General features: G+C 45.4%; 1 protein-coding gene across 1 annotated transcript; it reads right to left on the reverse strand.

Annotated features, from left to right (window-relative positions):
• Nucleotides 1-23,482: 23,482 nt before the first annotated feature.
• LOC129708986 (uncharacterized) lies at nucleotides 23,483-57,145 on the reverse strand. Its single transcript, XM_055655114.1, has 5 exons — nucleotides 57,139-57,145; nucleotides 54,626-54,729; nucleotides 39,094-40,275; nucleotides 30,430-31,161; nucleotides 23,483-24,305 (listed from the first exon to the last, which is right to left on the reverse strand). Exons 1-5 carry the CDS (start codon nucleotides 57,143-57,145, stop codon nucleotides 23,892-23,894), a joined length of 2,439 nt encoding a protein of 812 aa, XP_055511089.1. The 3' UTR covers nucleotides 23,483-23,891.
• Nucleotides 57,146-72,089: the final 14,944 nt, after the last annotated feature.

The raw sequence follows: 72,089 nt of genomic DNA on the forward strand, positions 1-72,089 counted from the left end.
CTTACACTTCCTTATCCGTGTATCTCCCTCTCCCCTGACATCAGTCTGAAGGGTCTCGACCCGAAATGTCACTCATTCCTTCTCTTCAGAGATGCTGCCTGTTTCGCTCAGTTGCTCCAGCCGTCTATGTCTATTTTCGTTCGAAACCGACATCTAGTTTTAGACTGGGATCATGTGGTGACATTTCACGTTGCATTACATTTCCAACTGCACTGCTATCGCTTCTGAAATGCTATGTGAAACTTTCAACAATAAGATCATGCTTTGTAAAATAATGAGCTATCTCGCGAGGGCCAACAGCAATACCCCGGTCAAATGCGCCTCCAGGTGAGACTACCTCTGAGTAGACGGTGCGTGGAGAATGACCACGACCAGGGTCTGCTGCACGGAGACCCGCCGCCAGGGACGCTGTTGGCCAAGGACTCGCCGCCAGGGGGTGGTGCTGGTCAGGCACCCACCGCGTGAGGGCGCCGCGGCCAGAGACTCGCCGCCAGAGGCGCTGCTGCCCGGAAACCGGCTGCTAGAGGGCGATGTGGCCACAGACCCGCCGCCAGAGGGCGCTGCGGCAAGACAGCCGACGTCAAAGGCGCTGCTGCCGCAGAGCCGCTATTTTCCAACACAATGGCGGAAATCATCAGGCCAGAGGTGCTCAATTGCGCGCTCATTGTGCCTGACCGGACGGTGGCGGGATACAATTATTTTTCAAGAAGCTTGGCACAAGCAACTCCATATGCCGCTGTATAAAATGAAACGTGATGGAGTAACTAAGGCGTGTCGGGAACGTCTCCTATTCATGTCCCGCTGAGATGTTCCCGACACGCTGAGTTACTCCAACCACTTTGTGTCTTTTTTAATATTACAAAAATCGTTGTGATCACGCCGTTTAAGCTACCGCATCAATGCACGGTCTTCATCAAGTGAATTACAAAAGTAATATTAGGACAGAAGCTGCAGATGGGATAGGCTGGTGTGGATAGGAAAATCAGATCCACCTACATTCCATATCAGCTTCAAGCTTAATTGTGCTTGTTTGTTTGTATAATTGCTGCTTCTTTAAAAAAAATACCCAGAGGGGAGAGGGATTCAGTAAGCTTCCAATTAGCACGCGAACCGTATTTTGTTTTAATGAAAAATTGTTCGGTTACAAAACATAACTCCCAAACAATTTCAGAGTGATTGAGTATCTTTCTGCAATACCCATCTCCAATGAGCTTCCCTCTTGGCTGGGAGCGAGCCATCCTGCGCACCTCGGTTGCCCCCAATTCTATATTTTTACTGGCATGCTATAATTCTCACTCCCTCTTTTTCATGGCTTTTATTATTTTTTAAAAGTCAATGCTCCCGCTAGCGAGGTAACTGTTTTTTCCTCCACTTTCCTCAGGGCGGGGAGCCTTATCCCAGATCCAGAGATATCATCCTACCAACCATTCAAACGACACTTGGCCCCGGGAGTTTAACCATTTAAACCCATGACACTGGTCGGTCACTCTTGGACGCACATCCCTACGGATGGCTGCGCAGCGCATTTTCTGCAGTCAGCGATCACTCGTGGCAGGCGAAAGAGAAACCACCACCGGAATAAAACGAGATTGCACGGTGAACTAACTATAATCCCGGGACAAATGCAGTCTCCAGAATTTACGCACTGCAAACGCAGTAAAGCCAACTGTGCGCAATTAGTTACACAAAACAAATTGCTGGAGGAAGTCAGCGAGTCATACACTCAAACGTCGGCATCTCTTCGACTCCACGGATGCTGTTCGAACCGTTGGGTTCCTCCAGCAGTTTTATTTTTGTTCCGGATTCCGCCATCTGCAGTATCTTGCCCTTCTGGCTAAAGAACAGTAAACGAATTCCTTCAGCTCGTGACCTCACCAACCAACGGTTTACTCCGGGTAGACACTGGAGGACGCCACAAAGAATTTGAGGCATTCAAATAACTTTCCAGAACATATAAGCTTCATTAACCTCGCCAGAAGGTCGCGGAATTCGGCGATTGGGTTAAAATGGAAATTGCATGAATCTGACACCCGTACACATGCCGTACCTTGCACCGGCGCTATTCCATTCCGATTTGTAATCCAACCTGTGCTAACCCTGTCGTCCTCAATCCTCACTCGTCTCTATGTCAAGATGTTTACCAGTCGCCCAGATGCTCACATGATGCCTCTCCTAGCGGTAGCGTTCCCCGGCCATCGGACACGTACTCGAATTCGTCAGCGCGGCTAGACGAACGCATGTTTCAAAACTGGTCACAACCTCGGGTGCCTGTGGCTAATACAACGAATTTTACAAAAGAAAACAAATAGTGCTGGCGGGGCTCAGGGATGAGGGTGGGGGGCGACGTTTCGGCTCCAGACCCCTCTTCAGACTGGAGAGAGAAAGTTGTAAAATAATGTTTGTGGCGAGACAAATCCGCCTTTACCTCTCCCTCTGGCTTTACATTTCACCCATCTTATTTCCTTATCTGACGAGCTTTTGTCACATTTTCACCTCTAGGCTTTGTCACTTACTCCTGGCGAGTGATAGGTGGATACAGGTGAGGCGAGTTTGAGTGGCAGGTGGATGGAGGACGTGACAAAGGCGAGCGATGCAACGGAGACATCAGATATGGAGCGAAGAGGAGGGATATGTAAAGCCAGAAGGAGGGGTTTGAATGAACGGGGACGGGGTTCATATCCCTCCCTCTGGCTTTACATTTCACTTGCCTTCTCTTATCGACCCCCTTCTCTCCTTTCCCCTGTAGTCTTTGTAAATTATTCCGCCCCATCTACCGAATTAACCCCACCCAAATCCGCCTATCAATTACCCGAAGCGAAACACAATGTGAAGGGACTCAGCATGTCAGACAACATCTCGAATGAAAACGGACAGACGACGCTTCAGTTTGGGACCCTAATAAAAGGGTAACATTCATTGAGATCCCGTAGAGGTGCGGAAAAGATAATGTGGAGATCTGTCAGGAGTGGTAAGGATCAGTACAGATCTGTAGAGATGGGAAAGAGTCCATAGAAATTCTGTAGAGATGGGGTACAAATCATGTGCAGATGGGAAAGGAACCATACAGATCCTTCAGAGAGTGGGGACAGGATCTGTATAGATTCTGTAGTGATGGGAAATAATCCATATGGATCTCTTGGATGAGGAAACGTTTTCTTCCAAAAGGGAAACCAGAGTCTGAGAATGCCTGTAGTGGAATTTGACACGTACTCTGGAAGTTGTCTCTCCTCATTGCACCTCAAGTGCCCATGGACCATTCATCATAGGCTTCACTAATCGACCCTTGGCTACAGCTTCCTTTGTTCCTTCCAATACATAATATAATGTCAACATAAGCATGGAATAAATCAGTGACACATGGTGAATTAGAGAAACTCATTCTTTATTGTGTGCCAGCACCTGCATATCTGTAGACAGATGAGGTAACACGGCACATAACACCACATTCACATTTAAAACAACTGCACAGTTCAACTGTGCAACTTTCAGACGGAATCCTCCACATCCAAGACTGGTTGTAAGGAGGGGGTCTTTGCTGATGAGCTTTCGCTGGGGCAACATCCCACCAACCCATCCCCCCATCAGCAGCAGTTGGGAGTGTTTTGTATTGTTTCTCAGAATCATCATCATGATCTGGTTTTCTGTAACCTTCTTTTCGTAAGATTTCTCCTTACCTGCTGTTCCCGGCTTTTAAATTCTGCTGCTACGGGGGACGTCGTTCCCCCTGCTGTGACTTGTTGCATTGCGTGTAGCAATATGACACGCATACGTCTTGGCGGGGTTCTTCACGTAGTCACTCACGTGACTCCGAAGTAAAATGGTATAGATTGAAATAGGTATAATATTTGTGGTAAAAAAATCATTTTTATAGCATTTATTCTGTCTATTAATGACAACGGGAGCGTTTTCCAGAATTTAATCAACACGTTCAATTTATTTAATAACGACATAAAGTTAGCGTTAAATAATGATTTGTATTTTCTAGTAATTTGAATACCCAAATACTTAAATTTTTCTGTTGCAATTTTAAAGGGGAATTTTAATAAGTGAGTCGCTTCTTGAGGCTTTAACGACATAATTTCACTTTTATTCCAATTTATTCTGTATCCTGAAAAAGAACCGAATTCCTCTATTAAATTTAATAAATTTGGAATACTCGTTTGTGAATTTGTAATATATAGAAGTATATCGTCTGCGTATAATAAGATTTTATTATTTGAGTCCTTAGTATTATATCCCTGAATATTCGGATTATACTTTCAGCCAAAGGCTCTATCATAAGGGCAAATAGCAGGGGTGATAATGCACATCCCTGCCTATAGCCCCTCGATAATTGGAATTTTGGAGATAACGTATTATTAGTTAATGTTCTTGCCGTCGGTTTGTCATATAATAATTTTACCCATACAATAAAGTTCTCTCCCATATTAAATTTTTGGAGTACTTTGTATAAATACTGCCACTCTACCTGATCAAATGCTTTCTCTGCGTCCAGAGAAACAATTGATATATCTTCTTTTTCCGTTTTATGTGAGTACATTATGTTAAACAGATTACTAAATGATTGTCTTTTAGGTATAAACCCCATTTGATCTAGATTTATCAATTTATTAATATATTTAATCTTCTTGCTAAGGTTTTTGCTAAGATTTTCTAATCTGTATTTAAAAGTGATAAAGCTCTGTATGAGCCCGGTTCTTCTAAATCTTTACCTTTTGTTGTGTTTCTCCTATTTCTTCAAGTGTAATCTGAGCTCCTAATTCCTCTTGGTCAAGTTTTGGAAGATTAGTTTATTTTCTTTAAAAGCGTGAGTATATAATTTAAGTAAACGTGGAGCCGTTATTTCGTGAAATCTTTTGTAAAATTCATTACTAAAACCAGTGAAAAGTTCAGTGTTCTGGTTTCCACGTAAATGGAGAAGCCAGTTTATTTTTGAAATACTTGGGGGGTGGGGGGGGGAGAAGGATTTGATTAAAAACGTGTACTTCAACACGACGAAATGTAATGAGGAGCGGATACTTAGAAAGAAAGCGAAATCTCTACCGACATGGAAAAGATCTCGGAGATTGAGCGTCTGGATTGGGCGTGGCAATGAATCAAAGGAAGAAATGCAGCCGGCAGCCGTACATGCAAATGGATCCGTTCCGATTGGACATCTGCGAGCATCGGCCATTCCGATTGGACATCTGCGAGTATCAGGCACGAATCAAAAGGCAGAAAGGGATCCGGACGGCAGGCGGACGGATAGCCCCAGAGTTTTATAGATATATAGATAGATATATAGATAGACTTCTATTTTAGTTTTAGATGTATATAGATTTTGATAAAATTGAGCAAATCTTTTATTAATATCCTTAGGTAATGTTAGTAGTTCACCTTTCTCTGATTTAATTTTAGTGATAGTATTTTCCTTTTCTTGTTTTTTCAGTTGACGAGCTAAGAGTTTATGTGGCTTATCACCAAATTCAAAATGTTCCTGTTTTGTAATTTGGAATAAACTTACTACTCTTGCCAATAAAATTCGTTAAGTTTAAACTTCAATAGTATAATCTTATTATGTTTATCTGTAGTTGGATCTTTGGCATTATCTAACTCTAATTGTCTAATTTCCTGTTCTAACATCAGTTGTTCTGTCTTATTCTTTTTATTTTGGAAGCTTTGGTATGAGATTTTACTTCGGAGTCATGTGAGTGACTATTTGACGAACCCGTCCAGCACGCATGCGCGACATTGCATTCACGCAGTGCAACAGCGACGAGCGGGAGTACAGGCGCTCCCGCTACAAGCCTGAAGGCCGTTAGGAAAGTACTTACCTTCAGTTTAAAATCGTGACTTTGCTCTCGTTTGTTGCTCCAGGGGGAACAAAGCAGCAGAGGGAAGCGGCCCCCGTTCGACTCCAGGGAAGGAGCGTTCCGTCAGTGGAGGGGGAGAGGTGGCACCGGGACCGCACACACTGCGGTCCACAGCAGGGTACTGTGCCGATGCCCAGTCCGCTAACAGCTGTCTGACCACAGCAGCGGTCTGGAGGGAAATTCAAAACCGGCCGGTATCTCTGCATACTCCCAACAAGGAGACATGCCGCCCAAGAACCGCAGATACCGGCCGAAAACGGCAGGCAGCCTCCAGAGCAAGTCAGCAAGCAAATCTCGGGCTGGAGACAGACACAGAAGATGGAACCAGCAAGTGTCTGCTCTCCAAGCCTTGAGTAAGAGTATAAAACTCCAGCGAGAATTGCGCCAGGAGCAGGGGCAAGCTCGCCAAGGGAGCATAACACTCCCGCTCCAGTGCTACAGCATTGGTCATCTCCCTTGTCGAGGGATTGATGGTGACCAGAGCTGGGCTGGTCAAGAAGAGGGGTCACTGGCTGAACAACATCGGGAGTATGCTTGAGGTACAGGATCAGGAAGAGCTGCTGGGTGTGGCCGCTATGTGGCTTCACCACGAGCGAGATGGCCTTTCAGTCTCACTGACGGCCAGCCTACTACCTGTTTTTCCAATAAACCAGACAGCAGTACCTCTACGCGTCCACCAGGGGCGTCTACGTCATGGTACTGGTGAAAGCTCGGGGCCTGACTGCCAATCCCGTAAGCCTTTTAGGCCAGGGCCCAGAGCGGGCCCCATGGAAAATGCGCCACCCCCCAACACACCATCCCTACAGACAAGGAACCAGAAACCGAAGAAATGAACACACCACCAAACAACAGTGAAGACAGATAAGTATGGTCCCTACCATCACATAAAGGTGAAGGGTTTGTACTAACAGGGGGGGGGGGGGGAGAATCACACCTGGTTGGGAAGCTATCACTCTTGGTAGTTATATACCAAAAAATATTCAAGGGGAATAGAATTAATATCTTGCCACCAGTCAGCTGGCACCCCAAGGGGTCTACCCTCCCACTAAGAAACATGAGGGTCTAGCTACTGGGAAAGATATACCAGGGGTCATAAGAAATCTCATATGAGCCTTTGGTACCAAAAATCCCCAAGATGATGAATGTCGCACCATCATTGATTAACCACTTGAGTATTCACCAGGTATACCCACTTATGGAATTTGTAACTACTACCATGGATTCCAAGAATACTTTATGGTAGACATCGACTTTAAAGATGCATACTATTCAGTACCCTTTTATATAAGATTTCGGATATACCACAATTTACCTGGATGGGGCAACCATGGCGAGCAATGCCACTTTTCATTCACTGCACATCTCGCATGTGTATGTGACAAATAAACTTAACTTGACTTGATTTGAGTTGACTTATTATTGAATTGACTTATATGAGCCGAAGCTAATCCAGAATTTCAAACCAGCCCTGACACCTAAGGAACATTTCGTCATGGCATGTCCATATATTAACGACAGACTATCCTTGGAATAGCTATATCAGCTGCATTAGCTACTAACTTATTTTAGCCTGGGCTCTGTCATATTATCCAGATATCTACGTTGACCCCATCCACAACATTGTCTATCTGGTATTCATTAATGCTATCAGTTATGGTAACATTTAACCACCTATCAACTACGTGGCAAAAGTAATTGGGATAGTAGCAGCATTACCAGCTACTGTACATTGTACCTTTCCAATGAGCTGAGATGCTAGTGTTCAAACTATATCCCATACCTATAATATGGTGGCAAATGGACTAATCTGGAGTTGTCATCACTATAGTGCCCTCCGCTCCCACCCTCAATAATAGAGATCAAACTGGTAACTAAGCTCTCATTTTCTTTACTATATTTAGTTCAATTACTGTGTCTGTCTGTGATTCCACACCGCTGCTTTGAAGTATGTCGCGCATGCGTGCTGGACGGGTTCTTCACGTAATCCCTCATCGTAACTCCTCATAAAATACAGATCAAACTTCAAACTGGTAAGTTCTCATTTAATCTTACTATTATAACTCCTCTGATAAATGCCTTTTAAGTTTCCCATAATAAAGAAGGTGAAATACCTGGCGTCTCATTTGTCTCAAAAAAATTTTTCATTTGTTGTTTTAGATATTCATAACCTTGTGGGTTGTTTAAGATTTGTGCGTTAAACCTCCAGAAAGATTTTTTACCCGGCATTCCCTCAAGTTTTAATAGAAAAGTCAACGGGGAGTGATCAGAAATAATACTATTGTGGTATTTAGGATTGATCGTATATGGAATTAATTTTGTATCCACTAAGAAGTAATCAATTCATGAATAAATTTTATGTACCGATGAGTAAAACAAATATTCCCTTCCAGTTGGATTAGTAGTTCTCCATACATCTGTTATATTAGTATTTTTTATATATGTATTTAGAAGTTCACTAGTCTTAGATTTTAAATTACCCCTCCTTTGTTTTACTGATTTGTCTAAATATGGGTCTAAAATGCAATTGAAATCCCCCCCTATTATTACATTTTGGTAATTATACTCTGATATTATATCCAGAATTTTATTAAAAAATTGGGGATTATCAAAATTCGGAACGTAAATATTTATCATAGTCAATGGGGTGGAGTAGATTTCTCCCGAAACTATAATATACCTTCCCTCTTTATCTGATATAGTATTCTTTAATTTAAATGGTATACCTTTTCGAATAATAATAGCCGTACCTCTAGCTTTAGAAGTAAATGAAGAAATTTCTGCAAATTTCTATGTGAATCTGTAAGTGCGTCATGTCCCATCACTTTCTGAATATAACATGCATCATATAACATTTCTCTCAACTTGTACCTACAGTAGGAATTGTGTGTTGTATCATGCCTAGGAAAAGTTGTACCACTACTGCATCTAAAAATGTTTGCACATTTTGCCTCACAAAAACCTAACCTTTGGCCTCTTCCCTCCCAACAAGACCCAATCCTAGACGTCCCACCAGTGGAAATGGTTCTCTTTATCCTTATCAGTTCTCTTATCCCAACTTAAAATGTTCCATAGAATCACCCCTTAATCTTCCAAATTCTGGGAAATCCTAGACAGGTTTCTATAAACTCAGGAAGGATGCATTCTTCCAGCAGTTTTGAACTCATTATCGTTCTCAGCACTCCAGAGATGGTTTATCTAAGACTTGTTGTAGGTGTAATATAACATTTAACCCTTTTAGTGTAAGGACCAGTGACCCATTGGACTTTGTTTTCAAAATATTGATGGTATTAGATATTGCGTTTGGAATGATGTCTAATAGGCACTTAGAAAGTCACTGAAATAGATAAGGAATGGAAGGATAGAGCCCTAATGTGGAGTAAAGTGATGTGTAGATAGGTAAAAGGGTCAGTGTGGATGTGGTGGTTGAAAGGCCCATTTCAGTGCTGTATGACTCGACGAGGATATCGCCAGTGACAAAATACCTGCCAACAAAACTGTCAGAGGGTTCAGTTTGTACATGGACCGAGAGTCACATTTTATTACAAGTAGTGCAGTGAAAGGGCAAAAGCAAAGAGTGTGGGAAACATTCAGCAGGCCAGGTCAGATCAAATCTGTGGAGAGAGTAGAAGAGTCAATGGTCCAAAGCTCTGTTTCTCTTCCTACGAATGCTGCCTGACCTGCTATTGTTCTGAAACTTTCAGTTTTTATTTGGGATTTCCAGCATCTGCACTCCTTACATTTTCAATTGAGTGAAAGAGCCAGTTTAAATTCCCAATTTAAGATTTGAAATTCTTAAAAGATGGTGTTGAGATCTATGGGTTCCCAAGTCAGAGGGCTGGGGAACGCATATAGTTCTGGTGGCTGCAGACACAAGAAACTGCAGATGATGGTTTACAAAAAAAAGGAAAAAAATGCTGGAGTAACTCAGCAGATCAGGGTACATCTCTGGTGAAGATGGATAGGTGATGTTTCAGGTCGGGATCCTTCCTTAGATTGATTGTTGTGGTAGGGGTGAAAGTAGAAAGAGTAGGAGCGGGAGAAAGCCTGGCAAGTGAGACGGATACAGGTGTTGAGGGGTTTTGATTGGACACAGGCCAAGGATGAAAGGACAAAAAGTGTGAGATAAGGATAGAAGAGATCCTTCCTTCTGGATCTCACACATTTTAACTTTTCATCTCTGTCCAACTATTTGCCAATCAAAAATCCCCTCACCTGTATCCACCCACTTCTCTTCCTTCTTTCTTCCCTCCCACCACAGTCTGAAGAAGGTCCCTGACCCGAAATGTCACCTATCCATGTTCTCCAGAGATGTTGCCAGACCCATTGAGTTACTCCAGCACTTTGTGTCTGGTTCTGGTAGTTAATGGGCTGAAGTCACATCATTCTACTTTAACAGCACTTCCAATATACAGCACCTGCCTCTTGAAGTGTGGTGAGCCAGATACCCTACTCGTAGAATACACTGTCCTGGTACGTTCTGTGCTGGAACAATGCATGAACTCTTTAATGGTCTACAAATTTCTACGTGATTCTGTAAGTGCGTCGTGTTCCATCACTTTCTGAATATAACACGTGTTATGTAATATTTCTCTCAACTTGTACATGCAATTGTATCATGCCAAGGAAAATTATTCTCTTTCAAGCTTTTCGACGCGACTTTGACAGGTTTTCCTTATCAAGGCTCGAATGTAGCTTTCCTAATATTTTCATCTGGTGTTTATGTAGAAATGGAAAAGCTGCATGGAATTAAAAGATCAAAGAAGGCAATTTGCCTGAACCCATTCGGTGCTGTGATCCGGATTCCCCAGAAGAAAATACTCTCCACCATTGAAAACAGCTACATATAAAACAACAGTCATAAATGTATACTGCACAAAAATGGGCCACATGATTCAACAGACATTATCTTTGTAGGTAAAGTAGGTTTGAGTGAATCAGAGTTGTGGAAACTTTGTGACAGTCAATTGGTTGCAAATAGTCTATTTGAGCATCTTCCAATTAGCTCCAATCATTACTCCCCCGGTTCATCTTACCGTTTACTTGCAGCTGACTGCTACAGAAACTTCTCCTTAATTATTTATTGGATTTCTTATAGAAACATAGAAAATAGGTGCAGGAGTAGGCCATTCGGCCCTTCGAGCCTGCCATATGATCATGGCTGATCATCCAACTCAGTATCCTGTACCTGTCTTCTCTCCATGCCCCCTGATCCCTTTAGCCACAAGGGCCACATCTAAGTCCCTCTTAAATATGGCCAATGAACTGGCCTCAACCACCTTCTGTGGGAGAGAATTCCAGAGATTCACCACTCTCTGTGTTTTTCTCATCTCGGTCCTAAAAGACTTCTCCCTTATCCTTAAACTGTGACCCCTTGTTCTGGACTTCCCCAACATCAGGAACAATCTCCCTGCATCTAGCCTGTCCAACCCCTTAAGAATTTTGTAAGTTTCTATAAGATCCCCCCTCAATCTTCTAAATTCTAGCGAGTACAAGCCGAGTCTATTCAGTCTTTCTTCATATGAAAGTCCTGACATCCCAGGAATCAGTCTGGTGAACCTTCTCTGTACTCCCTCTATGGCAAGAATGTATTTCCTCAGATTAGGAGACCAAAGCTGTACGCAATGCTCCAGGTGTGGTGTCACCAAGACCCTGTACAACTGCAGTAGAATCTCCCCGCTCCTATCCTCAAATCCTTTTGCTATGAATGCTAATGTACCATTCGCTTTCTTCACTGCCTGCTGCACCTGCATGCCTACTTTCAATGACTGGTGTACCATGACACCCAGGTCTCGCTGCATCTCCCCTTTTCCTAATCGACCACCATTCGGCTAATAGTCTACTTTCCTATTTTTGCCACCAAAGTGGATAACCTCACATTTATCCACATTATACTGCATCTATATGCATTTGCCCACTCACCCAACCTATCCAAGTCACCTTGCAGCCTCCTTGCATCCTTCTCACAGCTAACACTGCCCCCCAGCTTCGTGTCATCCGCAAACTTGGAGATGTTGCATTCAATTCCCTCGTCCAAATCATTAATATATATTGTAAATAGCTGGGGTCCCAGCACCGAGCCTTGTGGTACCCCACTAGCCACTGCCTGCTATTCTGAAAAGGACCCGGAATGGCAGGCAGTGACTAGCAAGGATCTGTAGTTATGCTTGTGATCTGTCGTTTTGAGCGACTTCACCATTGGAAATATAATTCCAAATCTACCATCCAAAACGTAGTAATTTCAGGGATGTCTCCCCCTTAGTTATTTCCCAGAGATTAAATCCAGCAAGTCTAATGTTTCATAGCGGGTGGAACCATTGAGCACTGGACCCAGCTCACATCCTGATGAATGAAGACAGTGCAAATCATTTTGCAATACCTCATTGCCCTTATCCATTTTTTCCCTCCACTATTCAATGGCATCGACCATACCAATAATCGATATACATTTTCATTGAGGTCACTTCTCGCAGCATCTTCTGTCTCCATTTGGGCAGACGTGGCATGATATGCTCACTTGTTTACACAGCATGACACAGTTCCTAAGACTAGCAGGAAGGCACAACCTCGATTGAAAAGAGTCGCCAACAGTGGCTTCTAGTCTAATGCACTCTATACTCTGTCCCCGCCATTGCCTCGTTGCCATTTCCCACTTTCCCATGTTTTGTTGCCTCCTACCTCTAGTGTCATCCATTTGTTGGCCTACCTCCTGTTTGAATGCTCATCCATATCTTTACCTTCAAATTGGATTAGATCAGATCATTGAATCTTCACAGAAGTGGATCATGCACCTCATTCCGCAGCTCATTCAGCTACGGCTGAATCTGACCTCACTGCCTTCTAAAATACTGAATTCTAAATAAACGGCGCAGTGAGTAGAGAAGTTGCCTCGTTGTGCCAGAGACCCAGGTTCGGTCCTGACCTCGGATGCTGTCTATATGAAGTTTGCTCCTCTCCCTGTGACCACTTGGGTTCACTCTGGGTGCTTCAGTTTCCTCGCACATCCCAAAGACCTGCAGATTGGTGGGATAATTGGCTGCTGTAAATTGCATCCAGTGTGGAGATGAAAAGTAGAGTCTGGGGGAGTTGATGTGAACGCGAGGAGAATAAAAAAATGGGATTAATGGGTAATTGGAGTAAACAGGTAGTTAATGGTCAGTGCGGAGTTGATGGGCCGAACGGGCTGGTTTCATGGTGTATCTCTCAGTGTCTATGTATCCACGGCAATCCCTGACCTTGCACCCACTTTAGATTATATTCCCTCACTCCCCTGGTATTTCCCAGCAGATGTGCCAGTTCATATTATTTGGCATGAAAATTAATCCATCAATGTGTCCACCCATCAACATATTATTTCCACATTGCCTTAAAAGCTATTGCACTTCTCCCTACTGCGTTGTCATCCTTCCAAATTTTACAAAAACTTTGAATTTTGAAATTGTCTCTTGTACATCCAAACCTGTGCCATTAATATATAATAAACCAGTGGTCCCACTGCCAACTCCTATAAACCAGACTATTTGCATCAGAGGAAAATATTCAATCAACTTCATAAAGCACAAGTAAAAACAGCTAATGCTGGAGACACTCAGAAGCCAGACACCCAACATGTAAAGAGAAAGAATCAATGTTTCAGATCAGAGTTGGGAAAGTGTGAAACAGATTACCATAATGTTGTTTTATGTTATGAAGATGTTGCGCAAGAGGTGTGTAGGACAATGGAGTATCTCTGCAAGGGCGAGGCTGGGATTGCTGAGGCATTTTACAACAGAGTCTGACTAATAGATTGACAAGGACACTCCAGTGCACAATCCTCGATACCAGAATAACCAAGAGTCACTGAAGACTATCTAAACTCCCAATGCTCACCAACTTATGCTGTGTTTTTGACCCAGAATAATCTTCACCTCTGCCTTCATGCTATGCGTGTGTCAGCCGCACCCCTCCTGTGACAACTAATCAAAGGCTCCATTAAACTCAATGGTACTCCTAACCTTTACAAATCACTTTTGCAACAGCACTGGTTGCTTCCACACTTGGTTTTCTGAAATCAAGATGTACAGTGAGTTTACTCTTGGGATCTAAGCATTTTCAAGGAACCATCCTTGCCAAATGGCCTGTAAAAATGGCTATTCCAGGTCACTGGCACATATCCAGCCTCAGACTGTTTGACCTACTGTAAAGAGTTGCTTTAAATTCCCTTGACGTCAGTTAGCCCAAGTCAGGAGCTCTTTTATTCACCGATCCATACCTTTCCTTTTATTTTATTTATTGAAGTGATGTGGGGTGATTGCAGGCTGAGCCAGCATTTAATTGCTCATTCACAATTACCCTTAAGACCTGGTAGACAATAGACAATAGGTGCAGGAGTAGGCCATTCGGTCCTTCGAGCCAGCACCGTCATTCAATGTGATTATGGCTGATCATGCCCAATCAGTACCCCAATAGACAGGGGTTGAGATCATGAGTTTGGAAGATGCTGTCTGAGGAATCTTGGTGAGTTGCTGCAGTGCATCCCGTGGATGGTATAGACTTCTGCCATTGTGCTTTGGTGGTGGACGGCGAGAATGATTGTGGATGGGGTGTCTATCAAACAGCTGCTATGCCCTTTATGGGGTTGAGCTTCTTGAGTGTTGTTGAAGCTGCACCCAGGTGGCGAGTACTCCAGACTTGAGTTTTGTGGATGGTGGACTATTGATCGGGCTCTTTCTCTTGGGCAGCTCTAAAGACGATTACTCTCTTTAATGAAGTTGATGACCATCTTTTCAACCATTTGGCCCCCCACCTCAATTAATCAATTCTCCTTTACCAATCTGTTCCCCTTCTCCTTATTTCTGTGATTTTCCACTTCACTCCAATTTGGTATCATTTTTGGATTATTATTGTCACATGTACTGAGATACAGTGAAAATCTTAGTTTTGCCTGCCGTCCAGGCAAATCATACCAATGAGTACAAGGGGTGCTAATTGGGAAAGGAAATAAAATGAAGAAGAGTGTTACAGCTATAAAATCCAGGTAAAAATATAGAACAACAAGGTGGATTGGGAGACCGGGACTAAACCTTCAGTTTAAGAGCAGTCCGCTAAACCTTGATAGCAGCAGGAAAGAAGCTGTTGTTGAATCCGATGGCTTCAAGCCTTTGTATCTACTGCTCAATGAATGAGGGGGCGAAGTGAGAATGGCTGGGATGCGAGTTGTCCTTCGTCATGTTGGTTTCTTGCCAATGGCAGCATGAAGAGAAGATGGAGTTAATGGGAGTAAGGCTAGTTTACATGATGGACTGAGTTGCATCCATAATCCTCTGCAGTTTCTTGCAATCTAGGGTAGAATAGTTTGCATGGTTGATGTAACATTAATTGCTTTTTCTGGTACATCCATGGAAGTTGGTAAGAATCATTTGAGAAATTGCAAATTTCATTAGTCTTCCGATGAAGTAGAACCATTAGTGCACTTTCTTGACCTTGATCAAATCTCAGACAAAAAACAATTTTCCTTATCTTTGTCTTATACTCTATCTCTAATTTTGCACATCCATGCATATCCTTCCCAGTCTGAATTGTTTTCCAACCTATGAGGTTGCTTTGGCAAGTAAGGTGAAAGTAAATACAAAAGGTTTCTACAGCTATATTAATAGCAAAAGGATAACAAGGGATACAATTGGTCCATTAGAGAGACAGAGTGGACAGCTGTCTGCAGAGCCAAAAGAGATGGGGGAGATATTGAACAATTTATTTTCTTCGGTATTCACCAAGGAGAAGGATATTGAATTATGTGAGCTAAGGGAAACAAGTAGAGTAGCTATGAGATTCAAAGAAAAAGAAGTACTGACACTTTTGGAAAAAAATAAAAGTGGATAAGTCTCCAGGTCCTGACAGGATATTCCCTAGGACATTGAGGGAAGTTAGTGTAGAAATAGCAGGGGCTATGACAGAAATATTTCAAATGTCATTAGAAACGGGAATAGTGCCCGAGGATTGGCGTACAGTGCATGTTGTTCCATTGTTTAAAAAGGGTTCTAAGAGTAAACCTAGCAATTATACACCTATTAGTTTAACTTCAGTGGTGGGCAAATTAATGGAAAAGATACTTAGAGATAATATATATAAGCTTCTGGATAAACATGGTCTGGTTAGGAACAATCAACATGGATTTGTGCCTGGAAGGTCATGTTTGACTAATCTTCTTTGAAGAGGTTTTTTGAAGAGGTTATTAGGGAAATTGATGAGGATAAAGCAGTGGATGTTGTCTATATGGACTTTATTAAGGCCTTTGACAAGGTTCCTCATGGAAGGTTGGTTAAGAAGGTTCAATTGTTGGGTATAAATGCAGGAGTAGCAAGATGGATTCAACAGTGGCTGAATGGGAGACGCCAGAGAGTAATGGTGGATGGCTGTTTGTCAGGTTGTAGGCAGGTGACTAGTGGGGTGCCTCAGAGATCTGTGTTGGTTCCACTGTTGTTTGTCATGCACATCAATGATCTGGATGAAGGTGTGGTAAATTGGATTAGTAAGTATGCAGATTATACTAAGATAGGTGGTGTTGTGGATAATGAAGTAGATTTCCAAAGTCTACAGAGAGATTTAGGCCATTTGGAAGAATGGGCTGAAAGATGGCAGATGGAGTTTAATGCTGATAAGTGTGAGGTCATACATCTTGGCAGGACAAATCAAAATGGAACGTACATGGTAAATGGTAGCGAATTGAGGAATGCAGTAGAACAGAGGGATCTAGGAATAATTGTGCATAGTTCCCTGAAGGAGGAATCTCATGTAAATAGGGTGGTAAAGAAAGCTTTTGGTATGCTAGCCTTTATAAATCAGAGCATTGATTATAGAAGTTGGGATGTAATGTTAAAATTGTACAAGGCATTGGTGAGACCAATTCTGGAGTATGGTGTTCAATTTTGGTCGCCCAATTATAGGAAGGATGTCAACAAAATAGAGAGAGTACAGAGGAGATTTACTAGAATGTTGCCTGGGTTTCAGCAACTAAGTTACAGAGAAAGGTTGAATAAGTTAGGTCTTTATTCTCTGGAGCGCAGAAGGTTAAGGGGAGACTTGATAGAGGTCTTTAAAATGATGAGAGGGATAGACAGAGTTGACGTGGACAAGCTTTTCTCATTGAGAGTAGGGAAGATTCAAACAAGAGGACATGACTTCAGAATTAAGGCACAGAAGTTTAGGGGTAACATGAGGGGGAACTTCTTTACTCAGAGAGTGGTAGCTGTGTGGAATTAGATTCCAGTGGAAGTGGTGAAGGCAGGTTCGATTTTATCATTTAAAAATAAATTGGATAGGTATATGGATGGGAAAGGAATGGAGGGTTATGGTCTGAGTGCAGGTAGATGGGACTAGGGGAAAATAAATGTTCGGCACGGACTTGTAGGGCCGAGATGGCCTGTTTCCGTGCTGTAATTGTTATATGGTTAACCTCTGGTTCTGACATACTGAAGCTTGTTTCTTCAAATAGATATAATAGACAAAGTCATTCCTTTATGTAAGTTTTCCCCCAACACCACTTCCCAAATCATTTGAGATTGATCTAAAATCTGATATCCTCTGGAGGCATATGTTCACTATCTTCTATTTTTCTATGGCCCGACACATTTTCTTGACGGAGTGGTGGAAGCAGATTCAACAGTCGCTCACCAGAGGAAAGTGAATAAATGCTGAAAGGGGAAAAAATGTTTGATTGGTTGTTGGGAAAGTGTGGGAGGTTGAGACAAATCAGTAATTCTTTCAAAGAACCAATTCACGCTGAAACCCTACCTTCCTGCTCTGCGCACAAGTCCTGGGGAAAGAACTGAACAGTAGTCACAGAGCTGGATGCGCGAGCGGCGCTGACTTTAAACACCACGGAGCCTGGGATCTTTCGCTGAGATCGCCAGTGTTGGAGCCGTGGTCTCTGGTAGGAGGCGGCCATTTCGAAATTCCAAGCCACTGAGAGTGTTCTTCCGATGCCGGAGTTCCATCATTCCGGCGAGAGGACCCGAAACATCGGGCCGCCGTTTGCCGCGACTGCGGAGGCCTGAAATAGGCCCCGACCACGTGAACATAGAGGAAGTGGACTGAACTTTGCTGCCTTCCCTCACAGTGGGAACCGTTGATCCCGCTGTGGGGTGGGGGGGGATGGGGATGTTTTTTATGTTTAATGTTAAATGCTATAATGTTGTGTTTATTTTATTGGTGTGCTGCAATGGCGACTCAAATTTCACTACACCAATTGGTGTATGTGACGATAAATGTCCTTTGAGACTTTAGTATCATGAAACAATTGAAGATACAGGAACCAAAATAAGAATCGAAAGGAGGTTAAAGAACTGGCAATGCACACTATATTTGTAAATGGGATGGAGAATTCAAAGTTACAAAGGTACAAAGGTATTTTATTACCAATTAAGGTACAGTGCAATTTGATTTAGACCTTTATGATGTCTTTGAACTGCTCGCTTCTGGCAGGATGTTTTAGCATTTGCTGCTACCTGCTGGCCAATGCCAGGATTACAAGATGCCTTTCTTCAGTTGGCTGGCGGATGGGAAATAAAGCTTTGATACCATGTAACTCGTTCTACAAGAAACCTGCGGTTATGCCTTGTATTCCCAAGCTGTTGATGTTCAGGTAGCATTGATGCATATTCAATTATAACAACTTTCAGTTTCTACAACACTTTCAAAATGAAAGAACATAAGAAAATATCAGCAGTAGTTTAAAGACCATAAGACATAGGAGCAGAATTACACCATTGAGTCCACCATTCAATCATGGCAGAGCTATTAGTTTAGAGATACAGCATGGAAACAAGCTCTTAGGCCTACTGAGTTCAGAGTGACCATGCATCACTCGTTCACACTGATTCTATGTTATCCCACTTTCTCATCCACTACGTACACGATAGGGGTAATTTTTACAGACGCCAATTAACCTACAAACCTGTATGTCTTTAGAAGAATTAGAATTACCTTTATTGTCATTCAGACCTTATGGTCTGAAATGAAATTTCGTGCCTGCAGTCATACATCCAATAATACAATAATAAACAACAATAAACACAAATTAACATCCACCACAGTGAGTCCTCCAAGCACCTCCTCACTGTGGTGGAGGCAAAAATCTTAGGGCTGCAGTCTCTTCCCTCCTCTTCTTCCTCTGCGCTGAGGCGATGAGGGAGGAAACCAGAGCTTCCAGAGGAACCCACATATTCACATGGAGAACATTCAATCTCCACACAGATAGCATCTAAAAACGGAATCTAACCCAGATCTCTGACGCCATGAGGCAACAGCTCTACCAACTGCATCACTGTGCCACTGAGTAGGCTACGAGGTCCCTCAAACCAGCCTGCTATTCAGTTTGGTCATGGCTGATATATGCTAGTCTCCACTCCTCTTCTGTGCCAGTTATCCACGTCTCAATTCCTCGATTTTTCAAGTATTTATCGATCTCCACCTTAAATACATCTCATGATCTAGTCTTCACTGTCCTCCTAATTCTTAAACATCAGCCCCCTTTGCAAATAAAGACCAACATGCCACTTTCCTCCTTAGGTAAAGGATAAAGTTCCTGATTGCAACATAATCAAATGGAAACCAAAGGTTTGCACAAGTCAATCAGAGGTGGATTTCTGGAATGTGGAGTGGATGCAGAAGGATTTAGAAAAGGCATATGTGTATAAGACTAAAGTGGGACCGAGATGCAGAATTGATAATGAGTGACAATCAAAATGCTGCATATGCTGGAGATCTGAAATAAAATTAGCAAGTGCTGGAATTGTTCAAGAGAAGCAGCATCAACGCTTCTGGTCAAAGAGGAATGATCAGAACTGGGGAAGAGAGAAATGATGTTGGTTTGTAAGCTGCAGAGAGGGTTGGTGGGGAATGGGTGGGTAGGACAGACAAAACATCTCTGACAGGGTAAGAGTTTATAATCTTGGCTAATTTGAGTGTGTGTGTTGATGTAAAAGGAGTGGCAAGGAAAACAGCAACAAGAGAGGCAGAAGAGGTTACTCCCTTTCATATCCTATCAAAACAAGCAAAAGGTCCCCAATGTCAGCAATCATTCATTCATTGCCCTTTCTGTGCCTTGTCATTGCTTGTATAATCTCTTGGGCGCTGTTGCTCCACACAGTCTCCTGATTATTAGTGGTTTGATACAAATGTTGACATGCAACTTTTATGTATGTCCGTATGTACTGAACAGTGTAAAACGTGGCCAGCACAGTGGTGCAGCAGGTAGAGCCACTGCCTCACAGTGCCAATCATCAAAGTTCAATCCTAACCTCAGTGGCTGGAGTCTGCATGTTCTCCCTGTGACCAAATGGGTTTTCTCCAAGTGCTTTGATTTCCTCCCACATCGTAAAGACACATGTGGTACAGAATTGGTCTCCTTAATTAAGGAAGGAGATCAATGCATTGGAAACAGTTCAAAGGGTTACTCGTCTAATATATGGTGTGTTGTCTGATGAAGAGACGTTGGAAGGACCAGGCTAGTAGCTGCTGGAGAGCAAGCAGTAATGATTAAAATTAAGATCCTGAGGATTTTGGTAGTGCAGGTATGAATGGGATGTTTCCTTTGTAATGGGAGGTGCTATGTTAAGGGTTTGCTATTTAAAAATAAGGTTGGTCATCTTTTTACCAAGAAACAAAGACATAGAAAATTGGTGCAGAAGGCCATTCGGCCCTTTGAGCCAGCACCGTCATTCATTGTGATCATGGCTGATTGTCCCCTATCAATATCCCGTGCCTGCCTTCTCCTCATATCCCTTGACTCCACTAGCCCCTAGAGCTCTATCTAACTCTCTCTTCAATCTATCCAGCCCTAAGAGCCAAATCTAACTTGTTCTTGAAAACATCCAGTGAGTTGGCCTCAACTGCCTTCTGTGGCAGAGAATTCCACAGATTCACAACTCTCTGGGTGAAAAATCTCAGTCTCATCTCAGTCCTAAAGACTACCTTTTATTCTTAAACTGGGATCGCTGGTTCTGGACACCCCAATATCGGGAACATTTTTCTTGCATTTACCCTGTCCAATCCTTTAGGAATTTTACATGTTTCTATAAGATCCCCTCTCATCCCAATACAGGCAACCAAATCTCACCTTGAGGAAATCAGATTTTTTCCCCATCGCAATCCTGCCTCGTGTGGTTCTCGTCGAATCTGTGTCCAGCTGTTGTCATTGGAGAGGGCACTTATGCCAATAGCCTGAAACCATAGAGGGTAGTTTTCCTTCTCACTGGTATCAACTATACTGTGATGGGCACTGGAAATGGCTGGACACTGAAGATGTCTGGACACATGCACTTCCCCAGAATGAAGCTATGATCTTTGCTTTCTAGAATCATGATGTTCATTATGAAGTGAGATCGACCGATTGACCAAATGGTGCCAGCACAATAACCTGGCTCTCCACACCAGCAAAACCAAGGAACTTTGGAAGGGGAAGGATAGGGACCTACAATCCCTATCCCTATCAACGGGACTATGGTGGAAAGGGTCAAGAACTTTAGATTCCTGGGCGTGCACATTTCCAAAGATCTTTCCTGGTCCCAGCACACTGATGCAATTATAAAGAAAGCACATCAGTGCCTCTACTTCCCGAGAAGACTACGGAGAGTCGGTATGTCAAAGAGGACTCTCTCGAACTTTTACAGGTACACAGTAGAGAGCATGCTGACTGGTTCCATCGTGGCTTGGTTTGACAACTTGAGCGTCCAGGAGCGGAAAAGGATGCAGAAAGTTGTGAACGCTGCCCAGTCCATCATTGGCTCTGACCTCCCCACCATCGAAGGGATCTATCACAGTCGCTGCCTCAAAAAGGCAGCCAACATCATCAAGAACCCACACCATCCTGGCAAGGCACTCATCTCTCTGCTACCATCGGGCAGAAGGTACAGGGGCCTGAAATCTGTTACATCCAGGTTCAGGAACAGCTTCTTCCCCACAGCCATCAGGCTATTAAACTCGCCAACAAACAGACTCTGAACTGTAACAGCCTATTGCACTTTATCTGCTTATTTATGTGTATATTAAACTGATCTGTTCTGTATTTTGCTTACAATATTCTGTTGTGCAGCAGCAAGCAAGAATTTCATTGTCCTATCTGGGAAACATGACAATAAACTCTCTTGATTTGACTCTCTTGACTTGACTAAATTCTTGCATTTCACAATGATCTGCACAGAGGAGGTTGGCACAGTATCCTGCACAGCCAAAGTAATGCTCTCCTCTAGTCTAGCATGGAAAAGAACCTTCATCCCAATTCGTCCGAGTCGACCAAGTTGCCTACCTGAACTGGTGCCATTTTACCTGTGCTTAGCCCATATCCCTCAAAACCTTTCCCATCCATGTTCCTGTCTAAATGCCTTTTATATGCTATAATTGTACCTTCCTCTCTCATCGAGTCATACAGCACGGAAACAGGCCCTTGTGTCCAAACTCGTCCATGCCAACCAAGGTGCCCCATCTAGGCAAGTCCCATTTGCCTGCATTTGGACCATATCCTCTAAACCTTTTGGTATCTAACTCAACTACATCCTCTGGCAGCTCCTCCATACACCCATCACCCTCTGAATGAAAAAGGTGCCCCTCAGGTTTATATTCAATCTTTCCTCTCCTACCTTAAACCTATGTCCTTTGGTTCTTGATCACCTACTCTAGAGAAAAGATTCTGTGCATTCACCCCACCTATTCCCTCAGCCTAATGCGCTCCAATTAATAAAGTTTGAGCTTGCCCAATCTTTTCCTATAAGCGCAGGCCCTGGAGTCCTAGCAACATCCTCATAAATCTTCTCCACGCTCTTTCCAGCTAAATAACATCCTTCCTGCAGCAGGGTGATCAAAACTAAACACAATACTCCAAATGCAATCTCACAATTGTCTTGTACAACTGTAATGTAACCACCCAACGTATCTACTCAATATTCACACTGATGAAGGCCAATGTAAAAAAAAAAAAAATTATTTACCTGTGATGTTACATTCAAGGAACTACATACCTGTACTCCTAGATCCCTCTGTTGTACAACAATCCCCAGAGCCATACCATTCACTGTGAGGGTCCTGCCCTGGTTTGACTCCCTAATTTGCAGAACCTCACCCAGCTGATCAAGATACTGCTGTAATTTTTGATAACCAATGATCAGTAAAGCCATCTGCTGAGGATGTAAGATAGGGAAGCACTTCCTGACTGTGCATTGCCACCCTAGAGTGAAAGTGCACACAACATTCCAAGCACAACTGTTTAAGACGAGGAACAAGGTCACTCACTCACTGATCGTCAGAGGAACACGGACAGAACTGCAAGCAACTCGTAAACCTTCAGTGCTGCACTATCTCGAAATCCCAATGGTTAATTCAGTACATGGTACTCCTGGTGCTTGCTGTGCTCACTTTTCACTCAACAATGCCCGAGTTGGGGTTATTAACAGAAATAACTTTCAATAGTCTGGAAAATCTAAATTTGGCACCAAAAGTTCAAGGATGCTGGAACCAGAGTTTTATTGCATTAAAGAGCTGGAATCCCCATTTTGTTCATAGATCTGTCTACTGATTGATTCAAAGAACCTCCAAGTAACAATTACAAATTTTAAAACTATGCCAATTGCTTCGATCTGCAACAAAACTGCGCTCTTACTATAGCTAATTTTAATCAAATTCATCAGGTTTATTTTAAGAGCCTTTTAATATTGAACAATAGTGTGGAGCAACAATCTTTTTAGAGGCAATAGAAAAAAAGTGCTCAATTAAACACCCCAATATTCTATACACGCAGATAGCAAAATACAAATTAATCTTGGAATTTAAGAAAAAACAAGTAGAAATTTTAAAATAAAGTAACTATTCACAACTATTGGATTTAAATACACAAGAATGGGTTACTACACCTCTGCAGCAAGAATTGACAATCGCAACACTCTGCGAGAATGTCAACAACTTTCAGTAATACTATCCTTTATCACATTTCAAAGCTTGTGATACCTCCACTCACTACCTACTTGATAGTTGGTATTTAACAAACGACTTAATGTTTAGGGTTCACACTGTTCACTACAGTGGCTCCAAAATAGAACACGACTCAGAACTGGAGGGTGATACTTTCTTCCTCATGCGCTCCAGAGCCGCCTGTTTCTCCTTCAGAATTTCTTTCAGGCGATTAATTTTCTCATCTCTGACCGTTTCATCCACTTCAAGCGGGTTTTCCTGTTCAGGAGGATGGAACCCATCTTGTGAAATTGATTCACTCTGCTCTTTGTTCAACTCAAGCAAACTATACGGTGGTATTGGAGCAGCCTCAGCATTCTTTAGCTTTCCGACATTAGGGAGCCCACATGTTTCTCTCGGGGACTCAGAGGCTTCAGAAGAAGCGAGCCCTTCATTGTGCTTTCTCCTCTTGTTAGTCGCAGATTTATCATTGTCCAGGTTTGGAATGACACAGCCAGAGCTACGAATCTCAATTTCAACCTGCATGACAGATACAAATAGTGTTAGTGAGACTTCTATCCTTTCAAGCACAGATAGACACAGTACATGGAGAGAGCCATTATGTTTTCCAGCTCTGGAACAACCATCACAAATTAATCCAAAATGCTTCATAAATTTAAAGATTGTGCCTTTGTAAATCCACAATGACCAATTGGCAAAAGGATGATGGCAATGGGATCAATTTAATCTATTAATTAAACCAGTGAATGCCAAAGGAACTGCAAAACTCCCCAAGGTCACTTGGTTTATATACTTAAAAATATTATTGAATCAAACCAAAGTCTCCGAATAGAATGATTTTGCTCCACCTTTGCTGCAAAGCCCGTTTGTAAAGCTGGAGCCCAGATCTCTCGATGATTTTCTGAGAGGAGACACTAAAAAATCTGCAGGATAAATCTAGTTTACAGGCAACTCATTGTCTTTCTCGACCACCTGAGTCGAGAGGCCATGCGCTAATTTTCATTGTGTAGGAAGGAACTGCAGACGCTCGTTTGCACCAAAGATATACACAAAAAGCTGGAAAACTCAGCGGGTCAGGCAGCATCTCTGGAGAAAAGAAATAGGTGACGTTTTGGGTCGAGACCCTTCTGCAGACTCAGTCAGGGGAGAGGGAAACGAGTTATAGAGAGTACATAGAAAAAATGAATAAAAGATATGGTCCATTGTTGGCTGTGAGTTACATGATAACGAGTTATATAGACAATGAAACTCAACAGGACCACAGTGAAACTAGTACAATGACTAGGATGGGGAGGGATGGAGAGAGGGGTGTAACTGTTACTTGAAGTTAGAGAAATCAATATTCACACTGGTATTATTTGTGTAAAGTACTCATTCGTTTTTGAGGTACAACATGGCCCACCGATTCCAACCAACTATTCACACTAGTTCTATGTTATCCCACTTACTACATACCAGGGGTTACTTACAGAGGTCACTTAACCTACAAATCCGCACGTCTTTAAGATGTGGGAGGAAACTGGAGCCCACAGAGGAAACCCATGGGGTTACAGGCTGAATGTACAAACTCCACACAGACAGCACCCGAGGTTAGGATCAAACCTGGATCTCTGGCACTGAGGCAGCAACTCTACCATCTACGCCACCATGCCACTCTTCCAGCTGTTACAAAAAAAATTGCTGCCTAAGCATAGGCCATTCTAGCATGATGGTTAAAATAATAAGCTACCTCCATTTCCAATCACTTATTTCTACAGTGCTTTAATATTTCTCCCCTTACTCTTTTATACACTGAGGCTCTATTTAAACATGTAAATGCTGAACATTCAAGCTCTCCTAGTAACTCTTTCTCAGCCTGTGGCCAAACAAGAAATGAACAATAAGACTAGACAAAGGCCAAAAAAATCAGGGAGAGGACACAAATACGAGCCTTGGAAGAGGCAAAGAAGCAACATTGCTATCGTAATTACAGCAATATCATTTCATATCATCATCATATCATACCTATATACTTTTAAAACTCCGTGTGTGTGTGTGTGTGTGTGTGTGTGTGTGTGTGATTTTGCATTTGAAACGCATCTCCTCGAAAACCAGACCCAAAAACGCGGAGAATTTTACAATTTTGTTAGGGATTTAACTTATGATTTCATAAATGCAGTCCTCTCTAAATTCGGTCAATTATTTCCCCAGATTTTGAATAAAGTTGTTCACAAAACTCACTTTTTAAAATATCGCCGCTTGCCAGCTGCTGACGTCACAATGCCCACATGCCCACCAATCCAGGCCCACCTGCCTCCTGGCCCCGCCCTCCCACTGTGGACTAAAGCATTGTTTATTTCTTTTTTTCATATGCTTGAATTTTATTGTTTCTCTGTGTCTGTGTCCCTCTCCGTGTCTGTGTCCCTCTCATCGTTCTGCAGATCGGGAGGTCACCGCAGGTTACAGCCGGTCACCGGAGGCCACCAGCTTGCTCCTTAGCGGCTTTAAATGGCTGCTGTCGGTGGCCCGCACCACGCGCTGTAAAACGGCAGTTATCGACGGCTGCGGGCGTCGCGAGGCCGAGTTACGTCAACACCCCCACCCCCTCGACGCGCGTGGACATTTGGCTCTCCCTCTCCCTCCCGCTGTCCATCTGCGTTACTGTTCTGTGTCCCTCTCTGTGAACGAGCAAGTTCTGCAGATCCGGAGGTCACCGGGGACCGGCGAGATCCTGGGGAGGCGAAGAGGGGGAGTGGGGGGCTTGAGGGAGAGTAGGGAGGCAGAGGGGGGAATAGAGGGTGGAATAGAGGGAGAGGAGTGGGGGTGATAGGGAATGGTGAATTGATGGACTGCCCCTACCCCTCCCCCACTCTTCCCCCCCCACAACTCTCTCCCCCCCCCACCACCACCCCTCTCCTCCCCCCTCTCATCCCCCTCCTCCTCCCACCCCCTCTAGTATAATTTAAAACTGTGTGTGTGTGTGTGTGTGTGTGTGTGTGTGTGTGTGTGTGTGTGTGTGTGTGTGTGTGTGTTGTGTGTGTGTGTGTGTGTGTGTGTGTGTGTGTGCACGTGTGTTATTTTGCCTTTGAAACGTATCTCCTCAAAAACCAGATACATATTTCAGTTGAGATTTTCCTTGTGATTTTATAAATCCACTCCCCTGTACGGGGGGGGGGGGGGGGGGGGGGGGGGGGAGGGGGGGGGGGGGGGGGGAGAGAGAGAGGGGGGGAAGAGAGAGAGGGGGAGAGAGAGAGAGGGGGGGGAAGAGAGAGAGGGGGGGAGAGAGGGGGAGAGAGAGAGAGAGAGGGGGGGGGGAAGAGAGAGAGAGAGGGGGAAGAGGGGGGGAGGGAGAGAGAGGGGGGGGGGGGAGAGAGGGGGGGGGGGGAGAGGGGGGGGAGAGGGGGGGAGGGGGGGGGGAGGGGAGAGAGGGGGGGGGGGAGAGAGGGGGGAGACAAGGGAGGGCCGTGGCTTCACAAGCTGCTCCGACAGCGAGGAGAACCTCCTTCAGCGCATGAGCGGCGCTTACCTCCGGATCTGCAGAACAAAGATCCTAGAGCAGAGCGCAGCTGTAGGATCTTTGCTGCAGAACATTCTCGTTCTTACTGCGCCTTTTGAAGAGTGGGAGGGTACCTCGTGGTAAATTGCACATGTGGCTTGACAGCAACTGCATTAACCTACAGTGGCGGTATGGGGCCAGGAGGCAGGTGGGCCTCGATTGGTGGGCATGTGGGCATTGTGACGTCAGCAGCTGGCAGGCGCCGATTATTTTTTTTTAAAGTGAGTTTTGGGAACAATTTTATTCAAAATCTGGGGAAATATTTGACCAAATTTAGAGGAGTGGATTTCTGAAATCATGCGTTAATTACCTACCGAAATATGTAAAAATATCCGCGCTTTTGCGTCTGGTTTTCGAGGAGGTACGTTTCAAAGGCAAAATGACACAACCACACACACACGGTTTTAAAAATATATAGATAAAGGTTGCCTAGCTGCTGACCTCACAATGCCTTTTCCTCGTGGCCCCGTGGATTAATGCAGCTGCTGACATTTTTCGCAGTTTTCCACGAGGTACGTTAGCCCACCCACCCACCCATTCTTCAAAAGGCACAGAATGAACGAGAAAGCTCTGCAGCAAGGATCCTACAACTCTGCTATAGGATCTTTGTTCTGCAGATCGCGAGGTGAGCGATGCTCACGAGTTGAAGATCTTTCTCCTCGCTGCCCATGCAGCTTGTGAAGCCACGCCCCTCCCCTCCCGCTCTTTAAATTTGCGGGTTTTCCAGCTTTAACGCAGCCCACTCACTTGCTAAAGGTGGCTTGCTTGCTCCTCCCCTCCCCCCCCCCCCCCCCCCCCCCCCCCCCCCCCCCCCAAACCCTCACTCTTCTCACCTCCTCCCCTCTACTCCCCTCCCTCTCACTCCCCCTCTCTGGCCCATCACAGGGGAAACCTCCTCTCCATGTCCGTGTCCCCTCCTCCCCCCACCCCAACCCCCTCACCCACCCTCCACCCCCCCCCCCTCTCTCCCCGGTCTCTTGCCCTTCTGTCTCTGCCCCTCTCTCCGTCTCTCCCCCTTCTCTCTCTCCCCCCCCTCCCTCTCTAGACGCGCCTGCGAGTTGGGGGCTACGCGTCAGTGGATAGGGCGGTTATCGGGTAAAAGGAGCAAATTAATAATATTAATATAATATCAAGGGGGGTAGTTAGTGTGTGTGCAGGGGGGTAGTTAATGTGTGTGTGGGGGTGGTTAGTGTGTATGACTCCACATGCCGCTACGCGCGTTGGGGGTACAGACCTAAAGGGATCTGTACTTGGTTTAGTATATATTAAAACTCTCTTCGTTAGTTTGTTTCTCTTTCACATCTCGGTAACGGAGAAATTTTTACATATTCCTTTAGAGATTCACCTCATGATTTCAAAATTCCCCTCATCTGAAAATTTGGTTAATTATTTCTCGAGTTTTTTACTAAAATTGTTTTAAAATCAAACCGAGCTGATGACATCATAATGCCTCCGTTCGTGGCCCACCTGACTCGTGGCTCCCCCACCCCCAGGTCTGGATTACGCGCAGGCACACTGTTTTCCACGAGTTACCCCACCCCTCCCCACATGAAGTTCCTCCCCCCTCCACTCCTCCACTCCCCCTCCATTCTCCTCCCTCCCCTCCACCTCTCCCGCTCTCCCCCTCCAGTTACGTGGCCCAGCCGCCCTCTAACCCATCACTGGTAGGTGCTGCCTCTATTCACTCCCTCTCCTGCTGTTAACCGTTCCTACCCCCGCTGCTACCCCCCCCCCCCCCCCCCCCCCCGCGCTCCCTCCTGCTTCGGGTTCTCCGAGAGATGCAGAGTCGGGCCCTCTACTCACTCCCAGGGCTCTCTCCGCTTTTTTAGCAGCCCACTCACTCGCCCAGCTCCCCTCCACCTCTCCCCCTCCTATTCTCACCCCTCCCCTCTCTTCCCTCCGCCCCCTCCTCTTTCCCTCCCTCTCCCACCCCCCTCCCCACCCACCTCTACCCCCCCTCCCCCTCCCCCTCCCTCCCCCCCCCCACCCCCCACCTCACCTCCCCCCCCTCTCCCTCTCCCTCCCCCCTCTCTCTCTCCCGCTCCCTCCCTCCCCCCCTCCAGCCCTCCCCCTACCCCCCGTCTGTTTTGGGGGGTGGTTAGTGTGTGTGTGACGTCGCAGCCTCCCCCCCCCCCCCAAACGGCGCGTTGGGGGGACAGGCCCCAACGGGTCCCCCTTGGACTAGTATAGATTAAAAAGGTCAAAGGAAGTCTATCATTATTTTAAAATCTACTATTTCTGCATATTTCCTGTGGTGATTTTCCATTACAAATGTTCTCAATTGTAGTGGAAACTATTCATACATCTCGACTGACTGGAGGCCTTATTTAATGTGGCGCACGTTCATGTAGTACAGATACAAATGGCATTAGGAGCAGAGGTAACCTAGGACGACACGTACTCAGAAGACAACCAGCAGCACAAAGCTGAACTCCCACAGGTATCGTTACTCTCATTAGAACAGAAAACAGACCGAGGTAGCTAAATCTAGCATTCAGGCAGCTATGATTTTCTTACGGTTTTTGCCATTTATTATTAATTATTATTTATTTATGCAGCATTGTGACATTGTATGATCATACTTTTCTGCAGGATTAGGGTGAAACGGGAATTAAAGCCTCAGCAAACTACTTTGGCAGAGATATTGAAGTAAATTGGCTGTACACTTTCAAGCTAGAGTGAAGCATCGGGTAGCCAGGTGTGAAAAGGTTATCATCTAACTGCAGCTGGGAAATCTCCTGTGTAAAGTTCTCCTTGTTTATTCAGTTTCCTAAATTAGAATCAAAGCATTAAGACAAGCTGTTACCATTCAACTTGAAGCTTATACATGACAAAATTATATAGTAAAAAATGTTTACTCTGTGCTGACCATATTCTGAACGTGCCCAAGAATGGTCCTTTAATATTGAAATCACGGAACTCTCTGTTTTGGGCAGGAGTGTACTTATACCCCATTCAAAAGAAATTCTGAATCGAAAAGTAATAATATATACAAAGCTGAGTTTTTAAAGTTATCATTTGATTTACTTAATTTCTAGTTTCAATTTCATTCACCTCAAGTTATTGTTTTGCACAAATAATCGCCACGCTGTAAGTAAAATGAAATACCTCTTTTCGCTTCCTTCTGCATTCGCTATGGCATTCCTCGTCTGATTCCGGAAAACAGTCCTCCAAATCTGCGGAGCCCAAGTTCGCAGTAGGTTCCAAATGTTCTCTGAAGTCTGCTGACTTTGGGATTATATGGGTGTCTCCGTCATCTCGCAATGCCACTGAAACATTGTTTTTAGAATATCCATGTTCCTCTAGTGTTACTGGACTGGCATCCCTTGATATTCTTGGGCACCCCTCCAATTGTGCTGATTTAGGCACTCGTGAAATGGCTGCACATTCTTCCATTACTACTGGCCCAGATTCTTTGGAGAGTTCTGGACATTCTTGGGATGGGAATGGGGCAGGAATTTTTGAAGTATCTGAATTTTCTTCCAAATCTCCAAAATCCACTTCCCTTGAAAGCTTTGGACACTCCTTCAGCTCCAGTGGGTCACATTCCCTGATGATCTCTGGACATTCCTTGAGTTTTGCCAACTCAATCTCTCGGGAGAGTTTTGGGCATTCTTCCAAATTCACCGGTTCAAGGGTTTTAGAAAATTGTGGGATGCATTTTATGGGGTGTTCCAACTGATGACCCGAAGCGTCAATTTTGCCATTCATGGAGATTCTATCAAGACAAACTCTGACTTCAGAATGGATGCCTGCTTTCAGCAACAAGGCTCTGTTCTCAGAAAACGTAAGCCTTTTCACACAGCTTCCTGGAAGGGAATTGGGCAACCGTTTCACAACCTGCAAAAAGAAACAAAATGCATAAAAGTATTGAACTACAAAGCAGGCAAATTGTTTCACTCTAATTCGCCCACAGAGATTCAAAACACGAAAAACATGCTCTGCATCTCCAGTCAGTTACAATCTTGGTAAGAAAGTGGGGAAGAGAGTAAAAAGGAAGCTGCATGACATAGCCACCAACTCATGGTTTAACTAACAAGTAGTAGGGGAAACAAAAGCAGATCACTGCAAAGAACTCCTGACGTGAACGAAAGTACCGTGAGCACAATTGAGTCATAACCAAATATATTTGCAGCCATTTCTCAACCACAGCGCGCAGAACCTCAGTCGATTAAAAACATGAGCTGCAGTTCAAAGTATTGTTACCAAACCAGCACACGTCCCAATAGCTTTTAAAGAACATTGATGTCAATTTATGAAATCTTTGCCAAATGAAAGATCACTATCATCAATCCTTAATCTCATTGTGATGGGTATACTTTGTAGGTAAAAATATTTCACAAAGATACGAGAATTTTTTTTTGCCTCAAAAAAACTGTTTTGTTTTTAAATCTGACATTATTAACAACTAGCCAATTTTTGAGGCAAAAATATTCTGTTAAGGACCGCAGTTTTCAGATAAATGTCTTTACCAAGTTTCAAGATAAATGCTACACCAATTTAAACCATGTATTAGGGATGTAAAATGTTTAAACAAAATTGTAATAGCGAGAACAGCAGCAGAATAAAATTGCTTTAAAACCTTTGTAAAATAATGAAAAGGGGTTTGTCTATCTAAATAGGGATCCTTGCGACAGATTATTGAAATAAATATTAACATACAAAGATTTTAAGATCCAACAATACTTAACAACCTTCTAGGCACAGGCAAATGCACTTCCTGGAGCCATACTGCACGACAATAAGACAATAACCAACAGCCACGCCTACTCCCACTCGATGAGCTAAACTACAGCATCTTCTCATGGTGTCTAAGAGACTCTGGGGCAAACACCACCAGTGACGCCCCCATGTGTCTTTAATTGGAGACTGCGATGTAGTAACGTTTGAGAGGATAGCCACTGACAATTCATCTGTGCTAGAACAGGAAAATGCAGATCGCTGATTGTATGGATTTTCCAACGTGAGCAACAAGTGGAAAATCTAACCAATGACTGTATGCACTGATTCTCATGAGGACCAGTGGGAGGAGTGTAAAGTTAAACAAAAACTGAAACATCAGAATCAGCTAAGCCCATTGTTTGAATTCTGCAGTGGTAATGGAAAAATAAATCAGTAAAATCTGACAAGGAAAATCCAGAAATATTGTTATCCTCGCCCCCAACGACAAGGCATGGCTGCCCCAGGCAAAATCAGCACTTGTAGCCCCCGTACAATTGCCCTTCGATAATGTGACTTGCTAGATCAGAAGCCAGTCCGGATTTCCCCACATTGGTGGGTCTGGAGTCGCACAGTGAACATCACGAAGCAAATGAGTTCTTTGAGAATCCAACAGAATTTGCACTGTTGACCATGAAACTAGAATTTAAACCTGTTTTGTGAATTTGAACTCAATTAGGAACAATGTGCATAAAGGACTGATAGTGCTGAATGGCATGAGAAGGAAGTCAAACCATAGGGATAACAGCCGATTATTTTGGACAAGGAAGTTACAAAGACAGATTCTTTAGTCCAAATATTTGACCCATTGTGTTATTAAAGAGCCGTGGTAAAACTGGTCGGGGGGGGGGGGGGGGGGGGGGGGGGGCTTCAAGGGGGAGAAGCCCTCAATTGGAATGCCTTGCAGAAAGGAATATGGTTTATGTTTTTATTGTAGAAACGAGGAACTGCAGATGCTGCTTTACATAAAACGACACACACTGTTGGAGTTACTAAGCAGGTCAGCCAGTATCTTTGGAGAACATAGTAGGGTTTCGACCTGAAACATCATCTATCCACGTTCTCCAGAGATGCTGCCAGATTGACTGAGTTACTTGGGGTGGATGTTTGCAACCTTCACGTGGTCCGCCCTGTTTTGACGAATGTAATCAACTCGGCGTGCACAATCAAATAGAACAAGTTGTCCTACAACTTTAGCCTATGCACGCCACACGCAAGAAGAAGACGGAGTTACTTCAGCACTTTGTGTCCTGATGTGGTTTTTCTTGGTCAATCAGTCCAACTATAGGGAGTTCCTCATGGCAATGTCCTCAACCCAGGTTTATTCAACTGCTTCACCTTCCCTCCATCACACGTTCAGAACCGGGGATGCTTACCAATGATCGCACAATGTTCAATTCCATTCACATTCCGTAGCAAATTAACTATTCCATATCCATATGTAGCTAGACCTGGTTGCCATTCCATCATGGGTTGAAAAGTGGTGAATAACATTTGTGTAACAGAGGTAATCGACAAAGGCCATAACTAACAGTAGAGACACTAACAAATATCCTTAACATTCAATGACATTAAGTCAGAGTAGGACAATAAGGCCCTCGGGTGTGTTGTAGAACAGAGAAATCTCGGAGTATAGGCACACAGATTCCTGAAGATGGCGTCACAGGTAGACAGGGTGGTGAAAAAGGCTTTTGAATGCGAGCTTCATCAGTGAGGCATTGAGTATAGAAGGTGGGGTGTTATGTTGCAGCAGTAAAGACATTGGTGAGGCCATACTTGGAATAATCTGGTACAAGAAAAGTGTCATTAAGCTGGAAAGAATGCAGAAAAGATTTACAGGGACTCAAGAGAATCAGTTATAGGGAGAGGTTAGGCAGGCTAAGACTTCATTCTTTGGAGGGCAAGACTGAGTAATGCTATAGAGGTGCATAAGATCATGACAGGTGTAGATCGCGTGAGTGTACAAAGTGCCTTTACCAGGTTTGAGGTCCCCAGGCAGAGGCCATAAGTTTAAGATGAGAGGAAAAGATTTAATAGGAACCAGAAGAGCAACTTCTGCACACATAGGGTGGTACATATATGGAACAAACTACCAAAGGAAGTGGTTGAAGCAGAAAAAACAACATTTCAAAGAGTACATTGATAGGAAAGATTTAGTGGGATTGGAGTTAAATGGGGGTAAATATGGCAGGCTTAAATGGGCATCTTGGTCTGCATGGACAAATTATTTCCATGTTATATGGCTATGACTAATAACATTATGCAGTCACCCATCATCAACACTGGACCAGTCATGTAAATGCTTAGCCACAAGAACATGTCAGCAGTTAGGTAGCCTGTGGCAAACAACTCACCTGCTGATATCTCAAAGCCTTTCAATCATGTACATGACACATGTGGGAAGCACATTGGAAAACTGCATAAATTTGGCTCCAACAATTCCAAGCTCAACACCATCCAGGATAATGCAGCAAGATAAAGCAATGACCATAAATGTCCGTTCCCTCCACCACTGACGCACAATGACTGCAGTATGTACCATTGATAAAATGCAAGGCGGTTACTTACCCAGATCATTCCAACAGCATCTCCCACACCTTCCACCTGTGCTATTAAGAAAGGTATGAGCAGCACGTGCATGGAATACCTCCACCTGCAGGTTCCCCTCCAAGCTGCACACCATTACTGATTTAGAAATATACTACTGGTCCTTCCTCAACATTGGGGAAAAAAGAATATCTTGGAATTCCTTCCCCAACAGCACCATGAAGTACATTCACCAAAGGGATTCTAGTAATTAAAGAAAGCGGTTCACCACCACCTTCATAATGGCGATTAGGGATAGGCGGTAAATGCCGGTCTTACTGGTGATGCCTAGACACTGAAAACAATGAAGTAAGAAAAACTGAATTATGCACACAAACAGCACCCAGAATGAGAAATTTGTTTGGTGAATATGAGCAGAGATGGCTGTAAGAGAATACAATATAGTGAATCGCAAACACAAGTAGCCTAGCGGGAACATGACAAGCAATAATGGTAATGTATTTTTTTTTAAATGGTGAGTACTGGGATCTTAGAATTCATAGATACGAAGTATTCAGAAAAGATAAGGGGGTTAAAAAGGGAGATGGGGATTGCAGTACAGGTCCATCATCCATTTTCCAGCAACTGGTGGTCTAGCGCCTCCTTTAATCTGGACAAAATTATGAGTGCACGGAAAATTCCCCCCAGAAGTCCCCACCCAAAAAGTGGCGCCTAGGCCGGGTGAGCCGGCTGATCTCAACCTCATCGGGACTTCCGCAGCCGATTGGCGGGTCGAATTTAACCCCTGTGGCCGGGGCTCTAGAACTCCAGCCTGGCCAGAGCCGCAAGATCCATTCCCATAGCTGACGTTGGTGGGCCAGTTGGTGGACCCTCCGCAGCCTAGGCTTTTGCAGTACTGTCCGACTCCTCTCGGAGGCCGTGGTCCGGCAAAATGGATAATCCAGAAAGGCTCTGGAACCAAGTGCGCCGGAAAATCGGCGGTGAACCTGGACTGAGTCGGGACTGGTATAGAGGTAAATGCGTCAGCTGCAGTCTGGCACTCAGTAACGGGTAAGGTGTACAAGGATTAAGCTAGGAGCTCCACTATTTGCAGTCTATTTTAATGGAGGAAAGGACAAGGTGTGTTGCAGCTAGATATGTTGATAATAGAAAGATGGTGGATTAACAGGTATGGGGGGGGAGGAATACGGATAGATTAATGAATGGGCAGAAGCTAGCATTTATGGGAAATACAAAAGTATCCATTTTCGAAGGAGGAAAAATCACATTGTGGTTCTTGTGGTTTGAGGTTACAAAATATTGTGGCAAAACAAACTTAAAACATAAAAATAAATTAATGTCCAAGGACTGCAAGTAGTTGGAAGACTAATGGAATACTGGCCTTTATTGTAAAGGGGTACTTACAGAACTTAAAAATAAGGTTGTGTAAAGTGGAACCGTGGCTAATGTAAGATCACTCATGATCCCACCGAATGGCAATGCGGCCCTCTCCAGTTCGTTCTCATCAAATTACAATGCTGATTTCGTTTCTCTCTCCACAAATGTTGACTGACCTGCTGAATGTTCCAAAGGACACACAACAGATTGCAGATGCTGGAATCTTGATTAAAAAACAAATTACTGGAGGAATTCAGTGGGCCAGGTAGCTTCAGTCGAGGGAAAAGGACACACGACATTTTGGATCGCAAGCCTTCTTCAGTGTTTCCAATAAGATGTTTTTATTTCCGATTTATAGGGCCTACATTTTGCTTTTTATTATTTTTTATTATTATTAATTTATTGAACATGTTAAAAAATACAAACACAAATAAACTTGTAAGCAATAAAAAAAGAAAAGAAAACACAAAGGAAAAGAAACAAATAAGTAACTCAAATAATACAAATAATATCGTTCATGTTCAAAAGGGGTAAGAAAAGTTCAAAAACTTTTCTGGTCCTACCCCCTCTTATTTTCTATACATTTTCATGGAAAAACAGAATAATGGGAACAAATGGACCCAAAATCTGTTGAACAGTCCACAAACAAAAAATAACCAAACAGAAAAGAAAATAACTGGTCCAACTCATAACCATTCAATCTTTTGTTTCTGAAGAGTGTTTTTAGTTTGAATAGAGTCTTACATTTTTTCAGCTCATCATGGCAGTTATTCCAGAGACTAACACCCTTTGCTGTAACACAATGGAGTTTTGCATTAGTTCTTATTGCCGGTTTTTCGAATATATAGGTTCCTCTCAAGTTGCGTTTGCTTTCTCTCATTTGGAACAACCCCTGGATATTACAAGGCAATTGCTGATTAGCTGCTTTGAACATAATTCGGATAGTTTTATAATCTTTTTGCCTCAACACTATGTAACTTAATTATCAATGTATTTCCAAGTCCAGTTCAGCCTTTGGGGGAAGGGGGATAGAAGGAGAGATAAATCACCATTCTATTATGTACCCCATTTTGTTGTGATATATTCTTGAGTCATCTGACTTTTCGAAATGCGGCCTTGACTACCACAGATCTTCCCAGCTCGGAGACTAAAAAGATCAACATAGAGTACCCAATGTTCATTAATAATAAATGCAGGCTTCTGTCCATGCAATAGGATATTTAAAAGACCGTCTTTGTGAAGTTTCTCCATATGCAATGGTGAAATAAACCAAGACATTAATTTTTGGTTTTCGCCTACCACTTTTTCAGCATGAGGTGCTGAAACACTACACCGCTGAAATCAGAAGTGCAATACAACCCCAAATAAACACATATACACCATTAAATGTTAAAATAAACACACAAAAATAAACATTCAAACTGTTGAATACCCAACAGGAAATATTAGCTCACAAACTACTTCCATTTAAACTTACAAGCAGTGATCTGTTTAGAAATTGATAGTGTGGCTGTGGAAACAAGTCCCGCTCTCTATTAAGAGAGAGCAAAGCAAGGAGTGACTGGACACAAATGTCATGATGTCTTATTCATAGAAAAAGGCCACCTTAATGCCTGACATTGAGTACCTTTCCATATTAAACATTCACCAGTCCAGTAAATCCTCATTATAACAGATCATATGAGGGGGGAAAATTACGTTTGTTATTGTTGATTATCTTTAATAACCGAGTTATAACTGCAGATTATTGTTAATACATAAAAAAACACAAAATGCTAAGAGTAACTTGGCGGGTCGGGCAGCATCGCTGGATAACATGGATAGGTGACATCGGGACCCTACTGCAGGCTGATTCAGTCTGCTGAGTTACTGCAGCACTTTGTGTTATTTCACCTTAAAATTTGGCGCCGATGCCGCAGGTCTGCACCAGCGAGCTCTTCTTCACTGGTTAATGTAGCTGTCATTGCCGCTCACATTGTAGCCCCGGCTGTCAGTTCTTTCTTCAGACCAATGATAAATCGCACTAAGTCATCGTGGGGCTCCCCCGCCCCCCCAGTGGGTACAATACGAGCCGCAACAACAGCCTCTTCAACTGGACTGGATGGTGAGTGAAGGGTTCACTGGTGCAACTTGCAAGTCAGGCAGGAGCCCTCGGAACCCAGAGCTCTAAGTGGCCGGGAAGGCAATGCGAGTCAGGGATCCATCCGTTATACCTTAAATCCATTATAAATGGGTCCGTTAAAACAAGGGTTTATTTTATTTGGTCCACAGCCGACTTTGCCTTTGTGATTCAAATGCTGTCCTCATGATTCTTTAATATTGTGAGAGTACCTGTCACCTTCTCAGGCAGTACATTCCAAACTTAAACCAGCCTCTCAGTAGAATTTTTATTTTCCTTCAGATTTATTCGTAATTTTACTCCTCACCTTATAAGAATGCCTGGAATCTGGTCTTGTATCCCCTCTGGTCTTAAATTATGCCATGCACAATTCTAAATCCCTTGCTCAGGTCCCTCCACTGCTCAAAGGAAAATAAAGCCGTCCTCTCCAGTCTTTCACCACTGTAATGTTCCATCCCACACAAAATCCCGATGAATCTCCTCTGAACTCTCTCTACTGCAATGGTGTCCTTCCTTTAGTGTAGTGACCAGATCTACATACAATATTCTAGCCTTTGCTGAACCATAGGACTGCAGGCATCTTCTGCCATGAGAATTTGTCATTTAATCAAACATTCTCTTCCCAACCACCCCCCTGAGCAGCAATAATCAGGGACTGTTTTGAAGCAAGCAGAGCTGGGAGCACTGAGCAGACTCACTGCTTCAGTGAGGGAGGCTGGCAGCTCCTCTTCTGGCACTTGCTCACTCTCCCACTGTTTGTGTGATCCTCCCACACACTGTTCTTACTTATTTCTAACCGTGGACCAGTATTGTTTACAAATAGTGTTCGGAATGTGAACCTGTCATTATCTGGGGATGGTCTGCAGTATTAAATAAGCAAGTACTCAAGTACATCATTACTCAGTAAGATAATGATATCAAATTATAACTCAAGGCTCATAATTATGATCATTAGCTGAACAGTTGCACATGTGGTGCATCCATGTTAGATAGTTGTAAAAGCTTTTCACCTGTTGCGCCTCCAATCCATTTTGCCGAGTTATCGCAATGGCATCTCTCTTTACAACACATTCTTTCCTATCCACCTTCAGTTCACATCTTGTTCCACTCGAATCAGTATCACGTCCTAAACCCGAAGAGCTTGTTGAGGTATGGCCAGTGTCAATTCTTTGTTTAAAGTGCCCTGGCCCACCTTGAGCCACTTTTGACTCGTCTGTCCCCGATTCCTTTGTGGGCAGCTTTCCTTTATCTGCCCCAATGGACATATCAACACCTTTGTGGGCTAGGAAAAAGAGTTGTCCATTGAAGAGGAGCAGAGCATTGTCCTTGAATGAACTTGCAGTCTTGACATCCAACGGATTGTTGAAATAAGTCTGCATTATATCCTCCATGCTGTTCTGTTTTCCCTGCTGTTTCACATAAGTTTTCAGCACCTCAGAGGCCAGGTTGTTGCAAAATCTAACAGAAACAGGTGTTGGGGTGGCAGTACCTTCCTTTTCAGCCCGATTCATTTTGTCTTGTCTCCTTGAGGAAGTTTCCTTACTTGTCACTTCAGCTGCTGAGGAGGAAATGGGCTTCTCCACTGAATCAGTCACACTCTGAGCTCTATTGTCCGATTGCAATGGTTTGTGCATCAAAGGCATGAGGCACTTTGCCTCAGACAGCTTAACGGGGTTGACTGGACAGATGTAAATGGCGGTGGTGGACTTGCTACTACAGCAGCCCTTGGGCACATTGCAGGTTCCTCCGTAGATCTTCTTCTGGACGATTGCGGGCAAGGAGAATGTGGAGACACAACATACCTCAGCGGTCACGGGGATCTGGATATAAGTACCAGGGCAGGACACACTCTGCACAATCGTCAAACCTGTTGCAGGAGAAGGGCTGGCTGCCAAGCCGCTTGCTGGAGAGGCGACGGAGGAGTGGACTTGCTCACCGCCACTGGACGGGCTGCTGGATGGCTTAGGAGTGAATGCAGTCTGGGGCACAGGACTCAGCTGGTTTTTGTTCATAGCTACTGTAGGTATAAAGTCCTCGGTGGAGATGTGCAAGTGAATACTAGTTGTTGTTTTGTGGTGTTCCAGAAAGGAAAATCTGAAGTGGAAGACAGACTTGACAAAATTCCAAGCCCCTTGATGTTCCAATGCCAAGAGAGCAGCAGTCACCAGTCCCAGGAGAATTGTCAGTAGCTCCTGAAAGAACAAAAAGAGTGGAACATTATTGACTGGATTAAATCCCAAATAAATAACCACCTGCCTTTTGTGGTTTGTTGAATTCACATCCAGTTTAGATCAGATGTCATGATAAAATCTTATTGCAAATAACCCAACTGGTAAATCCTGATCCAAATATATGCTCCATGAGGAATGCAGGTTTATTTAACATTCAGAGATATCTAAAGGGCCTGTCCCACTTGCATGCGTTTGGCGCGACAAAACGTGGTTGCTTGAGGCGTACGGGCAATGTATGGCCGCGCGGGGCCGGTCCCACCTAGTAGCGCGGAGTCGTGCGGGGCTGGTCCCGACATCGAGCGGGGCTCCGAAAAACTGTCAGTGTCCGAAATCTTCGCGCTCCAAAGGCCTGTCGGCATGCAGGCGCATTGCGGTCTACGTGGCATCTTGACGGCGTACGTCTAGCGCGTGGCGTTGCGCGATGATGTCACCGCCTGGCATCGTGATTTGCCATTAAAATGAATTCTGTAATAACATGTCACGGTAGCAGTGACAATCGAACACTGCGCTTTTAATATTTCATGTGTTTCACAATTTCATTAATCAATCTTTATGAATGAACACAAATAACAACATTGGGAATTAAAACACATTTGATTGCATTCAGTTATCAAACAGTCAATGTTCGCTCTGAGTAAATTTCCCGCGCAGTAGGGCCGGGGAGGAGGTTGGTGGTGAATCAGAGTGGGATGGATAGATCAGGGGGAGGGGGTGTTTAGAGAAGGCAATCGGCGCGGGATGGATGGATTGAGGCAGGGGAATTAGTGCGTTGGAGTAGGTAAAATTGTTAGGGGAGAGCGCGGGGGATGTCAGTGGAGGTTGAATGGGAGGGATCAGTATGGGATGGATGGGGGGGGGGGGGGGTGATCAGTACAGGATGGGATGGGGGGGGATCAGTGCAGGATGAAAGGGAAGTCAGTACAGTGTGGATCAGGGGGGGGGGGGTTCTGTGCAGGATGAATGGGGGGGGGGGGTATCACTAAAGGATGAATGGTGGGTAGGATCACTACAGGATGAATACAGGGGGTCACTACAGGATAGATGGGGGGGGGGGGATGAATGGGGGGGGATCAGTGCAAGATGAATGGGGGGGGAAAATCAGTGCAGGATGATGGGGGGGGGGGGGGGATCAGTGCATGGGGTGCGGGATGAGGATGAATGGGGGGGGGGATCTGTGCGGGATGAATGGGGGATTCAGTGCAGGATGAATGGGAGTTTCACTGCAGGATGAATGGGAGTTTCACTGCAGGATGAATGGGAGATTCACTGCAGGATGAATGGGAGTTTCAGTACAGGATGAATGGGTAAATTCAGTACAGGATGAATGGAGAATTCAGTGGAGGATGAATGGGTGATTCAGTGGAGGATGAATGGGGGGGGATTTAGTGCAGGATGGATGGGGGATCAGTGCAGGATGGATGGGGGATCAGTGCAGGATGGATGGGGGATCAGTGCAGGATGGATGGGGGATCAGTGCAGGATGGATGGAGTGGGGGATCGGTGTAGGATAAATGGGGGGGGGGGGTGTCAGTACAGGATCGATCGGGAGATCAGTGCAGGATGATTTTTTGTTTTTGAAGTTGAAATTTAATTGATTTTTAATTTAGTCACTTCCTGCTCACATACTAGACAGGCAGTTAGCATGAGTTCTGAATACCAAACAGACAAGCAGATGATACTTTGAGTTAAACCACAAAGTTAGTTCTCGGTGTTATTTCTATCTTTTTCACTGATGTGGTTCATTGTACAACTAGACATAATTGTCAACAATGATTTTAATAAAGGACATAGCTTTATATTTCTCTAGACAAAATAAGTTTGCTTTGCCACAAATAAATATGCATGCATAACAGCTCAGTCATTTATTAATCTCTTCTCAAAGATGATTATCAAATTTCATGCATGCAGACTAAACATGTACATACAAACATGCATACTTTTACACATGCCTCCTCAGATGTGTTACCAGAGCTCTGATCAGGGAACTACTTACAGACAAACAAAAGCTCAATTCTTCACTAGTTTAAAGGGCAGAGATCATTATTGTTTGATTGGAGGAGAAATCATGCGGAAAGGATTGCTGTGCAAAAGAACGATACTTCGACCCCCATGTACAGCCACACTACACAAACTGCAGCAGATTTTAAATTATGGTTCGCCGGCACCTTCTCAAAAGCAGCTGTGACAATTACAAGCCTTGATGGCAACACACTCATCCTCGAGAAGAATGAGGGCAAATAGGTTGCACAACACTGCATGCAGTCTCCAATTGCGTTTGGAATTTAGCTGAAGTAGGAACCGTGGGGTGTGAGAGAAAATCCCAAATTGCACTAAGCAAAAAAGTTGGAGGAACTCAGCAGGTCAGGCAGCTTCTGTAGAGGAAAATGGACAGACGATGTTTCGTGTCCGAACCGTTTTTCCTATGTCTCCAACATTCATCATTGCTAAGTAAATGGTTCGATGGTAATTGTAAAAAGATATTCCATCCTAGATGAGGGCCTCACCAGGGTCTCCGCGATATCCCGTTCCCTCCGCAACTCCCTGGTCAACTCGTTGCTTCCCACCCAAACCATCCCCTCCCCAGGTACTTTCCACTGCAACCGTAAGACATGCAACACCTGTCCCTATACTTCCCCCCCTCGACTCCGTCCAAGGACCTAGAAAGTCTTTTCAGATGAGACACAGATTCACTTGCACCTCCTCCAACCTCATCTACAGTATCCGCTGTTCCAGGTATGGACTGTTATATATGGACTTGTATATCGGCAAGACCAAGCGCAGGCTCGACGATTGTTTGCTGAAAAACTCCACTCAGTCTGACTAAACCTACCTGATCGCCTGGTTGCTAAACAGTTTAATGCCCCCTCCCATTCCCACACTGACCTTTCTGTCCTAGGCCTCCTCCATTGTCAGGGTGATATCCAGTGCAAATTGGAGCAACAGCACCTCATATTTCGCTTTGGCAGCTTACACCCCAGAGGTACGAACATTGACCTTTGTCTTCAAGTAAACCTTATTTTTCCTCTCTCTCCATCCCTCCCCCTTCCCAGTTCTCCGACCTGGGAAGGTCGGAGAACTGTCTTACTGTCTCTGGCTACATTTTATCTGTTTGCTTTGTTGTTACCTTCTCCCAGCTAATAGTGATCTACTCTACATTTTCTTTGATATCCATTCCCTTTGTCCTACGTTCACACCTTACACTTCCTTATCCATGCATCTCCCTCTCCCCGGCATCAGTGTGAAGGGTCTCGACCTGAAACGTCACCTATTCCTTCGCTCCATAGATGCTGCCTCACCCGCTGAGTTTCTCCAGCATTTTTGTCTACCTTCGATTTTTCCAGCATCTGCAGCTCTTTCTTAAACAAATGCTGTGTAAAACAATCAGCTCTCTCGCGAGGGCCAGCAGCATAACCCGGTCAAATGAGCCTCCAGAAGGGACTTCCTCCGAGTAGACGGTGCGATGTCCGTAGCGAGTAGGAACGCCCACGACCAGGGTCTGCTGCACGGAGACCCGCCGCCAGGGACATTGTTACCGGAGACCCGCCACCAGGGGCGCTGTTGGCCAAGGACTCGCCGCCAGGGGGTGGTGCTGGTCAGGCACCCACCGCGTGAGGGCGCCGCGGCCAGAGACTCGCCGCCAGAGGCGCTGCTGCCCGGAAACCGGCTGCTAGAGGGCGATGTGGCCACAGACCCGCCGCCAGAGGGCGCTGCGGCAAGACAGCCGACGTCAAAGGCGCTGCTGCCGCAGAGCCGCTATTTTCCAACACAATGGCGGAAATCATCAGGCCAGAGGTGCTCAATTGCGTGCTCATTGTGCCTGACCGGACGGTGGCGGGATACAATTATTTTTCAAGAAGCTTGGCACAAGCAACTCCATATGCCGCTGTATAAAATGAAACGTGATGGAGTAACTAAGGCGTGTCGGGAACGTCTCCTATTCATGTCCCGCTGAGATGTTCCCGACACGCTGAGTTACTCCAACCACTTTGTGTCTTTTTTAATATTACAAAAATCGTTGTGATCACGCCGTTTAAGCTACCGCATCAATGCACGGTCTTCATCAAGTGAATTACAAAAGTAATATTAGGACAGCAGCTGCAGATGGGATAGGCTGCTGTGGATAGGAAAATCAGATCCACCTACATTCCATATCAGCTTCAAGCTTAATTGCGCTTGTTTGTTTGTATAATTGCTGCTTCTTTAAAAAAAAATACCCAGAGGGGAGAGGGATTCAGTAAGCTTCCAATTAGCACGCGAACCGTATTTTGTTTTAATGAAAAATTGCAATACCTATTTCCAATGAGCTTCCCTCTTGGCTGGGAGCGAGCCGTCCTGTGCACCTCGATTGCTCCTAATTCTATATTTTTACTGGCATGCTATGATTCTCACTCCCTCTCTTTCTCGGCTTTTATTATTGTTTTAAAAGTCAATATTCCCGCTAGCGAGGTCTTATTCAAGATCCAGAGATCTCATCCTACCAACCATTCAAACGTCACGTGGCATCGAGAGATGGCGTCCTCTCGGTGGAACGTGAAAAGACTAATGAAATGCACCTCTTGGGAACAGTTAACTCAGAAAGCACGTAGAATAAATGTTACCATACGAGGCAGAAGACAAGCTGATGGGCGAAATCTCAGAGAAGGGCAGCTTCCGACCCAGTGGTATGATTTGGATTTCTCTAACTATAAGTAACCCTTTCATCTCCCCCCCCCCCCCCCATCTCTCTCATCCTAGTCGTTGTACTAGTCGTCCTGTTGAGTTTCATTGTCTAACTCGTTTATACCTTGCCCACAGCCAACATTTGGCCGTTTCCTAGGTCATCGTTACTTTTTTTTCATTAATTTGTTCTATATCTCTCCTTTCCAATTCCCACGACTCTCAGTCTGAAGAACGGTCTTGACCGGAAACGTCTCCTATTCCTTTTCGTCAGAGATGGTGCCTGACCCGCTGAGTTACACCAGCTTTTTGTATCTATTCGATTTAACCAGTATCTGCATTTCCTTCCTACACAATTGTTTTTTTTCCGCACGAGTGTGAAAATTAATCAAGTGTTGTGAACATGAAAGACAAAATGCTGGAGCAACCCTGGAAACATAGATGGGTGACTTTTCGGGTCGGGACCCTTCTTCAGACCGGAGCAGCTGGAATTACAGAGGGAGAGCAGAGAGGGTCTCACGGAACTCCTGTCAGATTGGTGAGAACTCCTTCAAAGTAGACATACCTTGAGGAGATTTCGCAGTGGAGCAGTTAAAACGTAGAAACAAGCAACTGCATGTGCTAGTTTCCTTGGTAACCCGACATCTGCAGATCCTTGTTTTTAAGTTGTGTATACATCTACTCTAGCTTGCGCCTCTATTGTTCAACTGACCAACCGACTGAACAATTACCGCAGTGGTTTTCCTGTTTTAGTAATACTAGGTTAACTATTAAACCCAAGGTCAAGAACCCATGACCCTGATCCGTCACTCTTGGACGCACATCCCTACGGATTGGTGCGCAGCGCATTTTTGGCAGGGCGATCACTCGCGGCAGGCGAAAGAGTAACCACCACCAAGAATAAAACGAGTTTGCACGGTGAACTAACTAGAATCCCGGGAGAAATGCAGTCTTCAGAATTTACGCGCTGCAAATGCAGTAAATCTAACTGCGCATTTAGTTAAATAACACACAAAACAAATTGCTGGAGGAAGTCAGCGAGTCATACTTTCAAACGTCCGCCAGCTCTTCGACTCCAAGGATGTTGCTGGAACCGCTGGGTTCTTCCAGCAGTTTTATCTTTGCTCTGGATTCCGACATCTGCAGTCTCTTGGCTTTCTGGCTAAAGAACAGTAAACGCATTCCTTCAGCTCGTGACCACATCACGACAGTCTAGTGCGGCGCACTAAATTACATTGCGTGCGTTGCGTGTTTAAAACTCCAGTATTGAGGTTCTCCTGATCTGGCGAGGTTCTGTCCATATCAGGCCAGTCTAAACGAGGGCTGTGCCGCATGCATAACTTACTCAAAGACGGAATACTGCCGCCCAGGCAATACACGTCAGAATAGCCGGAAGCAGGAGGACGCCACAAAGAATTGGAGGCATTCAAATAACTTTTCAGAACATACGAGCTTCATTAACCTCGCCAGAAGGTAGCGGAATTCGGCGCTTGGGTTAAAATGGAAGTGTCTTGAATCTGGCACCCTAGACATGCCGTACCTTGCACCGGCGCCAGGGGGCCCTAGCGTTCTTTGTACAACATTCAACCTGCTCCAACACACAGATCATAAATTCGTGGGACGGGTCTAGAAAGCTAATATCTCACTGCGCACTTCATCAATGCCAGTCTCGAACAGAACCAATTTACTAAACATAAGTGACCTTTGGGACAAATAAATTACATTACAGCAATGGTAAAGTACCGCTGTCAATAAATAAAGACATTTTCTCAAGTGACGGAACGGCGAGTTTAATCTCACAACGTCAGAAGGATCGTTTCAACCCTTGAGGTCCCTTCCTGTTCCTTAGTATGGATGTAATAACCTAGTGATTATACCAACATCCTATCCAAGCCAAGGGGGTGGGGGTGGGGACCTTTCTTCTTGCCAGCTTTGTCCCACCTCAATCTCTCTTTTCCAGCTTTGTGCCCCCAACTCGGTCCCGACCCGAAACTGCGCCATTCCTTCCACAGATGCTGCCTGACTCGCTGAGTTCCTCCGGTATTTCGTGTTTTGCTCAAGATTCCAGCATCCACGTTTCCTTGTGTCTCCAATCATACAGGTAACCGCACTAATAATCACTTCCGTTCCTGACAACGTCACCAGTGGAACTGAAATTAGTTATTTTTCCTTATTGCATAAGTTAATAAATCCATCAATTATATTTTAAAGACATGTCATTAACCGCCTAAGTAGTGTAAACAGTGGCACTCCAAGTTGTTTTTGTTAATTCACAACATTACTTGTACTGTGGCTACTATTAATGAACTAGCAATGAACAGAGGTGGTTCTGTAGATCAAATGACAAGAAAACGAGCGTTAAAACTGCACATCGGCCAGCATTTCGGTTTACTAAAGGGCCCCGTGTCCTTCGAACTAATTTTCTTGACGTGTCGCTAGGACTTTGTGATCAAAATCACGATAAGAGGCATTTCACTCCCTGGTTACGTAATCTACGGCGACGAATTTACACGCTAATCTTTCGCAGTTAGAAACTAGTATCGGTACAAGTTGTCGGCTATTAATCTTATCCAACAGAGGTTCGCGCACACCCCACATACCAGCTTCCGCCTAGACTGAAAGGGCACGAAGAAGTTAATTTGCACAAGGGATACAATCGAAGTGATTTCAGTCGCTTTTCGCTAGCCCCTTGACGGACGATTGCTTCCGAAGGTTCGCTGTATACTGGACACTGTCCCGCCTCACATCCTAGCTTTATCAACGTAGCTCGCCTTTGTTATCAGTGCGCTCCAAGGGTCATTTTGATCCGGGATCTCTCGCATAGAAGTTACTTTCTTTCTATTTAATATTTTTTTTTACCGTGATGGCGACATCGTACATTGACGTGACATGGTATTATGGTATTCAAATGATAACGGAACATATGTACATTTCAAGGAAAACATTTATCAATTCAAACAGAAAATGCTGCAAATACTTATCAGGTGACGCAACATCTATGAAGAGAGGAACAGTGAACCTTTCGATTTGATGACGTTGCATTGATCATCTCTCTTGGTTTTCGATCTATGTTTTATTCTCCCAACTCTGCCCTTCCTCTGAACCCGTGTACGTTTCAATTCTAACATGTTTCCAAGTTCATGTAAAAATAATCACTTTGCAAAGATGCTACCGAATCTATTGAGTATTTAATGTAATTTATGTTTATGTTTCAAACGTCTAGCGTTGGAAGACTCGGATTAAGGGGTTCTATTAGTTAATTCGTCTGTCTTTTCCAAATGATCCTCAAAAATGAACTAGGTTTACCAGTATCATTAACCCCAGTCGTTTCAAACGCGACCCTGACCTGTGGAACCGAACATTTTTAAACCAATACACAGACAGACAAGGGTGTTAAGTATGACATTGGCCAGTCGCCGTGGCCTTCATTTTGTTCAACAGGCACTCAATTATGCATTAATCTGAGCTAAGGTCATAGCTACTATAGGGAGGTTTCACGGCAGTCGGGTCACGACCCATGATCCGTACTGTTGCTAGGCTACGCCAAATGGAGTACACGCGATGAACTGCAGGTAGGCACCTACCATTGTTTCCAGTGTAGCGGGCCCGTTAAAACCCGCCGAAATTGTCAATTTTTGCGCTGTAAATAATTATGGAAATCGGAATAAGCGTGAGAGACATTTAGCCAACTTCAGAATTCCAAAAGTGAGGAAAAATGACGGTAGATAGAAGCGAGAGCTGAAGGGACAACAACATTGGCCGTTTGCTCACTGCATTTTATCAACTAAGGCATTATTTGTGTTTTTTCTTGATTCCTTTGGCATCTAAAAAGTTTCACTAGCGATAAATCTGGCTGTAATTTTTTTTAATCGCACATGGTTCTCAAGTGGGTTTTTACATACAAAAAGAAAACGCTTCTGAAGCAAAATTTACAGCCAGATTTATCACTTCTGAAACTTTTTAGATACCAAAGGAATCAAGAAAAAACACAAATAATGCCTTACTGTTCATGAAATACAGTGAGAAAACGCGATAATTCCCAATATTTTCAATTCCGATATCTGCACGGCCAATGTTTGCCAAGCACTTTCGCTGCTGTTGTCCCTTCAGCTCTCGCTTCTTTTTAACTTCATTTCGCTTCGCTTTTGGAATTCTGAAGTTGGGTACATGTCTCTCCCACTTACCCCGACTTCCACATTTTTTTACAGCGCAAAATATCAAAATTTTGGCGGTTTTTAACAGGTAGGAAAGTACGCGTTTCTTGCATTAATAACATATACCGGAAGTTACGGCTGTTCTCCATTCCGTCAAGCCCTGCGTCAAGCCCTATGACCCAGTGACCTTACGTGCAACCCCATTATACGCGTGGCCTTGTTCGGTTAACTTCATCGCCACTCCTCCAAGTTCCAGACCGTTTTATCTACCCAACAAGGAAAAGGCTTCGATTCTCTCTTCCGGGTCTCTCTCTCTGGCTCGTTTTCGCCCACGCACCCGCTCTGCTGCCGCGTTTCCCCTCTGTCGGTTTATGTAGCTTCAGCATCTCCCAGGTGCCTTCTCCCCGCCCATTGACGCCGACGCACCGCTCCCTCTCGCTCCGCTTGACCCCCTCGACCGACTGCCCCGTTCTCTCGACCTCCACCACTCTCCCTGCTGACTGTCCACCAGACGCACTCACACCCGTTATTTTCTTTCCTCTCCGATCCATTACCGTCCAACTCTCCCATTCTCCGCTCTTCCCCTTCCTGTCCCTCTCCACTCCGCTCTTGCGCTCCCTATTCACCCCTCTCCCCTTCATTATCCCTCTGAACCACTCTCCCCCTCATTATCCCTCCTTGCCCCGCTCTCCCCATTATCCGCCCGCACTCCCCTCCCTATCCCGCCCCGCTCTGACCCTCCCTCCCCGCCCTACATCGCACAGCCCTACGTCTCTCCCACTCGCCCAAACCGTCCCATTCCCCTTCGTCCATCCTACGTTTGCCCGATCATCTCCTCCATTTCCCCGACCCTTGTCCCCTCCATCAGATAGTCTCTCGTTCTCTCACACTCACTGCTCTGTCTTATCCCTCTCTCCTCAATCCGCATCCCTGCATCCCCTCTCCGATTACATGTCCCACTCCCTCTCCGTTTATCCCTCAGTCCATTTCTTCTTTCCTTCCACATCCTCTATCCTTTCACCACCCTCACCTTTCACACTCAACCTCCTGTCATTGTCCCACTCTGCACCACTCTCCCCCGCCCCAATATCCCTTTTCTTCCACCCACTCTGTCGTCTCCACCTCCCGGATCAATCCCTCTCTTCCCAGCTGCTCCTACCCTTTCGCCATTTGTCCATCTAATGTAATCTCTCTCTGCCCGCCTCTCCCCCTCCCCCCACGATCTGCAGCTCTCTCTCTCTCTGTCTGTCTTTCCAAATCTCCATCTGCTCATTTTCCTACCCTCTCGGCCAGTCTCTCTCTCAAGCACCTATCCTTACTTCCCTGCGTTTTTTTCCTCACATCCCTCTGCCTAGGTCAATTTCCCTCCATCTTCTTCCCTCTCCCCCCATTCTCTCCCCCTCCGCCCGTTCTTTTCTCGCCATCCACTTCCCAAACTCTTTTTTACTCCCCCCTTCTTCTCTCCATCCCTTGCTCTCTTCCCCTCCCTTCACTCATCTGTTTCCCTCTTCCTCCCATCCTTTTCTCTCCCACCCTCCTCTCCTCACTCCACTCTTCCTTTCCTCCCCGTTTTCTCCACCTTTTCACCCCACACTTGTTTCTCCTCCATTCCCCTACCTCAAATTTTCCCTCATCCGTGGCTTCATTCTATGCTCAAACTTGTACACCTCAACACCTCCCCTTTCCATCTCTTCGTGTTACACCATTCACACCTTCACTTCAACCCACCGCCCATTCCTATTAACCCTTCCTTCTGACCCACACATCCAAGGCAAACAGCTTTCCCCTCCCGTCATAATTCCCTCTGCATCCTTCCCCACTCCCACTCCCCTCGAATTCTGCCTCATTCCCCTTTCTCTGCAAAATACCATGACTACCTCCTTCCCTCACAACTGGTTCCCTTTGACAACGTATTTTATACCCTCACCTTCACACGTATTCCCCAACCTCAATCCTTCACTGTTATCCTTGCAACCGCTCAAAAATCATGCAATTTCACCTCTTGCTTCATTTTCCAGTGACCAGGTCAACATTTCCTTCAATCTCCCACATTCCTTAATTTCATCAGTCCCTCTCTAGCCCCAGAGCCCACATCTTGCCCCACATCTGATCCTTCTCAGTCATCTAACCTATTGATCTTGATCCCTATGGAGTCCCAGAACCTCTCCCCTCATGATTCCCATTGCTCAGTTCCAATTCTCCCTCCCCTCGATTCTTCTATCCCCATTACCCCTTCAACCCATCTCCCTCTCAGTGTCACCCAGAACCACCCCAACTCCCACTGAACCTTTGTAACTCGACTCACCTACCTTCCATCAAACCCTTGCCCTCAATCATAAATCCCATTTGCTACTTGATCCTCAAGTTCATGAGCCTCTTTGATGCCCTACCTTCGACCCCCTTTCCTCTAGAACTCGCTATACTACATACCACAAATGTCTCCTCCACCAACTTCCTCAAAAACCCGCAACACTCGATCACCATTGACCCACCTTCACTCCCTCCCCTTATGTTCCTGCTCAACCTTCACCCATCTATTCCTCCCCCCCCCCAGACCCATCGATTGTACACCCCTGCTCCCTAAAATCCCTCCCAACCCCTCTTCTGCCTTCATCTCCATCAATCCTCCACCGCCCAACTCCCAAGGAAACTCCTTCTCCTCTTGGCACACAACCACTCCACCCATCCCTCAACACCTCCCACCCTCGGACATTCTACCCTCGATTCCTCGGCCTACCTCATTCCGCTACCCCACCACACTCCTAAATTGCCAACCCTCCCCTGCAACTCTTACAAACCCCGTAACGTTCCCTGCACAATACTACCACCCATCCCCATTCCTTTACCCACCTCCCCCTCTCGAAACACAGCCCCTGCCATCTCTGACCCTACTGACACCATCTCCTTCTATCCCCAAACACCCCCTGCTCGACACCTGTCCCCATATCGTCCATGCCCAATTCCTTTAATCCCCTCACCCTCACGGATTGTCTCTTCTCACATAATCTTCATTCTCAAATAAAGACTCATCACAGCTACTTATCTACTCCATGCACCTACTCCACAATCATCCTTCATCTCGCACCTCACACTGAAGCCTCCCCCAAGCCTTCTTCATACCATCCCGCACAACCCTCCTCTCACTTGTGCCCCTTGCCCCTCAGCTTTCCCACCCTATATCTCAATTGCTCGCCACCAGCCTCCAATCACATCTTCAACCAAATCCCATTCACGCCTATTTATTTACCCCATACGCCCACACCCTTCCCATTAAAGCTTCCTCCCCACTCAAACGCTTTACCTCTGCCTTCTGTCCTTTTCCTCAGTCCTACTATCCTATTTCAGCCTCTGCCAGAATCAATTCCCCGACCAACCCACCACCCCTCGAAACACCCTTCCCCATTTATACATCCGAACCAACTATATTCACTGCCCCTCCCACTTCCTGGTCTTACTGCTGCCCACCCATTTCCACCGTGCCTCTCCTTCTGACTCACTCACAACACCTACCCTGCCACTCCCCTCTCCGTACCAGTCTTCCTGCTTCTCCCTTTTCTGTCACTCACTCTTTCCTCCTGCCGCTCTCTCCCACTCCTCCCATCCACTGCCACTTTTTCTCACACTTCCTTCCCTCCATCCAATCACTCCTAGACATCCCCTCCCACTAATTCTCTCCCTCCGCTTATCCCTTCTTATCCTCCAACCCACTCCTTTCCCCTGTCCAACTCCTCCAGACCCCTTGCCCTCCCAGCCTCCTCCTGCCTAACCCCTCTCCTTCCCCTCCCAACACAATCGTTCACTCTGCCACTCCCTTCCCCTTCACGGACCCATAAACTCATTCCATTTCTCCTCCTCCCCTCTACCCTTTACCTCCCCTGTCACATCCCCACCCTTTCTCACTCCCTCCTCCCCTCGATTACCTTTCCCCCCACTACTCCCAACCTGTCCCTTCACACGTCTGCCTCTCCAGGTCTTCCTCCAACCCGTTCCAACACCTCACACATTCTTCCCCACTCCGCCTCCAATTCTCCTCCTCCTCCCCACCACAACTTCTGCTTCTCTCTCATCTTTTGCCTCCCTGCCATCACTTCATCCTGCACCCTGCCAGTCCTCCTAATCCTCATCCTCCTTCTCATCCCTTCCCCACTCCCGCTTGCCACTCTACCTCCTTAATAACAGTTCCCTCACCCCTCCCCGCCTTCCTCTCCCCCAATGCTCCCCCTGCCCTTCCACACCTCCCTCCTTTCCCTCTCACCACCCCTCCCCCCCACTCCTCCTCTTCCTCTCTGCCACTCCACCTCACTGATCAGCATTCCAATAACCTTCCTCCTGTCCCTACTGCTGCTCTTCATATCATGTCTTCTCCCTATTTCTCTTCTCTCCCTTACTTTTCTTCCCTCATCCTCCAATCTCATCCATCCCTATCTTTTCTGCCTTAGTCTCTCTTCCCCTCATCCCTCACAACTTGGCCTTTTACCCCTTTGTTCCTCTTGTCCTCCACCCTTCTGTTCCATCCTCCCCACTCCTACCCCTCACCCTTCCTGCTGGCACTCCTCTTCTCCTCACCTTTTATCTCCTTCCCTCTGTTATCACCACTCCTCTGCGCTGATAGTCCTAATATCCCTTCCTCCTCACATCTCCCATGCCACACCTTCACTTTTACAACATTCCTCTACCTCACTCTCTCCTCCTTCCCAATACTCCTCCTCTCCCCCTCCTGGTTATTCCACCTCCATCACTCCTTCTCATCCCCCCCCCCTCTTTTCCCACATTGCCTTCCTATGACTTCACCTTCTCCCCACTCCCACCCCCTGCCATTGCTCCTCTCCTCCTTCCCCTCTCCACTACACATCATCATCTCCTCCCCCCACTACTCTTATCATCCCCGTCACTCATCCTCACACCTTGTCATCCATCCTCCTCTCCTTACCATCACCCTCCTCCCCCCCGCTACTCCCCCTCCTCCCAACTCCCTGTTACTCCTGCCCCCTCCCTTGCCCCTCCCTCTCCCGTCACCCCCCCCCTCAATATCCGACACTTCATTCCTCCTTCCTCCCCCCCTCCTTCAACTTTTCATACCTTCGGCTGTGTCACTCACCCGTCACCCCTCCCTCTCCTAGACACTTCTGCTCCTCTCCCATTTCCTTCACACTCTCTCCTTCCCGCCAACCACCTCCGCTTCTCTCCCTCCGCCTCCTCCTGTCATCATCGCTTTCCTCCCCCTGTCTGCAGCGCCCCCGCCGGACTCCCGGCGCCATACAACCCGTCTCCAACCGGCGGCCTCGGGGACACATTTCAAACGGCGACAGCCCGGCCCGGCCCGACCGCGGCCCCGATCCCGCGGGCGCCTGCGACTGCGCGGCTCTGGCTTGACCCAGGCAGCGCGGCCTACAGGTTCACCACTGGCGACCCGGGCGAAAGGCCCGACCGGACAGCGGGCGAGGCCACCGCGAGCCGGGTGCCGACCTGAGGGTGGGCTGTGAAGGAGGGAAAGCGATTACCTGAGCCCGAGGGCCGGGCAGCGCCCCTCGGTTCGGCCCCGCTCGGCGCAGCGCTGTCCCGCCGACGTTCCCCGCCGCCGGCCTGATACGTTGGTCACGCCCACCTGTCAATCAGCACGGCGCGCGGAGCCGACTGCCGGGCAACCGTGGCCGGTACATCAGGCGCGAGAGCACAGGCCTGCAGCGGAATGCACGGCGGCTGCAATGCAATGCAACGCAACGCCGAATGCAAACACAGGACACGGAGCACTCTGTTTGCTCCGCCTACCCCCTCTGCCTGGTGACTGTTAGTGGTTTCCATTACTGCTCCGTCCACAGTCTCCGCTGTCGGTTTTCAATTCTCCGTCAGCGATTCCAAACACACTGCCCCCCCCGTGCACTATGCACCTCTACCTCCCCTTTTTTTAGGTGCACAATCTTTACTGAACGATTCCTATCTACCCCACGTCACGAATCCTTCATTCCTCTGGCTTAAATCTCGTTTTTTTAATTAAGTTAATGCTCAATTGTCACCCATTCTTCCTAATTAAAGGCTAAACGAAATTCTTGTGGGGCTGCAATTTAACGGGGCGAAGTCCAATTGAGAGATGAATACAATCTAGAAGTAAATTACGTGACTACCTTCAGGTGGGGGCAATTCTGACGACTAAAGCATACCCTGATAACTTGGAGATAGACACAACAAGCTGGAGTAACTCAGCGGGACAGATAGCATCTCTGAAGAGAAGGAATGGGTGACGTTGGAACAGACATTTTGGGGGAGATAATTGCAGGGTGTGGAAAAAAAGGGTGGGGACAAAATGAATGTTGCGTAGATGGTAAATTAGAAGTATATCGAAGACACGGAGGGCACAACGCAAGGAATACGTGTCAAGCAGGGAGCAATTCTCAACGACCCGAAACACTCAGGGATCCAAATTAGATCGGAGTGGATTTGGCTGGGAATCGTTCAGGGAATATACAACAGTCCGCCACGGTGCAGCGCAACAGGACAATATTTGCTAACAATGCAGCAGCCATGTAAAGTCCCATCACTTTAAAAATGACATGACAAAGAACAGAGGCAAACATTAGGAAAGCAGAAGGTACACAAAAAAGCTGGAGAAACTCAGCGGGTGCAGCAGCATCTTCAGACAGTCTGAAGAAGGGTTTCGGGCCGAAACGTTGCCTATTTCCTTCGCTCCATAGATGCTGCTGCACCCGCTGAGTTTCTCCAGCTTTTTAGTGTACCTTCGATTTTCCAGCATCTGCAGTTCCTTCTTAAATATTAGGAAAGCAGAGGCTGGGCAAGGAATAACAACAGAACGCGCGAGGAGCGCAGTAAATATAATCAGAGGGGGAAAGTACGCCTTCTCTCGTCCTCGCAAACACATTTCTGAGTTTGATGACGCCAATAAGTGTAGTTGCTTGGAATACAGAAAGGGGGCAAGCGACACCAGGCACCGAGGCCTGGATTCCGCCACTATCCAGCCGTAAATGTCGTTCCTTTGGGTTTCATTTACTCTCCTCCCCCCAACTGTCTGCCAAAACAAAACAGTGCGGAGGACAATGTAGCCAGTCGAGTGACTTCGTAATTAAAGGTCACAAATTAATAAAACACCTGCACGAGGAGAAATCGGAGTACAGGCATCGGTTTACCAAGGGCTATTTAACCAGTCTAGTTATTCAGAAGAGGGCACTGTTGTCCAGAGTGTGCGCCTGTCGTTTACTATAATGCATTTAAAAAGAAGCCTTATTTACTTACCGGGCGGAGCGAGCATCAACTATCCGCTTGAGAACACGGTGCAATATTTTCCCACTCTACCTCATTCGGGTTTATTGATGGTGAATGCCAGCTCAATAAATTATGCAGATAAGCCAGGGCGCGAACTCAGGCTGACTCTCGTCGAAACGAACGTGCATAACTCACCCACTCACCCGGTGACCAGGCTGCAGCAAATGCAGCAGTCAATCAGCCAAGAAGAGACGCTATTGTTCCTGCTGCCTCTTTCGGGCTCTCTGGGTAACAGCCCAATTCGAGGTCATGGAGCCACGTGGTCTGAAGCTCTCTGGAGATTTCTAGAGTCACTGAGCCTTGAAGGCTATTTGTGCATTCGCTGTGTTTTACAGACACCCGGGTCCCGAGTGCCCCTATCGGCTGACGCTCGCAGTAAATATCGAGCCCTCTGCGAAGACATCGTTTCCTTCGGTCACCAAGCGTCCATCGCCCCATTTCCAGCTATAGAGCCGCACGGCACAGAAACGGGCCCATGCCTACATATGCTTTGTCCCATTTGCCCGCAGACCAAATCTTTAGACGACTTGCCTATTTAAGTGTCTATCTAAATGCCAGTTAAATGTAGTAGAAAAATAGAATAGCAGATACTGGTTGACACACAAAATGACACAAAGTGCTGGAGTAACTCAGCAGGTTAGGAAGCATCTCTGGAGAACATGGAGAGGTGACGGTTCGATCACTGCTTCCTCCGGCAGCGCGTTCCAGATATCAGCCACACAATATAATACAATCTTACCTCGCATATCCCAATAGCAAAACTTCAGCTTCTACACACCCATCCCCCTCATCCCCACCACCCTTTCACCAGGAGAGTAAAGACAGAGTGGGGGTTTGTGGAGATAATCCAAGGAATCAAAGTTGTTATTTTGCTGAGACACAGAACATGTTTCTCCGTTAAGGAACTTCTCGTGCAATTACTTCTTCTGAAATATTGTGTATTCCTGGTGTCCTTGTTATATAAAGGAGATTAGTGGCGCTCGGGCGGAAGAATGGAATTTGTAATGGAGAGCTTCTGGGAAAAGACGCCTAGAAGCTAAAACTTTCATGGGAAAATCATCTGACCAACATAAGGCTTCAGAGTGTCTGTGAAGCCGAATATGATATGATGTCTTCCAACAAGTTTTTGAATTGGGTGAGAAATGAATCAGAGATCTAGATAAAAAGGATTCGAGTATAGGAGCAGGGAGGTTCTACTGCAGTTATACGTGGTCTTGGTGAGACCACACCTGGAGTATTGCGTACAGTTTTGGTCTCCAAATCGGAGGAAGGACATTATTGCCATAGAGGGAGTGCAGAGAAGGTTCATCAGACTGATTCCTGGGATGTCAGGACTGTCTTATGAAGAAAGACTGGATAGACTTGGTTTATACTCTCTAGAATTTAGGAGATTGAGAGGGGATCTTATAGAAACTTACAAAATTCTTAAGGGGTTGGACAGGCTAGATGCAGGAAGATTGCTCCCGATGTTGGGGAAGTCCAGGACAAGGGGTCACAGCTTAAGGATAAGGGGGAAATCCTTTAAAACCGAGATGAGAATAACTTTTTTCACACAGAGAGTGGTGAGTCTCTGGAACTCTCTGCCGCAGAGGGTATTCGAGGCCAGTTCATTGGCTATATTTAAGAGGGAGTTAGATGTGGCCCTTATGGCTAAGGGGATCAGAGGGTATGGAGAGAAGGCAGGTACGGGATACTGAGTGTGATGATCAGCCATGATCGTATTGAATGGCGGTGCAGGCTCGAAGGGCCGAATGGCCTACTCCTGCACCTAATTTCTATGTTTCTATGTTTCTATGATATGGGGAGAAGGCAGGAACGGCGTACTGATTGGGGATGATCAGCCATGATCACATTAAATGGCGGTGCTGGCTCGAATGGCCTACTCCTGCGCCTATTGTCTATTGTCTATTATCTATTGTCCGGATGTGGTCTCACTAGGGTCCTGTGCAACTGCAGAAGGACCTCTTTGCTTCTATACTCAACTCCTCGTGTTATGAAGGCCAACATGCCATTCGCTTTCTTCACTGCCTGCTGTACTTGCATGCTTACTTTCGTTGACTGATGAACAAGGACTCCCTTTTCCTTACCCTTTTCCCAATTTGACACCATTTAGATAATTATCTGCCTTCCTATTTTTGCTACCAAAGTGGATAACCTCACATTTATCCACATTAAACTACATCTGCCATGCATCTGCCCACTCACCAACCTGTCCAAGTCACCCTGCATTCTCATAGCATCCTCCTCACAGTTCACGCTGCCACCCAGCTTTGTGTCATCTGCAAATGCGTTAATGCTACTTTGAATCCCTTCATCTAAATTATTGATGTACATTGTAAATAGCTGTGGTTCCAGCACTGAGCCTTACGGTCACTGCCACTAGTCCCTGCCTGCCATTGAATTGGGTGAGAAATGAATCAGAGATCTAGATAAAAAGGATTCGAGTATAGGAGCAGGGAGGTTCTACTGCAGTTATACGTGGTCTTGGTGAGACCACACCTGGAGTATTGCGTACAGTTTTGGTCTCCAAATCTGAGGAAAGACATTCTTGCCATAAAGGGAGTACAGAGAAGGTTCACAAGACTGATTCTTGGGATGTCAGGACTTTCATATGAAGAAAGACTGGATAGATTCGGCTTGTTCTCACTCGAATTTAGAAGATTGAGGGGGGATCTTATAGAAACTTACAAAATTCTTAAGGGGTTGGACAGGCTAGATGCAGGAAGATTGTTCCCGATGTTGGGGAAGTCCAGAACAAGGGGTCACAGTTTAAGGATAAGGGGGGAAATCTTTTAGGACCGAGATGAGAAAAACATTTTTCACACAGAGTGGCGAATCTCTGGAATTCTCTGCCACAGAAGGTAGTTGAGGCCAGTTCGTTGGCTATATTTAAGAGGGATTAGATGTGGCCCTTGTGGCTAAAGGGATCAGGGGGTATGGAGAGAAGGCAGGTACAGGATACTGAGTTGGATGATCAGCCATGATCATATTGAATGGCGGTGCAGGCTCGAAGGGCCGAATGGCCTATTCCTGCACTTATTTTCTATGTTTCTATGCAGAAGTTGAGACTGCGTCAGTACCCAAAATATCGACTGTCCTTTTATCTCCAGATCTGCTGCTTGACCTACTGAGTACCTCCAGCTGTTTGGATTTTTTAGTCCAAATTCCAGCATTACAGCTGGGACATGTTGGCCGATGTGGCCAAGGGCTCGAAGAGCTGTTTCCACACTGAATCACACTATGACCCTCTATGACTCTTTGTAAAATACGATCCCGGGCTAGGGCAGTTGAAATGGATTTAGTAGCGTAAATCCAGCTGGTATCCAAAACAGACCCGATTGCTGGTTGCTGGACAGAAAAAGTCCAGATAGCATTGAAGCACATGATTGAACCTAGATCCTCAGAGCTGTGAGGCAGTGACACTAACCATCGCATCGCTATTTTATTTCCTTTTTTGGGCAGCTGTGGTATGCTGCTTTTAAACGTGGGAATACATTTATACAAATAATTTAAAGTAGTAATGCAAAACCTTCCATTTCGCAATAAGTCTGTGGTTTTCACAACCTATGCCTTTCCTCGGCTCCCTTGTCCTACTTTTAGGTTCCAATTTCGCCCAGTGAGGCCTATCGTTGTGTTTCCTCGTGATTTAGACTACCTTTGTCGCCATTTCACATACATGTTGAATACCCAGCTCCCGTGTTACGTCTTGGGGAGGTCTTTGGTCATGGATGGGTTGTGTTTCCTGAGGAGTGAAGGATATATGCTGTCGAAATGTTGGTGAGCTCGGCATCCAGTGTTTATTGTGCAATGTCTATTTAGATTCCCCGCATAAAGAAACAAAGGGGCAAAATTGTGTTACGAGCACTAATAGAAGACTTGGTGCATAAAGTCATTGCAGCCATTCACACAACTGGCAGGTAAGCCTCATTTTAAACATATTTCCTCAAAAAAGTCACGTAACAAGCGCAAAAGGAAAGTTGACATCAGTGTGGGGGAAATTGCCGGAAGGAGTTGATGCGCTTCTGTGCTACCGCCACGAGATGGTCTAGCCCAATCAATGCCTGTACCATGACTGGTCCCGACTAGATCCACGAGTAGTCAAAGACTGCAGCCCAGAACTGACCTGAACAGAAAGGTTATAAAACAGTGAAAGATCACAATTCAACTTGAATATAGTTGTGTGCAGAGCATCAATCTCTTTAACTGACTCACTGATGATACCTGTGTGGTGTACTTCCAGTTTTTTGTTGTTGATGATTAACAAAGATAGTAGATCGTGGTAATATACGCTGGCAATACGGGAAACTTGTCGTCTATAACCCGTGGCATCACTGGGCACGTGATCGAATGCAGGTGAAAGTCAACCACATTGGAGTGAAATATATCTAAGCCAATTTCCCCAAAGGGTGTGAATTCGCCCAGAAATGACCACCAGCTGGATTTACGCCCACTAAATCCATTTCAACTGCCCTAGCCCGGGATCGTATTTTACAAGGAGTCATAGACGGCCATAGAGTGATGCAGTGTGGAAACAGCTCTTCGACCCCTTGGCTACACCGGCCAACATGTTTTTAACCTAGCATCAATAGCAATCAGAAATCCCCAAATGGAGGCGCTGGTCCTGAGCAGTGTTTAACAGAGCAAAATAAGCGTTAAAAATGTTTAAAGCACCCCACATTGCATGGACATAATCGTGGACATATTCGATGTTGGGGGAGTCCAGTACCAGGGGCCACTGTTTAAGAAAAAGGGGTAAGCCATTTAGAACGGAGATGAGGAAACACTTTTTCACACAGAGAGTTGTGAGTCTGTGGAATTATCTGCCTCAGGTGGAGGCCGGTTCTCTGGACACCTTCAAGGGAGAGCTAGATAGGGCTCTTAAAGATAGCGGGGGTCAGGAACGGGGTACTGATTGGGTATGATCAGCCATGATCACATTGAATGGCGGTGCTGGCTCGAAGGGTCGAATGGCCTACCCCTGCACCTATTGTCTATTGTGTATTGGACTACGGCATTACATAACCGGTTCCGTGACCGTGATCTCGATTTTTAAACTGTATCCAGTTTTGGGGACGAGGAGTGTCTCTGGCAAGTCACGGCCCATCCCTAACTGCCCTCGAGAAAATAGTGGTCAGCACTTCATTCTCCACAATGACCTAGATGCAAAGGTTGAATGCAAAGTGTCTAAGCTTGGTGATTCAAAGCTAGGTGCGGACTTCATCTACGAGGAAGATATCGAATCTGCAACGAAATATAAACAGACTAATGAAGTGGAAATCATGTGTGAAATTGAATACAGTCAAGTTACTCCATTTGGTTGAAAAGTAAAACAATATTTGTGAAACGGTGGCAAATTAGACCATCTAAATGAGCACATAATCACAGAGTTTTACAGTCCAGAAACATCCCCTTACAGTCCATCTCGTTGCCGACCATATCTATACGAAACTTATTTGCCTATTTTGACCGACATCGTTCTACTTCTTTCCTCTCCTAGTACCTATCCAAACATCTTTAAAACATTGGAATTATATCTGCCTCCACCCCATGTTCTGGCAAATCGTTCAGATAATCCAGGGATGTATTGTCCAGAAATCATCTACCTGTGCAATTGTTCATCTGTGTGAAAAACCTGCCCCTCAGATCTGTTTTAAATTTCTCCCTTCTCACTTTAAACCTGTGCCGTCCAGGTTTTAATTCCTTTGCCACGAGGAAATGATTCTGACGATCCATGCAATTAATGCCTCTCATAGTTTTATGAACCTCCAGCGATCACTCCTCAGCCTCCTGCATTCCACTGAGAAAAAACTCAGACGATCCAATCTCTGTTGTACTGCTATTTTAACACAATTAATAGATATAAAATAATTAATTCTAATTCATGTTAATTGCATGTTACTATATTAAATATTAATTAAAGTAGCTACCTATTTCCACCCAGATCAGTGACTCCAGTGGAATGATTGGCGCACAGAAGCCTGGTTCTGCGCCGAGTCCAGCGGCGGGGCGCTGTTCTCCTGACTCCAGCCCACTTCACAGATACAGTTCCGAAGGGTGAACCGAGAGGGACAGTGCCCCAACAGTTCGCAGCTTGGCCCAGTGCAAGCATTGTTGGTCGATGTAATGCACTCGGTGTGGGACATTCAACGACCCGAGGTGTCTGGAATACATTCCAGTTCTTCAGCTCCCCGTCGGAAAGAGTGGTTCATTAGATTGGCTGCAGTCATTGGGCCCAAACATGGAACAGCACAGGCAAGGCCCTTTCGACCCACAATATTTGTGCTGAACATTATGCCAAGTTAAACTGTTCTAGTCTACCTGTACATTATCTATATCCCTCTTTTCCATGCACTTCTATATGCTTGTCTAAACGCTTCTTATATGGCATTATATGGGTCTCCACCACCACCCCTAGTAAGGCTTCCCAGCGACCCGTTCCGCCCATGTTGGCTTTTATAACAAGGGGAATCGAATATAGGAGGAAAGAGATCCTTCAGCAGTTGTACAGAGCCCGAGTGAGACCATTCCTGGAGTATTGTGTGCAGTTTTGGTCCCCTAATTTGAGGAAGGACATTCTTGCTATTGAGGGAGTGCAGCGTAGGTTTACAAGGTTAATTCCCGGGATGGCGGGACTGTCATGTATTGAGAGAATGGTGCAGCTGGGCTTGTGGAGTTTAGAAGGATGAGAGGTGAAACACATAAGATTGAAGGATGAGAGGTGAAACACATAAGATTGTTAAGGGTTTGGACACGCTTGATGCATGATACATGTTCCCGATGTTGGGGGAGTCCAGAACCAGGGGCCAAGTTTAAGAATAAGGAGTAAGCCATTTAGAACGGAGACGAGGAAACATTTTTTCTCACAGAGAGTGGTGAGTCTGTGGAATTCTCAGCCTCAGAGGGCGGCGGAGGCAGGTTCTCTGGATGCTTTCAAAAGAGAACTCGATAGGGCTCTTAAAAATAGCGGAGTCAGGGGATACAAGCTTAAAGTACACGGCATTGGGGGTTCAGTATTGATGTGGATAGAGAACTGGCTGGCAAACAGGAAGCAAAGAGTAGGAGTAAACGGGTCCTTTTCACAATGGCAGGCAGTGACTAGTGGCGTGCCGCAAGGCTCAGTGCTGGGACCCCAGCTATTTACAATATATATTAATGATCTGGATGAGGGAATTGAAGGCAATATCTCCAAGTTTGCGGATGACACTAAGCTGGGGGCAGTGTTAGCTGTGAGGAGGATGCTAGGAGACTGCAAGGTGACTTGGATAGGCTGGTGAGTGGGCAAATGTTTGGCAGATGCAGTATAATGTGGATAACTGTGAGGTTATCCATTTTGGTGGCAAAAACAGGAAAGCAGACTATTATCTAAATGGTGGCCGACTAGGAAAAGGGGAGATGCAGCGAGACCTGGGTGTCATGGTACACCAGTCATTGAAAGTAGGCATGCAGGTGCAGCAGGCAGTGAAGAAAGCGAATGGTATGTTAGCTTTCATAGCAAAAGGATTTGAGTATAGGAGCAGGGATGTTCTACTGCAGTTGTACAGGGTCTTGGTGAGCCCACACCTGGAGTATTGCGTACAGTTTTGGTCTCCAAATCTGAGGAAGGACATTATTGCCATAGAGGTAGTGCAGAGAAGGTTCACCAGACTGATTCCTGGGATGTCAGGACTGTCTTATGAAGAAAGACTGGATAGACTTGGTTTATACTCTCTAGAATTTAGGAGATTGAGAGGGGATCTTATAGAAACTTATAAAATTCTTAAGGGGTTGGACAGGCTAGATGCAGGAAGATTGTTCCCGATGTTGGGGAAGTCCAGGACAAGGGGTCACAGCTTAAGGATAAGGGGGAAATCCTTTAAAACCGAGATGAGAAGAACTTTTTTCACACAGAGTGGTGAGTCTCTGGAACTCTCTGCCGCAGAGGGTAGTCGAGGCCAGTTCATTGGCTATATTTAAGAGGGAGTTAAATGTGGCCCTTGTGGCTAAGGGGATCAGAGGGTATGGAGAGAAGGCAGGTACGGGATACTGAGTTGGATGATCAGCCATGATCATATTGAACGGCGGTGCAGGCTCGAAGGGCAGAATGGCCTACTCCTGCACCTAATTTCTATGTTTCTATGTTTCTATGATATGGGGAGAAGGCAGGAACGGCGTACTGATTGGGGATGATCAGCCATGATCACATTAAATGGCGGTGCTGGCTCGAAGGGCCGAATGGCCTACTCCTGCACCTATTGTCTATTGTCTATTATCTATTGTCCGGGTGTGGTCTCACTAGGGCCCTATGCAACTGCAGAAGGACTTCTTTGCTTCTATGCTCAACTCCTCGTGTTATGAAGGCCAACATGCCATTCGCTTTCTTCACTGCCTGCTGTACTTGCATGCTTACTTTCGTTGACTGATGAACAAGGACTCCCTTTTCCTTACCCTTTTCCCAATTTGACACCATTTAAATAATTATCTGCCTTCCTATTTTTGCTACCAAAGTGGATAACCTCACATTTATCCACATTAAACTACACCTGCCATGCATCTGCCCACTCACCCAACCTGTCCAAGTCACCCTGCATTCTCATAGCATCCTCCTCACAGTTCACGCTGCCACCCAGCTTTGTGTCATCTGCAAATGCGTTAATGCTACTTTGAATCCCTTCATCTAAATCATTGATGTACACTGTAAATAGCTGTGGTTCCAGCACTGAGCCTTACGGTCACTGCCACTAGTCCCTGCCTGCCATTCTGAAAGGGACCCGTTAATCCCTACTCTTTGTTTCCTGTCTGCCAACCAATTTTCTATCCATGCCAGCGCTCGATCCCCAATACCATGAGCCCTAACTTTGCCCACTAATCCCCTATGTGGGACCTTATCAAATGCTTCCTGAACGTCCAGGTGCACTACATTCACTGGCTCCCCCTTGGCCATTTTCCTAGTTACATCCTCAAAAAATTCCAGAAGATTAGTCAAGCATGATTTGCTCGTCGTAAATCTATGCTGTCTCGGTCCGATCCTGTTACTGCTATCCAAATGTGCGGCTATTTCATCTTTTATAATTGACTCCAGCATCTTCCCCACCACCGATGTCAGGCTAACTGGTCTATAATTCCCTGTTTTCTCTCTCCCGCCTTTCCTAAAAAGTGGGATAACATTAGCTACCCTCCAAGCCACAGGAACTGATCCTGAATCTACAGAACATTGGAAAATTATCACCAATGCGTCCACGATTTCTAGAGCCACTTCCTTAAGTACCATGTGATGCAGACCATCGGGTCCTGCGGATTTATCAGCCTTCAGTCCCATCAGTCTAGCCAACACTATTTCCTGCCTAATGTGGATTTCCTTCAGTTCCTCCATCACCCCAGATCCTCTGGCCACTAGTGCATCCGGAAGAATGTTTGTGTCCTCCTTAGTGAAGACGGATCCAAAGTACCTGTTCAACTGCTCTGCCATGTCCTTGTTCCCCATAATAAATTCACCTATATCAGTCTTCAATGGTCCAACTTTGGTCTTAACTAATATTTTCATCTTCACATACCTAAAAGAAGCTTTTACTATCCTCCTTTAAATTCTTGGCTAGCTTACCTTCGTACCTCATCTTTTCTCTCCTATTGCCTGTTTGGTTATCTTCTGTCACCCAATCCTCTTGCTTCCCGCTCATCTTTGCTACGTTGTACTTCTTCGCATTTATTTTTATACTGTCCCTGGCGTCCCTTGTCAGCCACTTACTCCCCTTGGAATCTTTCTTCCTTTTTGGAATGAACTGATCCTGCACCTTCTGTATTATTCCCAGAAGTACCTGCCATGGTTGTTCCACTGTCATCCCTGCTAGGGTATCTTTCCAGTCAACTTTGGCCAGCTCCTCCCTCATGGCTCCATAGTCCCCTTTATTCAACTGTAACGATTAATTTACCCTTCTCCCTCACCAATTGTATCCTCTAGCCCAGGAAGTACTGAGGGACGAATTTATCCAAGGATCCAGTATAATGAGAATTATTGTGAGGTATCAATTTTCATTAACCAGGACACGGAATATACGAGCAAGCGAGGCTATGGTCGAAGCACTTAAAACATTAGTTACATCGCACCAGTTGTATCGTGCGCAGTTCTTGTCCCACGCTGTAGGGCGATGTATTTGAGCTGGGCAGAGTTTAAAGGAGTTCACCGGAAGGGTGTGTGGGATGGGACGTTTTATTAATGGAGAGAGACTGGGTGTATTTTCATCGGAGTGGGAGAAACTGCGGGGACGATCCTCTTAAGGTATAACAAATTATGAGGTGTATGAGGAAGATGGATACGATTTTGTTTTCCTCAACAGGAACACCGAGAATTGTTAATTGCATGTTACTATATTAAATATTAATTAAAGTAGCTACCTATTTCCACCCAGATCAGCGACTCCAGTGGAATGATTGGCGCACAGAATCCTGGTTCTGGAGCCTGGACAGTAGATGGAACGCGTGAGATGCACAAATGCTAGGATAGAACTGCTTTCCTGAAACCCTGGTGATTTGAATAAAATAAAGTTTGAACCGCTCCCGTCGCCGTAATAGAGGGCAGCGCTCGGAAAGCAATGGACACGCTGAGGGGTTTGAATTCAGCTCAAAGACCTCGGGGATGCCGGAACACGCTGTGGGCTGGTCACCACTCCATGCCTCAGAGTTCCTTCAAGACAGAGGCGAAGGAACAGGGCACTTGTATTGATGAAGGCCACAAAACGGACTTCGGAGCACAGCTCCCCAATTCCTTTAACGTCAATAAACTTTGAGTTCAACGAATTCTCACTGTAGGTCTGCAAATATTGGTACTACTGGCACAGCAGATGCTGGAATCTTGCGCAGAACACAAAGTGTTAGAGCAATTCAATGAGTCAAGCATCATCCCCTGAGGAAATGGATTGGCGACGTAAAAAATGGGGACACTTCTTCAGCCTGATTGTAAGGGGATAGACAAAGCTGGAAAACAGGTGGGGGTGGACAAAGACTGGCAAGTGATAGCTGGATAAACTGAGGGTTTTTTTTTGATTGGCAGATAGGTGGGCAAAGCCTAGATATGTAAAGGAGACCACAGGGTGACAGAAGGGAGCTGAACGTAACAAAAGGGAGAGAAAAGGGGTTTGACAAGGAGAGGAGGAATGATATATAAAGCCAGATGGGAGGCTATAGGTGGAATGGATGCTGGAGGGGGGCGGGGAAGTCGGGGCCGGGAAGGCAGCACAAGAATGAGTGCGCGTCGGGGTCAGGAAAGAGGGGGAAATGAATAACGAGAAAGAAAAAAAAGAAGAAACAGGGGGCCGGGGAGCGGCGAAGTTGTAGTTACCTAAAATTGGACAATTCAATGATCATACCGTTCAATTGTAAGCTACGCAGGTGGTGTACGAGGTGCTGTTTTGCCAGTTTGCATGTGGCCACACGCAGGCAATGGAGGCGGCCAAAAGCAAAAAGGTCAGTGTGGGAATGGGAAGGGAAGTTAAAATTATTAACAACCGGCAGATCCAGCAGGCCTATGCGCCTGAGCGCAAGTGTCCGCATCCAATTGCTTCCCCTTTTTTTTTATCTCGCCTGGGTCCTGTTGCCCTTCCCCCCATGCTGACTATACTACTTTTTCTACCTTTCTACCTCCCACTGTGCAGCCCCCCCCCCCCTCCTCCCCCCTCGGTGTGAATCCCTCATCCTCATCTACGGTATTTCCCCCATTTCTTCCGCCCTCTTCTACCCTTCTCAGACTCTGGGTGTTCTCAGCATCAACGCCTGTAGGGTTGTCACCAGCCCCCCACCCTCGAACTCTCCCTCCCCTCGTATTCATTACGAGAACATCTCTTCTCAGAGAAGGCCTTACCTTTGTACCCCTGCTGCCAAACCATAACCCCGTCATGGTGCTCAGCTCTTCTTCCATTGCCTTTGCCTTAAGGCCTTTGTTTCTGGCAATGAGTCTTCGCCTCCCAGTGATGTCTCCTTATCCCCACTCTAACACTCCTTGTCATCATCTCATGGACCCTTTGCTCCCAATTTACAACACCCTTTCGTCTCTTTTTTTTAATCTCTGGCCTTTGTCCATTTGTTTGCCAATCAAAACAAAACTCTTACCCGTGTCCTGTGTCCAGCTATCATTTGGCAGGCTATGTCCCACCCCCACCTCTTTTCCATATTTCTTCCACCCCACCCCATCCTCCCATCTCCCACCCCCATACCCATTCACAACCAGTCTGAAGACGGTTCACGACCCGCTACGTCGACTATCCATGATCTCCAGAGATGTTGCCTGACCTGCTGAATTTACTGTATACACTTACTGTATACCGTACATTTTGTCAACTGCAATAGTCTGCCTTCATGGGGCGACTAATGCATACCTTGGAAAGGAATGCAAGCAAATAATTTCACTGTGACTTTTCACATGTGACAATAGAGTATTCATTAATTCATTCTAGTTGAACGAAAATACGGGTTTAGCGTGGCGGTTGTCTTTTACTATTAATGCGACCAATTCCTGAAATGTTGTTTGCAATTCCCAAAACGAACGTCATCTCCCATGCATTTTAATTTTAAACAAATTTTATTTACAGGATTAACAGGACTTTAAACAAAGAACACAAAATGCCAGAGTAACTCAGTGGTTCGGGCAGAATACCTGGATAACATGAATATATGACGTTTGCTGACCCTACTTCAGACTGTGCATGGTGCGAATAATTGTCCTATTTGTCCGTCTCTCTTTCCCCACTCATGTCCAGAAAGGCTATACCGTTGCTCTTTAGTATGATCCACACCCCCACCTTCTCACTGCCCCCCCCCCCCCCCCCCCCCCCTTCCCAACCCCCGCACCACGCTTTCCAGTGTGCGAAGCCTCATTCCCTCTCCCAAAATGCCCGAGTCTTTCTTGTCGAGTCACTATTACCGAGTGAGGTCTCCCGAACAATGCAGTAGCGGCTAACGCGGAGAGAGAGCGCCGGTTGTTAGAACAAAGGCGCCACAGTTCAGCAACCACAAATAAAGGCAAATAAAGTGATGGACTCAGCACGCTAGACAGAGTGTTTCAACAATGGCTCTATTTTTATTTCGGATGTCTAGTATTTGCAATTCGGTATGTTTTCACAAAGGGATCATTTGATACGTGCGCTGCCATCGTCCCCCTATGTTAAGACAAGAATTATTAATCGCTCACACAATTCCACGCCATAGGACCCGATTGGCACTTAATATGATGCTATTAATAGTGGGCAATACTGGTGATCAAAAGGTTTGAAACGAAGACGCAGTCATCGGTTCACTGTTGCGGCACAGGACCGAACAATGGTCCTGTTTCGCCGTCTCTCTTTCGCAGCCCGGAAATCAGCAAGTGGCCAGTTACCGCAAGTAGGAGGGAAGGAATATCCGAATGACATGTGATTAGTTTGACTAGACCTAATGTTTAAGCTGTAACATTAGTGAGGAATCCCCATGCTCGTATGTGTTTATAAAAATCCAAGAAGCCAACGTCTTAGCTGTTAATCACAAAAAATTGCATCTAAAAGATATCACACAGAGGCTACCTTAACTCACACATTCGTAAACTGTATAAAAGTCAAAATTTTCTGGACGGATATTTTTAGAATAATTTCTGAAGTTCCAATTGGATCGCGACTCAAAACTAATAATACTAGGAATATCAGAACAAAGCTTAACACTTACAACAAGCCAAATAAACTTTCTCGACTAACTGGGAAAAAAATGATATTAAAATTTTGCAAAAAGGTCCTATAACCCCCACAATTAAAATGTGGATTATGGAAATGTCGGAGACCTTACATTTGGAAAGAATTAGGCTTGTCTTAATGGACAAACAAGAACTTTTTGTCAGAACATGGTCTCCATTTATTGACTAGTTGAAGGGGTAGATTGGTTCAGCACGGGAACCTGACTGAAGCTCGAACTCAGGATTAGATGAAAAGTTATACTTTATAATTAACGAACTTATCTCCAATGTTGTATTATTAGTAAATGATTCCATTCTTCTTTATCATGTTTTTTTTCTTTCTTATTCTCTATCTATAAAAAAAACTAGAAGCAGAGTCAATATACAACTGATAATATGAGCAATGTATGACTGACTGATATACATGAAATGTGTTTATTATGATCATGTACTTGCTTCTAATAAAAATATTAAATTAAAAAAAATAAAAATAAAGGATATCACACCTGGATGCGTACCCATTTCTCCCGCGACCCCGTCTCCCTTTCCCCGTTCCACCTATATCCCTTTACCCTGCTTCAAGTCCACGTCTCTTCAATCCTTTTCTCTTCCCTCCTTTTCCGTTTATTTTTTCCATTTCCGACCTTTATCCTCTGAAGTAGGGTCACAACCCAAAACGTCACCTCTTCCATGTCTCCAGAGATGCTACTGACCCGCTGTTACTTCCGCTTTTTGTTTCTGTCTTCGGTTTAAACCGGCATCTGCAGTTCCGCCCTACACTTTCTGTCAGGGCAGGCGGTGCTATGCAGGACAACTCAGCTTTAAATAGGGTGCTCTGTGTGTGGCCAGAATGTATTGCCTATCTCTGAAGATATTGGTCAGCCACATCTGTAGTCCTTGCAGTGAAGGGAATTCTATAGTCCTGTTGGGTAGTGATTTCCAGGATTTCTATCTAACAACCAAGAATAACGATATATTTTCAAGTCAGGATATCTCATTTTGATTTACTCTGCAGTCAGTGGGTTCAAATTTGCGAGCTACTCTTCGTCTCTTTGGAGGTCGAGATCACGGTTGTACGGGGTATTGTGGTAGTCAGAGTGGGTCGATGGCAAACGCTGTAGCCCCTGTGTGTTGGTGGTGAAGGGCATGGAGGGTTTTAGGGGGGTTGGACAGGATACCAATGACGTATATGGCGCTGAGCTCTTTGAGTGTTGCTGGAGTTGACCCAATCCAACCAAATGGAGGGTATTCCGTCCATCCCCCGACTTGTCCCTTAAGTGGTGGAAAGGCCTCGTATAGTCACTCTGTGTCGTGTACACAGTTTATGGCCTGTTCCTGTGGTCCCCGAATGGCCAGACGCAGCCAAACCAGTTGAGTTTGCGATCAATGGGAACACCGGGTAATTTGACACTGGAGGAATTAGCGAAGTCTCCGACAGTCATGAGTAGAAGATGGAGCTGGCAATTGCCTGGCACCTTGGCAGCACCAATGTTTCTCTCATCATATCGCATGCGGTTTGAAAGTTTTCTACCTTTTCCTTCATGCAGATATGGACCGGACCAATTGTGTGTAGGATGATGGGTACTGGAAAAAGGCACAACAGAGGATGTACTTCCTGCGGCAGCCGAGGAAGCACAATCTGCCACAGGCAACGATGGTCCAATTCTACACGGCCATCGTAGAGTCTGTTCCCACCTTCCTCATCATGGTCTGGTTTGGTTAAGCCACCAAGCACGACATCTGGAGGCTGCAACGAATCGTCCGATCAGCAGAGAAGATTATTGGCTGCAACCTTCCCTCCATTGATGAACTGTACACTGCAAGGGCCAGGAAGCGAGCGGGCAAGATCATCTCTGACCCCTCTCACCCTGGCCACAAACTCTTTGAATCACTTCCCTCTAGAAGGCGACTCCGGACTGTCAAAGATGCCACAGCCAGACATAAAAACAGTTTTTATCCACGAGTAGTTGCTCTGCTCAACAGCCAAAAATCTGTAGTCTCCCTTTGATATGGTATTTTGTTGG

This window comes from Leucoraja erinacea, chromosome 24, assembly GCF_028641065.1.
Source record: "Leucoraja erinacea ecotype New England chromosome 24, Leri_hhj_1, whole genome shotgun sequence".
NCBI classification, from domain to species: domain Eukaryota; kingdom Metazoa; phylum Chordata; class Chondrichthyes; order Rajiformes; family Rajidae; genus Leucoraja; species Leucoraja erinaceus.

Coding starts and splice junctions, on each gene's coding strand:
- LOC129708986 (XM_055655114.1), bottom strand. Junction 40,276..54,625: donor TGCCCGGCCCTCGGGCTCAG/GTAATCGCTTTC, acceptor TTGTTCTTTCAG/GAGCTACTGACAATTCTCCT. Junction 31,162..39,093: donor ATGGATTGGAGGCGCAACAG/GTGAAAAGCTTT, acceptor TTCTTTTTGCAG/GTTGTGAAACGGTTGCCCAA.